General features: G+C 35.8%; 1 protein-coding gene and 1 pseudogene across 2 annotated transcripts; both read left to right on the top strand.

Annotated features, from left to right (window-relative positions):
- The first annotated feature begins 16,364 nt into the window (after positions 1-16,364).
- On the top strand, positions 16,365-23,738 carry LOC100924757 (annotated as a pseudogene).
- A 641-nt stretch (positions 23,739-24,379) lies between these two features.
- On the top strand, positions 24,380-51,549 carry TFAP2B (transcription factor AP-2 beta). Of its 2 annotated transcripts, XM_031964732.1 has the most exons (8): positions 24,380-25,008; positions 28,461-28,487; positions 29,665-30,123; positions 35,177-35,237; positions 42,998-43,217; positions 44,806-44,924; positions 47,302-47,443; positions 51,245-51,549. In XM_031964732.1, exons 1-8 carry the CDS (start codon positions 24,928-24,930, stop codon positions 51,543-51,545), a joined length of 1,410 nt encoding a protein of 469 aa, XP_031820592.1. In that variant the 5' UTR covers positions 24,380-24,927; the 3' UTR covers positions 51,546-51,549. The 2 variants fall into 2 exon arrangements, with proteins under 2 accessions (XP_031820592.1, XP_012404573.1); XM_012549119.2 differs by lacking the exon at positions 28,461-28,487 and having other exon boundaries at positions 24,381-25,008.
- The last annotated feature ends 20,540 nt before the right edge of the window (positions 51,550-72,089 follow it).

Below are 72,089 nucleotides of genomic sequence, written 5' to 3'. Positions count from 1 at the left end.
TTTGATGAAATAATGAACCAATTTTGGTTCTTGAATGGAGACTTTACATTTTTAAAAAGATATTTTAGTAATATTGAATTCCCATAATGGGAAAGAAGTTGAATTATCTGCTGTTTTGAAACAGGAGAACTATTTATGCAAGAAGTACAAAATTGCAAAGTAAAACAACTTTGAAATATTTAAGAGCTCTGATCAATGCAGTGACTAACTATGTCTGTAGAGGACATAAGATAAACAACATGTTGCCCAATTCCTGACAAAGAGGTGATGGAGTCAAGGAATAGAAAGAAACATACATTTTTGGATTTGCCTATTGTGTGTGTTTATTTTTCTTGACTATGCTTGTTTGTTATAAAGTTGTTGTGTTTGGGTTTCCTCTGTTCTCTATGTTAACTGGGAAGGGGCCATGCAGAGAGAAGTTAGCAAAAGTAATTCCTCCCAAAAAAGAAAAAAAAAAGAAAAGAAAAAAGAAAAAGAAGATGTTGTTGTAATATTTATTTTTAAGACACAGATGGTAAGAGAAGGAAGTTCAGAAATAAGCACAGACAAGGCGGGTGATTTTGAGAACAGAAATTATTATATATTTTTACAAATAAACAAATGGTATGAAATGAAGATTCATTATTTCATGCAGAATTCTCTTTTTTTGTGTTCTGCTGGTATTTAGAAATATCCCCTCCTTTATTTTGTGTTTAACTTAAGAATAAAAAATAAAAGAATTATCTTCTGCTTTTCTACTTCATCTTCCTTTTGAAATAATACATGCCCTAAGCATGGTAATTTTTTTACTTGTGTCTTTCCTCTTCTTAGTTTGCTTCCCCTCCCACCCTGCTTTATATATATTCTTCTATTCAGAGGAGAAAGAGAAGCTCAAATACATCCACTCTGTACTCCTCAGAGGGAGAGGTAGCAAATTAGAATTATTCTATCTGCCCCTAAATATTGTTAGTTTAGGAGAAAATTATTTTTACAGTCAAGCTATTTCCCTGATCACTATCCCTAAGAAAGAGAAGGAAGTGTAATTTGTATCCAAAAACAGTTCTTTTCCATCAAATGCTAGTTACACAGACACACACAAAATCACAATTACCAAATAATAAATAAACCATTTTCCTAAGCTGATAGGAAACAACAGTTATACAAATTAGAATTGAATATAGTAATCAATACAAAGAATAGATGAGTTCTCTCAGTCAGATAGATAGGGAGAGACAGATATGGGTGAGAGACAGACAGAAAGAGAGACACAGAAATAGAGACAGAGACTTTTATTTCACCTAAGGGGAAATTCCCTAAAGTTTCTAAGGAAACAAACTGGAAATCAGAAACATGTTGTGTCATTGATAACTCTACATTTCTGTAGCTTCCCAAGATATTTTTAAAATATCTTTCTCCAGGTTTCTCCCCAAAGGGACTCTGGAATCATGTGTCTCTTTTGAAGAATGAAGAAAGAAGGTTTTATTTCTTCCAAGTTGCTGCACTAATACTACCCTTCACATAAGCACAGAGTGAAAAATCTTCATTCTTTGTCTCGGTGAGAAGGGTCTTAAACAAATGATCCATATATAAACCTGAGGTCATATACACATATCTTCTTAAATAATGACACTTTCAGTGTCAGCTAGAATGGATTTGCTATGTTAGTCTAACTCTTGTTTATTTTGATAATTTACTTAATCTGTGCCTTGTTTACATCATATGGTATTTCTAACAGTGGTTTTGTTTTTACTTTTTACATTTTCTTCAATTTCATATTATATTATGAATTTCAAGTATGATTATTTTAAAGATCTCAGTTCTTGTAAACAGAACTGAAGTGAAATGATGAGAAGAACATTTTCAAAAAAAAAAAATAAAACCCTGGAAAGTCTTATAAAGACATATGCTAAGTAACACGAGAACTAGGAAATCATATATTGTAAGAACAATATTATAATGATAATCAACTTTGACAGACTCTCTGATCAATATAATGATCCACAACAATTCCAAAGGGCACATAATGAAAAATGCTGTACATTACCAGAGAAAGAACTGATTAATTCTGAGTACAAACTGAAGCATATTTTTTTTCACTTTATTTTTCTTATTTCAGTTTTGATTTTTTTTAAACTTGACTAACATGGAAAAAATATTCCAAGCAATGCATGAGTGATCAGTTATATACTCTTTCCAATCACAATGATCAGTCAACACTTGGAATATGTTGTGGAGAAAAGTAAATTATGTTAAAATAATTTATCTAACTTTATACAAGGAATCAAAGAAATAATTAGGTACTAAAATAAGGCCTTCAGTTTTGCAACCCCATTTTTGAAGCTTGTGTAAATGAGGTTTTCTTTCTTTTATAACATGTTAAAATACTTCAATCAGAATGATCTTTCCCCCTCACCTTTTCTGCATCCATTTCTTTTTACAAAATGATAATAAACCATCTAGTAAGTTACTATGAATATTGAATTCAATAACCTGCATCTCTCCTGTTGTCTTAAATGCAATCTGATGGAAACAGAGAGTACATGAAATCTCACAGGCTTTATAAGTCCTTATACCTCCTTGGAATATATGTGACAAGTATTTTATTAAATCATCCAGAACAATTTTAACAAGGAAGAAGTTCTTCTCTAAAAGAGGATTTGGCTTTTCTTCATGCTTGGATGGTATGTAAGTTTGTGTCTTCTTAATCTCAAAAGAGAGGGCTAGCATCATTGTTTGTGATTACTAAAATAAGTTTATACTTTAATCAAAGAAAAAAGAGAAAAACTATTGGTGATCAATATTTAAAGATATTAGTAACATTATTCCCTCTAAGTATGCAAAATATGGTATCAATAATATTTGTCACTGCAATATTTTCTATATTACTATTATAATCCTGTATCTAGATACTTATTTTTAGTACTTTGTTCTTTTTATTTTTTTAAATTGTCTGATAGTACTGTAAGCCAAATTTAAATTATGTGAACTATAAAAAGTATCATTCCTACTAAAAACCCAAGCCATTATATATAATGTACATGTCTATCTGTTTTTTCCCTTACCATATCTACATATTATATTTTACTAATATTATAGCACGGTTAATCTGGAATATGGGCTTTCAAGGTATAGATCTGACTTATGCCATATTAAAGACACTATATTATCAGTTATTCCTCAAATTAGCACAGATTTCCAGCTTATGGACAAGGAATATCAACAAAGTCCAATAATTCCCTTTAATGATTAAGAGACTTTGATATAGTGAAATAGTGTTATAGATTAGCAGTCAGATAGGTTCGATTCTTATCTGTGATATTAGGTATCACTGAGCTTCAGTTTCAAATGAAAGGTCTGGATTAGGTGATTTCTGAGATCCATTCTAACTCTAAATCTATAGGCCTATAATTATATGAATAGAGAAAGAGTAAATAGAATAAATGAAACAGAGAAAAATTAAAGAAAATAGAATAAGCAATCATTGAATTAGCAAGTTCAAATAGGAACATACTCATAAATGGAACACTTTCAAGACAACAGAATCTACCACCTAATGAAATAGATTATGTATTTCTTTTTGCTATTGACTTGATAGGGTATTGACTTTGAATCAGTCACTTTAAACTCATTGTGCCTTATCTTCTTATGGAGGAAAAAATGAGTTTAATAATAACTCTCTTAATTGTTTTACCAAGATGTAGTAAAAATAAATAAAAATTGGTTTAAAAAAGCTATTATTTATATCACATCACATATTTCACTAAAATTTTAAAATGTTTTGTTATTTTGTTGTTATTGTTTTTTGTTTTTTTGTTTTTTACTAAATGAAAAAGTACTTTCTCTCCCTGCCATCTTTCTTCTCCTCTCCCTTTATTGATAAAGGAAAAACAAAACAAAACTCCTATTACATTTATAAAAAGCCAAACAAATCTATATCTATATCAAAATAGATACCCATATATGTTTCAATATGGACTCTGAGCCTATCACTTTTTTGTCAGGAAATGGTTAGCATGTTTCCTTATGAGTGCTTTAAAATGATTTTTTATTGTGGTGATCAGAGTTCTTATAGACTTGAAGACTAAAATGAGAATTGTTGCTTTACAAATGCTTGTAAAGTCTGTTTCATCTTTATTCTCAATTTGATTGTTAATTATAAAAACAAATAAAATGTTATTAAAAAATAAAGGTGCTATTTATTATTATTCATTTGCCCACTTTAGATGTTCTTATACAACCTGAATATGTTTTATTCATTCATTTATTCATTCATTCATTTGTTATTTTGTTTAAGTAAACTGGTTGGAAGTACAGGGGATACTTAACAGCCTCATTCAGTGGTGAGCTGATGTTTTAACAAAATTTTTTTCTGAAAAGCAAAAATATACACTTAACATACTTCTAGTTTAATCTGTATTATTAATATTTCCTTCCATAACTTCATAAGTATAGATAATCAATATCACAATAATTCAAGCCATAATCTATAGTGTTTGTCAATTTCTGAAGTGTTAATAAATGCTCACATAAAAACTTAATGATCAGTAGTGCTCTCCAATGGGGTGCTGGCTCCAGTATATACCTGGTCACTTGGCACTTGTCATCTACTATTGATTATCATGGGATCTTTGACCTCTTTTTCTAATTTCAGCCACTTCACTTCTCTTTAGACAACCCCACTTTAGGGACTTACCATATTAATGCCTAATTTAGTGCACATATTTGATTATTCAGCTCGTCACAGTTCAAAATTTTCAAAATCAAAACATCCCCCAACCTCAGCCTCTCTGGGTAATTACAATTACAGGTATGTGTCAAAACACCTGGTGTAAACATATTTTTATGCATAACATACACATTTGTAAATTATTTTATTACAAAAATTGCTAGGTAATTATTATTAGTGTTACCATAACCATTTTACAAATCAATAAACAACCTCAGAGAGATAAGTGCTATGTCCAGAGATTATACAATTAGTAAGTGTGCCATTCTCTGAAAGACTATCAAAACTAGAACTCAGGGCTCTTGGCATTAGTTTCAGTGCTTTTCTTGCTAACCTATAGTGGCTCTAATGTGCTAAAATTTGTAAGGTGTTTATTAATTACATAATCATATATATGCATATATATCATGCTGGTATTTTAGGAACTTATACTTGTCATTCTTGCCTCTCTAGAATTATGCCTAACTGGAGAAATAAATTACTGTACTCAGGGAACAGATTATCTCTTTCCTAAGTAACCACCAGGTTAATGGAAGAATACATTCATTTCAGTTAAAGTCTATTTTCCTGTGGTTGGAATGCAACATCCCACTAACATTCTTAGAAGCTGCACCTAGCTTCAATCCTGGTCATATTCCATTATAGTATCTATATACAGAGATGTTTTGGGTCATATGTATCAGGAGCAGGGTTATGGGGAGTAAAAGATAATTCATAAAATAAAAGCAAGCAGGATTCATTAAATTATATTTTTATTGCTTAATTGACTCCAGAAATAGAGCTTCAATTATAACTGAAGAAAAATTCAAATATAGAAACATATCACAAGATCAATAACATGGTGTCTCAACTCCCTAAATCACAAAATTTCAAAATTGAGAAAGAGCAAAGATAGGTAATTATGTCATCCAAAACATACTTAAAAAAACCCTATTTGATGTGCCCAATAATTACTCATTTGGCTTTTGTCCCATCATGGGGGATCCAGCTATCCAAAGAGAGTCAAGTGGAAGAGTGAATAGAAAACTGGATAGGGAGTTAGGATTAGCATCCTCTCACAGACACTTAATGGTTATGAAATACTTATCAAGTCATTTAATCTCTCTAACCCTTGGGTTCTTCATCTGGATAATAACAGCATCTACTTCATAGAATTATGAGGGCTCAAACAAGTTAATATAATCAACACTTCTGAAAACCTTTAAGTTTTTGTAAGTGTTAGTAATTAATAATGCTATTACTTCCTGAGGCAGCCAATTCCACTATGGAATACTTTTAATTGTTAGATATTTTCTCTTGGTGTCAATCCTAAATCCTCTTCTTTGTAACAATATTGATAACAATCCATTATATCATGATTTTGGAGCTGAAAGAAACTTTAGAGATCATCTAGCCTAAAGGTATCAAATTTACTACTCATTGACTGCAAGTGGCAGCAAATCAGATGAAAATAAAATTGGGAAATGTTTAACATAATAAACAAAAATACAATAAAACAGTGCTATATTGTGATCTTCTAAGTCACTATACCTCAACAGAGATCCTTATATAAGGTTTAGTGGTCCTGTTTCTATTAAGTTTGGCATCATTGATCTAGTCATATTTATAGATGAGATAACTGAAGCCCCCAAAGTTTCAATAACAGTCAAGGGCACACAAGTAATAAATCATAAATAAGAATTTGAAGCTAGGTCCTTTGACCCTGCTTCCAATATTCTGTCTGTTGTACCTAGTTCTGTTCTTTGGAATAGGGTATATGGGGTGTTCTAGGGAGGACTAGCACCTCAAGTATGGGGGCTTGCTAATCTCTTTTCTTTTTTATTGTTTTATTTTGATTTTTATTTTCAAAATATATGCATAAGTAATTTTTAACATTCATCCTTGCAAAACCTTGTATTCTAAATATTTTATCTTCCTTTCCCCATTCCCTCCCCTAGATATAATCTATGTTAAACATGTGCAATTCTTTTATATATATATATATATATATATATATGTATATATATATTCCCACAAATATCATGCTGCACAAGAAAAATCAGATATAAAAGGAAAAAATGAGAAAGAAAACAAAATGCAATCAAACAACAACAAAAAGAGTGAAAATAGATGTTGTGATCCACACTCAGCTCCCACAGTCATCTCTCTGGTTACAGATGGCTCTCTTCATCACAAGATCATTGGAACGGTCCTGAATCATCTCGTTTTTGAAAAGTCATGTCCATCAGAATTGATCATTGTATAATTTTGCTGTTGCCATGTATGATGATCTATTTGTTCTGTTCATTTTACTTAGCATCAGTTCATGTAGGTCTCTCCAGGCCTTTTAAAAATCATTCTGTTGATCTTTTATAGAACAATAATATTCCATAACATTCATATAACTAATTCAGCCATTCTCCAACTGATAGGCATCCATTCAATTTCCAGTTTTTTGCCACTACAAAAAGGACTGCCACAAACATTTTTGCACAAGTAGGTCTTTTTCCCTCCTTTATGATCTCTTTGGAATACAAACCTAGTAGAAACACTGCTGGATCAAAAGGTATGCACAATTTGACAGCCCTTTGATCATAGTTCCAAATTGCTCTCCAGAATGGTTGAATCAATTCACAACTCTACCAACAATGTATTAGTTTTCCCACATCCCCTCCAACATTCTTCATTATCTTTTCCTGTCATCTTAGCCAGTTTGAAAGGTATGTAGTGGTTCCTCAGAATTGTCTTAATTTGCATTTCTTTGATAAATAGGGATTTAGTGGCTAACCTCTTTTCAGGGCTGCTCTTCTGTCTTTGTCCAGTTCTCACTTGTGGTTCCAAGAAGTTGTACCATTTGCAGTGGCCACTCCCAATAAAATTGTCTCAGCAAACAGGCTAAACCAGCTTGAGGATAACTGATAGGTCCCAAACCAGGCAGTGAATTAGGGAGATGTTTATCTAAAATTGTGAAGATTTCTCCTGAGAGAATGGCCAGAATAGAACAATTTTCTCCAAAGGCCATGAAAATGGATATAGCAGGTGCTGTGGAGTACTTAGAGGTTGATCAGGCACCTAAGATGCCAATGTCATTCACTATGTCTTGGGCCATTATGTGCCATTTTGACTTTTATGCTGTCATTATAATTTGATGACTCAGGAAGAGAGAGTGAAGTTGACAAACTGTGTGCAACTTTGCCTAACTTAAATCCAATTTACATTCAAATCAAGACATTACCAGTGATATTATTGTTCCTCTTTGAAATTAAGGACAAATAACTACAAGTGTTTAGGACAAAATATAACAACCTTAATGTCTCTTCAACATGCTATCTCTTCAGATACTTGGAGAAAACTATCATGCCCTCTCCCCTCCCAAGTCTTCTGTAGATATTAAAACATTTAGACTGGTCTTCTAATTGATATTCATACAGCATGTGTATGTAGTCCTTGTTGCATCTTGGCTTTTTCTTTAGATTATCAATGTCTTTACTAAATTGTGGTTCCTAGAATAGTAAGCACAATACCTTTAATGTGGCCTTACTAGAGCAAAGTATAGAACACCTACCTCCTTATTCCTGACATATCCTTCTCAACATACTCTGAAATTACCTTAGCTTTGTTAACTCCCATAATCACAGTGTTGCTTCCTACTTATCTTATACTTCAAAAAGCCCCAGATCTTCTTCAAAGGAAATGTAGAACTAAAGCAATTATTGTGTATCTTCCCCTTCTTGGACTTGTGAAGTTGATTTTTGAACCCAAGCATAAAACTTCATGTCATATTAGATTTTACCACTTGTGCTTCAGCTGTCAAGAATCTTTTTGAATTCAATTTCTGTCTACTTGTCTGTTACTCCCCCCAGCCCCTTTATGTTACCTATAACTTTGATAAACATTCCATCTATTTCTCTTTTCAAATAATTTGCATAGAATTAGATAATATGATACCAATGGCAGATTTCTGGGTAATTTACTGAATTGTAACTACATTCTTGGTACTCCCATATTCCAAGTTGGGTGACTTTCTTCCAAAATTATTTCTAAACAATCTATATGAGACTACTTGAACAGGGAGAGAAAATCAACTAAGATAAAGAGAAGCTTTATATAGGAGATGGCATATGAGCCAAACCCTGAGGAAGCAGTGATTTTAAAAAGTGAAGGGTAAAAGGACATTCTAGATGGAAAGCATGAAGATGGAAGATGGAAAAATGAAGTGTTGAATTTAGGGAATAGCAAGTAAAGATGCTTATCTGCAACATGATATGAAGAAGAGCAATGTGAAATATTCCTGGATTGGTAAACTGTAGCCATATTCTGAAATGCTTTAAAAGCCAAGCAGAGGAGTTTGTATTTTAGTCCAGAGAAAAAGTATTGAAAGTCTTTGAGAAGAGTGATATGGTCAAAATTGTGTTTTAGAAAAAGTAAACATATTTTTAAACATGCAGGAACTTGTTTTGTTTGACTATGAATACTTATTATACAGATTTTATTTTTTTTTAATTTGGAGCTAGGTATGAAATAATACTTCTTTATTTTAAATTGAATTAAAAATTTAAAAACAAAAAGAAAGGATATATTTGGAGATAAAAAAGATAAATTTGAGAAGGGAGAGATTAGAATCTGGGATTCTGGTATGAAAGCTGTTGCAATAGTTCAGATAAAAGGTAATGGTGGGTTGAATGAATATGGTGGCTATATGAATGTAGAAAAGAGGACAAATGCAAGAGACATTATGGAGTTAGATTTTTAACACTTGACAATTGATTGGATGTAATTTGGGGAGAGGGAAAAGTTATGATTGGTACTAAAACCTGTGAACAGGGTTGATTAGAACAATTATCATATACTCAAGAAAAATAAGAGCAATTTAGATAAAGTTATTATTAGAAGAAGGAAATAATGAGGTTTTTTTTGACCATATGTTTGACCCATAAAGGGTATAATCATCCAGAAGATATCTGGATAGACAACAATTGACTTGGATGAGAGTTGATGATATCACAAAGAAAAAGAATTAATAAGAAAGAAGAGAAAGACTCAGGACTGATTCTTGGAATATATTCCCAGTAATGATACATGACAAAGTGATTTAAATGAGACTGAAAAGTGGTGGACAGAAAGAGAACCAAGAAGCACAAAATCCAGGTCATAAGTACAAATCTAGTATATTTCTTTCTTGTTTAAGAACGTTCATCAATTTCTTGTCTCTAGGCTTGTTCTGTTTTTCTTTCTGGACCTAGACCTTTATCATTCTCAGAACAAAGACTAATGGTAACTCAAGTTTGTGCCCAGATTCAAATAGAGTTAGTGGTGATTAAAAAAAAAAGAATGGTGGGTAAGTGGAAAAGAATGTCAGACTCCCCCCTTTAATGACCATCATTCAGAACTCCATTAGAGACTGATAATTCAAGGTCTAACTAGGACTTTATTAACAAAAATATTTAAAATAGTAAGCTATCAAACTAATATTATCTTCTTGTCATAGGTAAACTTTTGAGGAAAGTTATATGGACTCTTTTTCTCTATTTCCTCTTCTACTCACTTCTCAATTACTTGCAATTTGTCTTCAGACATCACTACTGAACTTAATTCTATAAGGTTATCAAGAATGTCTTACGTGCAAAATTCAAAGATCACTTCTCAGTCCTCATCTTTCTTGACTTCTCTGAGACTTTGGAAACTGTTTATCAGCTCTTCTCCTCCTAGATATTCTTTTCTTGGAGTTTTGTGGAATTGTGCTCTCTTGTTTGTTTTGCCTTTATCTAAATGAACATTCTCAGTCTCCCTTGCTGGATCATTACCTGTATCTTGCCCCATAATCAAAAGGTATCCTGCAAGATTCTGTCCTGGACATTCTTCTCTGCTCTCTTCTACTCTGCTATTTTTTCTCCTTTCCTCTTCTCCCTTCTTCTTTCTTCTCTTCCTCTCCTCTGTTCTCCCCTTCTTTCATCTCCATTCCTCTCTTTCCTTTTCCTTCTCTTCCCTTCCCTTTCCTTCTTTTTCCTTCACTTCATTTCATTCTCCTCTCTCCTCTCCTTTCTTCTCCTTTCCTCTTCCCCTCTCCTCTCCTTTCCTCTCTTCTCCTCTCCTCTTCTTTTTATTTACAGAATCCTCCTCAAAAAAAAAATCAAGAAATTAAAAAAGAAAAACCTTAACTTAATGAATTCTAGTAACTTGCCTACCCATTTATCTTTTTCCTTAAACTGAACTAATGATCATTCTTTTTAGACATTCCTTTGCTTCCCTCTTACTAACCTGGGAACTACCTTGAAATCCTTTTTCTTTATTTACCTTCACCTTCTCATACTTTGATTAAGAAGAAAAAGAAAACACGGAAGAAAAATTGATCTTATGGCTAAACACAATAACATTTCTCCTGACTATTAAGTTGAATGTATTGGGTTGTTAATAATTAAATGCAAGTTATTCCATTAATAATCTAGAATAGTTCTATTCTAAATCTAGAATAACATAAAATGCTTCACCTTAGGAAAGACAAAAATTAAACATGGTTATGAATGGTAGGAATTTCTGAGAGTAAAAGCTCTTAATTTCAAATGAGTTGACCAAGAAATTTCTAAGTGAATTGATAAGAAGTGATAGCTAAAATTGATCACCAACCATAATTTAGTCATTGAAATACTAATTTCTTCCAATGATCCTACAATACAAAATTAGACTTAAATTACTGCAATTGATATAAAACATTGTAGAAAACACATGTTTATAATTATTTTATCAATATCCATGAAATCAATATTCAAAATTCATGAATTTACGAAGAATATAAACAACCCTTAGCTATTAAAGATGCATTTTGGATGCATAATATCTTCCTTTCAATTGTTTAAGAATTCTGACAAGTTCAGAAAAAAAATCCTTACTTTGAGTTCAGTCATTATTTAAGTTCTCTATATTTCTCTTATGATTCAAGGAAATATCTTTCTCTGGTGAAAATGGGACCTTCTAGTTATTCAGTCAATAAATAGAATCTTTTTTAAAGTCGCTCATAAAATAACAATACTATTAAAATAAACCATGATTTAAAATAATAACAATAATGGTAACTAACATTTATTTAGTGTCTGTAATATTCTAGGCATTATGCTAAGCAAGATTACAAATATTATTATATTTGATCTTCATAGCAATCTTAAGAGATAGGTGCTATTATTATTATCCCCATTTTGTAGCTGAGGAAACTGAGGTAGACAATGAGTGAAGTGACCTGTTCAGAGTCATACAACTAGTACAGGTCTTTCTGATATGAGAACCAGTGATTAATCCACTATACAACTTAGCGTGACTGTTATAATCATTACTATCACTATTATTTTATTTATTTTGTTAGTGTTTATTATTTTATCCTATTATTTCTAATAAACAGTTCAACAGAAAAAATAAATTGATAATGGCAAAAATAATAAAAAGGCAAATCGAGAAACTTTTATCCATTAAACTATTGAATATACATTTGTAAGCTGTTTCTGCAAGTAGAAATTAGATAAATTATGCATTACAGGAAATTGTTAACATTATATTAGCTATATTAAAATTTCCCTATACAAAACAGCATAGAGCTGAAAGCACTGTGTTCTTTTATGTAACTATGTAAATTATAATAATGTTTAATGATTAAGCTATTAAATTAGCAATGTGGAATCAATCCAAATAAAATCAAGAAGAATAATGACAACAGAAACTTAGAATTGATAAATTGAAAGGGATATTATCTTGCCCAACATAAAGCATGAATCCCCTTTGCAGCTTTCCTGATAAATGGTTCTTCCTCTTCTTGCTGACTGCTTCAATTAATAGGGAATTCATTATTTTTTGAGGTATTTGAGGTATTTCAGGCAGTTGTTAAAGAAACAGCTAGCAAAGTCCATAGAGACCTGGTCAGGAAGACTTGGGTTCAAATCCTGTTTCTGATACATATTACCCATGTACTGGGTAAGTTGCCCAATTTCTCAATGCCTTCAAGTAATTCCATTAGAGTACACTCTTCTCCTACCTTATAAACATAATTTGCTCCTGGAAAAACTTATAGTGCTAAATTCTCTCATGTCAAAACTCAACAATTTCAATGGGACAAATTTCTATGCTTCTTGAAATTCAAAGTTGACACCAACTTTCTAACCACTGATATGCATTATTTGTTGAATTAAACTTTTAACACAAAAATAAATTTTAAAAGATAAATAGAAAAGAATTTGATACAAATGATACAGTTTATAATCCATTTGAAGGCATGAAAGAAGAGAAGGAAACTTCTAAGAAAACTGGATATATTAAAATATTATAATTTTTAAAAAATAAGCTCTCTGTTAAGAAGGTTGACATTTTATGTATAATTATCTTTTATGTCCTACTAAGTACATGCATATTTGCATCCCACTTGGTATTTGTTAAATTCAAAATTAAAATTAGGAGGGGAAAATGTCCATCTATAAAGCCTATAATCCACCTTAAACTTTCTTTTTTGAGATGAAGTACAGTGTTTCTCTGGTTCTCATCTTTTGGCACTCTGCCTATTCTTTACTGTTTCTCCCAGATTACCAATATTGTTTCCATAATCAAATCAAAAAGCTCTTTAAGAAATCTGGGATTCAATCCAATTTAGCATCTACCAACTAAACACTTTATAAAAGTCAATGTCTTTAGTGCTACAGGAAAGAAAAAAATAGAAAAAGTCTGGAAGCTGGTCAGTGCTCACAGAAAGCTTATCTCCCTTCTGGGGTGGGAATAAAACAAAAGCATTATCAACTATATGTCTATAATCTCAATATAAGGAAGAATAAAATGAGTGCCATAATAGTATTTAAAGTATTTTGGAAATCCATAGGATGGATAGAGATCATCTGATCAGGATTAAAAGACTTCAAACTCATTTGAGGTGGGTTGAAGGATAAGAAGGATTTTAATAGCTTTATATACAGTGTATTTCAATTTGAAGGAACAGAATGAGCAAAAACATAGAGGAAAATAAAGGGAGTGTTTCAGAGAACAGTGAAATAATCCTATTTGGCTAGCTACAAAACATTTGAGTATGGGAATTTAAAATACTTAGGTATTTCATTCATACTTTTTTAGTATTGCATTATCCTTTCTCAAGGATAAGATGTCCTTACACATCTTCTTTCACAGAAATATATTAAAAATACCTTTTTTGCTGTCTTAAGCATTTTTAAACAAATATCTAAACTCAATCCGAATGATTTATTGACAAGGGATTCCTCATTAGCTGAGATTTTGCTTGGAGTATATATTCAAAATTGTAATTAAGTTACCATGAACCACTTTGGGAAAATGGAAAAAATTTATTTTTAATTTTCCATGAACTAATTACTAATGAGCATATTCTATTATTAAGAATATTTTCTCCACAAAATTATTTTTTCCTATTTCTATTAAAATGTTTCCAGAAAGTCTTATTCTGATTTTTCATTATAGCATGAAGGGGATCTTGAGTTATTGAAAGCTATGTTAGTGAAGGACAAGTTATCTCCCTCTAAATATTTGATTACAAGTAAACAAATGAATACCTATGTCTGATTTCTGAAGACCAGCCTAAATGAATATGGAAAAGTTCATCCCTTATAGGCTATCCCATTGGTGATTAATTTTTTGGCTATGAAAACTTATGACACAAAATACCAATAAAATAATTATGCTTGGTCCTTTATTATATTTTTTCTACTTCTATATTGATAAAGTAGTGCAAAAGCAGACAATGCTAAAAATAATAGTTTTAGATCATCTCTAAGCATCAATTTAACTGTTGTTATGCTAAATGTGAAATCTTTGGCAGCAACCAATAAGTGGGCATATCAATAGAAAAATTAATTATGGCAATTTTGAGTTTTCCTTGCCAAGAAAACCAAAAGAAAAAAAATTTTAGCTGAATGGAAGGATGGCTCAAAGCTTCTAAGTGGAGAAGCAAATAAATGAGTTTTTTTGGCAGTGTTGGTTTTGCCATGAAAAGCAATGAGAAGCACAACTTCATGGGACACTTTATTCATCCTATTTTAGTGTTCATGATAAGCATTTGTAAGAAGATCATTTTGAAGATAATTATAGATTTTGCTACAGCATTTCTCTTAAAGAAGAAAGCAAAAATAATAATAAAGAGTAATTTAAGAAACCAATCCCCCTTATCCATATGCTAAATCAGTGACAGCAATAGAAAGATGGATATCATAAAAATAAGGTTAGAATATCTTACAAAACATTGTTCAGAAGTAAAAAGAAAATGAGAGAAGCTCAAAACCTGTAGACTAAAAGACTAATTACTATGTCACAAATATATATATTTGCTGAGTTAATTGGGGTTAAGTGACTTGCCCAGGATCACACAGCTAGGAAGTGTTAAGTGTCTGAAATCAGATTTGAACTCAGGTCCTCCTGACTTCAGGGCTGGTGTTCTATCCATTGTGCCACCTAGCTGCCCCCACAAATATTTTCTTTAGAAAGAGAATTAACAGGCACTGGGCATGGTAAGTGCCAAATATCACTACAAAAAATGAAATTTGTTATATATTGAAAGAAAATGGCTGGTTACCAATGTAAGAATCATTGCCAAATGAGTTACCAGTCATATCATCAACATAAGATAATAGCTTTTGATCTGGAATTAATCTCAGAGACTCTTTTGAAAAATGAGAATCCTGGACTAGATTGTCTCTGAGGTTAATTCCAATCTTTACTATCTGTGTGAACTAAGACTTAGGGAGAATAAATGACTTGCTGAAGGTCTTACATAGATAGTAAAGCCTCAGGTGCTAGAGCAAAAAATCAATAATAATTTACAGGAAAGAATAAAAGTAAAAAGAAAATAGAACATACACAGTGGCAAGAACTCCAACATGACCTACTTTAAAGATTCAGGAAGAGGTGAGGAGAAGAGGGAGAATAGTTGTTGTTGCTGTTGTTTTGTTTTCAGAGAGACTCAGTGACATTAAAGAGTATAGTTGATATAAATTAATCACTACAGTGAAGAAAGCAAAAGATTCCTTGGTCCCCTTTAACCAGTAAACACCTAGCCTCCTTTCTGATCAAAGAAATAAGGAAATCAAGAGTAATATTAATTTGTAGCATTAATTTATTTCTAAATTATGAAGACTATAAGCTGAATTATCTAATAAATTGATGAGAAATGATAGAAAAATAAATTTATAGAAAGTTTGGAAAGAGACCCAATTAAGTTAGATCATCCTGTGAACATTTTAAGTTGAAACCAAATGTAAGATGACAAAAAATGTAAATGATGTTAAAATTTCTCTACAAATTTACCTCTCTCAGTGTATGCTGCCATCATATTTAGTCCTTTAAATCATTTTCTTCAATTTGCTACATGAGGAAGAAGTTGCATGAAGGAAATTATTAATGGGAAAAGAAACGGAAATAGATTAAGAACAAAGGAAGGGTAGGCTGATCATGTAGTAACAGCAAGAAATAAAGGGTAGACAGCATTAATACTTTATTGATCTCCATAAAATGTCAAGAGATATACAGGAAGAGACCCAAAATATTAGTTCAAATGCTGTGGAGAAATTGAAAAAGAGTTGTCTTGGATAAGGAGTTGTGTATAGGCTTCAATTCATTTTTATTTTCAGATGCAATACCCATTTCAGTAACAATATAGCTCCATCAAAGCATCACAGTTATTAATGCAAGAATGCACATGCAGAAAATGTGAGTGAATTATCTGTATCCTAGATCATTTTCTATATATGATATGTTCCATGTAAACTCACAATTTTCTTGAAGAATAACTTAAAAAATGTATTTTCATTACATACATCATGGGTATTTTATCATGCTTTAAAAGTTATATTTTAGCTCTAAATTCTCCCAAGAGTTTTTTTCCTATTGCTATTTTTGTTGGTCCATTCATAAAATCATAGATCAAGTACTGTCAGAGACCTCAAAAACTGTCTAATCCTCAATCTCCTCATTTAAGAAATGAAAAAATTGGAGCCTAGGAAAAGTAAATGATTCATCTAACTTTACTCAGATAGGAAGTATGTCATCTAAAATAATCACATGACCTTGAAGGTCTTAATCAGCTCTAAAGCTTTTCCTTATTAGGTATATTGTATGGAAGATTCTTGTTCAGCTAGAAGTTGGACCTTGAGGTCTAACTATTTAATTCTGTGACCTATGCCTTCTCTTTTTTCTTTCCTTTCTTTTTCTTTCTCTTCTTCCTCTACCTATTTCTGTTTCTATCCATTTTTCTGCTTCCTTCATTCTCTTCCCCTCATGTTATTCCCAAAATAAAAGCAATACTTAGTCTAGACATAATTCTATTAAAATAATATATATATATGTATATATATCCTCTTCTATAGAAAACTATTCCTAAAACTATGTCCTATCATACTAGAAGAAATGCATTATTTGTTTTTATGACATAGAGAACATTCATTTTTATTGGAAATGTGCTGCAAATAATTTATATACATGGGCACTGCTATCAACAATAGAGACGACTAGTGGTATAGTAGATAGAGTAAAGGGCCTAGAGTCAGAAATGTCAGTTCAAATTGAGCCTTTAATGCTTACTAGCTGTGTAAGCCTGGACAAATCATATAATCTTTGACTCAGTTTCCTCAATATCAAAATGGAGATAAGAATAGCATCTACCTCCCATAGTTATTTTGAGATAATATTTCTAAAAGCATTTAGCACAGTGCCTGGTAAATAATAGATAGTTTATAAATGCTTATTCCATTCTATTTTTCTATAGTACAAGTATAGTACAAATTTTATTTGAAGCTGATCTTCTAATGCAACCAAAATAAAGCAAAAATGCATAAAGAACTTGAATTAGCTTCTTGACAGAAAAGACTGTTTCATTTTTCTCAGTATCTGACAGCCCTTAATGAGTATGTGTTGATTGATTGAGTTCATACTAGCAAAATAAGATAGTGGGATAATTCTTTTTATTGAAAAATGAGGACATCAGCAAAGATTGTTCTTCCATTCAAGTTAATTGCAATTTTTTCAAGTTAATTTAAGATTATGTCACTTGTGATCACAGGTAAAGTTGTATGGATATAATAATCTTTCAACATTGACTAATGTCTCTTTATTATACATTTTGGATGAAATCTGTACTTCTGTCACAGAAACTTCAGTGGGCAACAGACTTCCTGAATATCTAGTTAGTATCAAACTAGTAAATATAGTCCGGTAAATCAGAAATATTTATTTGAGTGTCTCAGCAAATGTTTAATAATCAGCTCTCACTCCTCCCCCAAGAATAAAAATATATGAGAAAAAGAAATAATCTATATAGGAGCAAATAATAATTCTCCTGCTAGAAAGAGGCCAAAATCTGTCAAGAATGAATGGGTCATACAAGACTATGACCTAATTATTATTGGCGGGAATTCTGTACACCTGGCTGTTAACAAGGAAGCAGTCAGAAATGCCAAGAAGATGATGGTGTTGGATTTTGTCATTCCAAACCCTTTTGGAAATAGATGGGCTCTTGGAGGGACATTTTGAATGTCACCTAATTCATGCACTAGATGACTCTGTTAGGGCAGATTTTATAAGACTCCAACAAGTATGAATGGTTAATCAAGGAAGAAGTAAAAGAAGTATAATTGGAAAAGCATGAAGATGTGGTTCAGAATTTCACTGAATATGGATCAAAGCATAGTGTTTTCATCTTTTTGTTGTTGTTTGTATGATTGCTTGTTTTTTTTCTCATTTTTTCTTTTGATCCGATTTTTTTTTGCTCAGCATATTCTCAGCATATTCTTTGTTTTTTTTTTTTTGTTTTTTTTTTTTTTTATTTTCCTTTTTTTTTTTTTTTTTATTTAATAGCCTTTAATTTATAGGATATATACATGGGTAACTTTACAGCATTAACAATTGCCAAACCTCTTGTTCCAATTTTTCACCTCTTACCCCCACCTCCTAAATGGCAGGATGACAGTAGATGTTAAATATATTAAAATATAACTTAGATACACAATAAGTATACATGACCAAAACATTATTTTGCTGTACAAAAAGAATCAGACTCTGAATTATTGTACAATTAGCTTGTGAAGGAAATCAAAGATGCAGGTGTTCAGCATATTCTTTGAACTGCATATGTTTAACCTACAGCAGATTGTTTGTTTTCTGAGGGAGGGGGAAAGAGGAAGGAGGAGACGAGGTAGAAATATTTGGAACACAAGATTTTGTGATTCTATCTTGAAAAACATTTTTGCATGAATTTGAAAAAAATAAAATATCATTAAAAATAAAGAAAAATTGGCTTGAAAACAGTCTGGGTGAAGATCAGTAAAAAGATATCAATCAATGATGAGGAACAGACCATCATATCTTATATCCATCTCTTTGGGGATGTCTTAGAAGGTATAGTACAATTGACACCAATCATTATCCAGGCAGGGAGACTGCTGGCTCAGCAATTTTACCCTGGTTCTGATGTAAGGTATGACTATGGCAATATTCCTATCACTGTGAAATATGGGACTCTATGATCTCTCTAAAGAGAAAACCATTGAGAAGTTTGGAGAAAAAACATAGAGGTCTACTATAACTACTTTTGGTCATTGCAATGGATAATTACATCAAGAGATAACAATAAATGTTATGCCAAAATTGTCTGCCATGTCAAAGACAACAAATGTGTTGCAGGTTTGCACATTCTTGGTTTAAATGTAGACAGTCTCTCAGGGCTTTGCTGTAGTCTTTGAGTGTGGACTGATCAAAGCTAGCTAGACAGCACAATTGGAATCTATTCAGTGTGTGCAGAGGTATTTATAATGTTGTTTGTGACTACATGCTAAGGGGGAAGCATATTCCAAGTAAGTTGCTGAGGTTAAGCTCCAGTGTTGTTGCTGGCCTAGAGTTCAGTGACTCTAGATTTCATCACATTATTTAATTTTCTTGGGTAGAGAAAAGCTTTAAGAGAATCTACCATCAAGTCTCTCCACCTCTCTCCTTCTACCAGAAGAGAAAGGAGAACCCTGAGATTGGTCTGAACATTTCAGCGCCTGGAGAAGGGAGCAAAACACTGGTATGTACCTGAAACTGAGGTCTAGTGGTGTGTGCAACATATGCTTTAATGAATTCACTGTCTAAAGCCCATATCTTGCGGTGACTGAAGATTTGTCATCTTAAGTTTTATCAAGACTATTTTGTTTTGCTCTGTTTTCAATGAAAAATGTTCTCAAGTGTATTTCTCTGTAGAAACCATATAATTGAATCCATTCCTCTAAAAATACTATTTATTGAAGCATAGATTGATTATCCAAAAGCCTCTCAATGAGGTCCTTCTCTTTTTGCTGTGTGGGCATGCAGATGTAGACACACTTCCAACAACACAGGTATACCCCACAAAGAGGAGATAAGATAGCTTGCTCCTTATTCCATCTAAGAATTGATTAGCCTCTGCTTTTTCATTAATTTCCTAATCCAGTTGAGGGCACATGTGTCATTTCTAGAACTCTCCACCTCCCATAAATAGATTTCACACTTTGCAAGATGGTATTGTTGGTTGTCCAATATCTTTTTAAGAAGTTTTTGCTGACCTTTTGGGCTAGAGATCTGAACCACTTTGTAAAAAAGTCCCAGGGTACAACAAGTTTTACATTTGGCTTTAATTCAGTGAAACAAGGTGACTTCTTCCAGGAATAATCATAGCATTCACATGTGCGTCTGTACCTAATGATAGGAGAAGAAATTCAGAATAATTTATCTTGATTTACTCCTTGATACTTTTTGGCAAAATAAGAATGTAGTCCAAAATCATCATGACTCACTTTTCTTGTCAAGTATCTATTTATGGATCCCCTCTAGATAGGCTTCACTCACAAGAAGATGAGATACTCTATCACACTTGTGTTCTTCATTCTTTTAGGGAAGCTGAGGGGAACAGACCTATTTCTCTTTTAATTCACTAAATCTTCCTGTCTCTAGAATTTGAAAAGGGAGATTGGTAACATTAAGGTCATTGTATTTAGAATTTAATATAGTTTCCATTCTCTCTTCTTGGTTGAAAAGAAAAGAAAGGTGGTTTTTGGGTAAATGTCTAGAACCCTAGTAAAAGAAGGAATCTAATCAGAAGAGTTAGCCTCATTTGGTTTCTCCCCAATTAAACCTCTAATAAAACTAATTTTTGTGGTTGTTTATGGACATTTCAGAAGAAAATAAAAACTTGATATTATAAAATATTAAATTTACATTTATTATATTTATTTTATTAAATATATATGATACACTTTTAAATCTAATCTTAATTTTTAAAACATTTTCCCAAGATTTTGTCAAGTCCAGAAATCAACAAAACAATAAACTAAGCCCTTGTTTATAGCTCTTGTCAATTTCCAAAATGTAAAAGTTCACACTGAAAATTTAACAATTAGCTCTCAGGAACTAAGTAGTTAGGGTCAGGACATTCCTGAAATATGCTCAAATTAAAGATTAAGAAAAAGAGTCAGAATCATAAGAAGAAATGCATCTGTTATGCCACTATTAGCATTCTGGGTACCAAGTCTAAGCTCAAGCAAGGAAGAGAAGTAGAAGAAAGAAAGGATGTCATGGTTAGGTGATGAATTTTTAAAATATCCACAAGAGCTTTTAGAGTCAAGATGATGCTATACTGTATTTAAAGAGATAGTGATATTGGACAATATCTCAGAATTCTGATTTTCTTTTTGTTGAAAGACAATTTGTTCTTCTCCAGAAAGGAAAGGAAAACTGAGAGAATGAGTGGTCTATAATCAAAAAAGACCAAAAAAAAACCCAAACCCAACCAAGAAAACATGGAGATCACACCTCAGATCTTCTCTATTTAAAAAACCCTTAAAACCTGAGGATTTTGGCTGAAATAGGACAAGCAAAAATGTAATAGTTGTTCGTTTTAGTAAGTAACAAGCAAAGGAATGTCTAAAAAGAATGATCATTAGTTCAGTTTAAGGAAAAAGAGAAATGGGTAGGCAAGTTACTAGAATTTATCAAGTTAAGGTTTTTCTTTTTTAATTTCTTGATTTTTCTTTTAAAGAAGATTGTAAAACAAAACAAAACACCACAACGAAAACTCACTGGCTTCTACTAAACTAACAGCCACCAGCAGAGGGCTCCTCTTTAGATGAGTTTCTAAACCTAAAGATTTCTCAATCTCAAAACAAACAAACAAACATAAAGATATACTCTGTTACTATAAAAAATACATGTAAGAGACTATACCTTGATACAAAATTATGGTCTGAAACTAGAAAGTCCTGCTAAATAACTAGTCAAATAGATATATGATATTAAGTTTCCTACTTTCTGGGTGAAGTAAAAATCTATTATTTTGCTTTGTTTTGAGTTTTGTGTATTGGGTAATTTCAGAAATACCCTTGAATGCACAATAATAGGGGAAATGGACAATGAAAACAATAATAGCTTTAAAAGAAATTTTTAAAAGAGTAAAGTTGTGGAAATTATTCAACACATTTTAGACTTTTATTTATTTGGTCTTGAAGTGTTTGAACCATGCTCTACACATATAGAAACACTTTCCCTGAGATTAGTAGTAACAGTACACTTCAAACTTAGAAGCTTCCATTAGGCCTGATTTTTATGAAACCCAAAAAGGTCTGTATAAAAGAAATCCAAATAATACAAAATAGCTTATATAAAAGCCCAATAGAGGGAGCTATTGTCCTGTTCAATGACATTCCAAAGGCTAATTTCAAAAGTTTTTTTTTTTCTTAAAGCTTTCTAAAATTTTAAAATAGAGGCAATGAAGGATAATTATTTCGATTTTAATTCTCACAATAATTCCCTTATATTTCTTAGTGGCTAAATATATTTGAATTTTTAATATCATTTGTGTTAACAAAACCTGACTTAAATATTCAGAATAAAATCAATTGCAAGAAATTCCAAGAAGTTTGAAATCTCAAAAAAAAAAAAAAAAAAAGTATGAGCTTTAAAAATGAACTAAAATTAACTGTGGAACTCTTACAATGTTTTAAATATTATGTAAGTAAAAGTTTTTTTTAATTATACATTGAGGTTTTTATTAATGATTCTAGATAGAAATGTGCAGTCCAGAAACTATTCCATCTTTTCCTTCAACAGCCTTTAGATTTTATTTGCTTTGGAAATATGTTAAGTTATTCAAACAAATCTATATATTTGAAAACTGTAAAAAGCATTTAAAAAATAAAGATCCAGTCTCCTTACATTGGTTTGGAATTATCTGCAAATAAAGAAGGAAATTGAAGTATTTATTTGAATGAGGCAAGAGGACCAAAATCCCATTAATGAATAAATATAGGGTTGGTGAATCCTAATCTACGACACTACAATACTTATTTAGCAAAAAAAAAAAAAAAAAATGGTAAGAGACTAATTTTACTTTTCCTAGATGAATTGCTATCCAGTTCTATAGGACAATAACATTAGGAAAGAGAAGTACTAAGTCCTCTTCCTTTTCTAAGCTATCTTCTGGGAGCAAAAAGAGAAAAGCCTTCCCATAAACAAGGGGAAAATCTGCAGAGAAAGAGGCTTGTAAACCTGTATAAGGCCCCTGTGTTTCACAGGAAAAGTTAAGGAAGTCATAAAAATCAAAAGCTTTGCTTGTGAAGGAAGTATTTATTTCTAGATTTCCCTCAGTAATGCTACCCGGGTGTTCTTTTTTCATATGACTGATACACTAAGAACAAAACAAAACAAAAAGAAAGAAATCTGTTCAGTCGCTTATTTTACTCTACCACTAAAGTCCTCCCCTACTCTGTCACCCTTTTTCAATTGAATCAATAACCACCACCACCACACCCCCATCACACCACACCCCCAGTTACAAGAAGCTCTTTCCGCCAGCTGAAGCCTCCTCATTGACAGCATCATACAGCAGCAGTAGATTTAAAGGCAATCCTCCTTTGCAGTGATTCCCTCTTATCAGTTTTAATAACTTCCACCCCAAATTGCCCTGTTTCCTTATGATTCCTGCCTGTCATTTATTTTCTTCCCCAAGGGTGAAGAGCCCCCTGTGGGTTCACCCAGTGGCTGCTGTGACATTTGCATCCTCTGAAGTAGTAAGGGGAAAAGTGGGTGGGAGGAGGAAAACGAAGAGGGTGAAATTCCTCTCATTAATTTTGGGGTGCCAATCTGAGACATTCTATTTCCTAAATGTTCTCTTTTTTTGTGGTTCTGTTAAATTCAAAAAGCAACTACTTGCTTCATTGTAGGATAAAATGATAGGAAAGAATATATATAGTTCTTTTTATACTGTGCCTTACTAAAAACTTTGAGAAATCTAAATATTTTAGAATCCTGATTTGGAGTTTTGAAGCTTTCATATTATAAACAATTTAATTCAACAAACATTTGTTAAGTATCTATTAAGAGCATATGTCAATATATTATCTTCTGTGTCTTTGCAGCCATTCTGAAGGCAGCAAAATAAAATATATTTTAATGGCCCAATCCTTTGATAAAGCTTGATAAAATGGAGAATCCAATGGCATGAATGAGACATCGGCTGTTGAAATCACAAGTAATTCAGATTCAAGAGCTCAATACAATGTTTAAGTTTCCAAATGACTTTAGAAAGATGGCCAGGAAGCATTACACTGACTTCCTTAGTGAGCTTTTTTGTTGTTGTTTTGCAATGAAAGGGGAGCCAAGTTACATAAGTGGGAGCCATAAATATAGAGAGACTGTCTTTAAAAACCCCAAGACCCATCTTAGAAAAACCAGTCTTCTCCTCCCTATGAATAGAAGCTTTTGTGTTTAAATACCCTGGTGAGGGTCTCTTTCCCCAAAAATCTGCATAGAAATAGGGGACTAATGGCCCCTCTTTCCTCATTATCAATAGGAAAACCAGGCATAGACTTGGATGATTCATCATTTTAAATATGGAGGTTTTTAAAAATATTTATAACCTGGAATAGATATCTATTCATTTAATGAACATTTTGAACCTCTCTTCTATGTATGATTCAGAAGTGCTAATATAGCTAAGAGTGTGTGTGCATGGATGTAAATACATGTATATTATATTTAAAATATATATGTTGCATATAACTCCTCTGTGTGTAACAGATAATGTTTTACTATCCGACCGAGGTTTACTTCTCCAGCCTATTGTTTCAGACAACACATATAAGTTGCGATGGGAGAGGAGCGCCGGATTTGGTGTCTATCCCCCATTTCCAATTATAGATGGATCATTTCAGACAGAGAAGTACTGAGAATCCAGACATCTGCTCTTCACATGAATGCACTCACCTCCTAGAGAACAGGCTGCCATCATGCTCTGGAAACTGGTTGAAAATGTCAAGTACGAAGATATCTATGAGGTAAGCAGACATCCTTATATACATCTTATATCTATAGATATATAATTAGAAATTCTTGGAAGTCAAATAGATAAATTTAAACAGAGATTTACTTGCAAATATCTGTTCAGTTTCCTCCAAGTCCCTTAACTTTTGACAAAGCTTGTTTGGGGAGACTTTAACAGTCGGGGAAAAGACTTGTAATGTTAGAATGGGGAAAATTAAATGTGAGCGGTTTATTTTTAATTTCTTCTTGTTTAACCCCCCCCCCCCAAATATTTGGGGACTCTAGGATGAAATCTAGTGTGGCTGAATATTAGACAGAATGTCATCGAACACAGAAAGGAAGGCTCTTCGCGCTGTGTGCCAGAGAATGGTGGAAATTATTTAATTTTGAGAATGGCACTGAGATTTCTATCATTTTTTTTTAATTTTCAAAATTATTTCTGAAAGAAATAGATGTAGAAAAAAGACATTCTATAACGAGAAAGAGATTGAAGAAGATAGGGAGGGAGGAAAGAAGGGAGGAAGATAGATACATAGATAGATAGATAGATAGATAGATAGACAGATAGACAGACAGACAGACAGGTTGGTAGGTAGGTAGAAATAAATAAAGACATAGATCACACAGCGAGTCAAGTTTCAATAGAAGTCAATTTCTTATTTGGTGTTTCTCCAGGCTTTACATTTTCCTTCTCCAACAATAAGAACTTACTCTTTTATTTTGCCTTTGAGAGAATCACAGTTTCTTTCCAAATGTTATGCTTTTTTCCTCATAACTGAAGCCAACAACCTTTCATCGGAATGAAAAATTTGAGAAAATATGAAACAAATTAACAACAAAAAATCAGCCATAATTATGGCTTTATCTCCCTCATCCCTACCCCAACCAGTGTAGTTTTCATGAAAAGAGCTTTTTGCAGGGAAACTCTATTCAACCAACTGTTTAGGATAGGAGAGGTGGACTTCTGCTGAGATAGCTGGAATCGCTTAATGCCTGCCCAACTCAGAATATATTTATTATCGGTTATGGAGCTAAATGCGGAAAGTCGGGAAAGGCGATTAAGGAACTTTGAAAGGAAGGGGAAAGATCGAATCCATGCGGTGAATTGAAATTGCTGCTCTCTGAACCAGCACAAGGGTAACTTCAGAACTTGATTATAGTGATCCGCTAAGAATCCGCTAAGAAGTTGCCAGTTTGAAAGTCCTTACAGAAAGGGAGAAGAATCAAGTTTACGGAAGAAAACGGGAAAAGGAAAAACTGATGAGATTGATAAGAGGGACGGGAGGCATAAAAAGGAAGAATAGAAGTGACGCGGCAAAGTTAGAAGCCAAAGGGTAGAGAAGCATCTCTTTGGCAAGCCCATGCGATCATCAGGAAGCATTTAATAAAATTAAGTGATCGTGATCTAAAGTACAAAGGCCATCAAAGCGAGGGGTGGGGGTGGGAGACGGAAAGAAAATACGATTCCGCCAGCCCTGGGACGACTTTTGTAAGCCCGGCGGGAAGCCGCCTTCCAGATACTAGGAATGATTCAACTCACAAAAGCTCCCGTCAAGCTAATTATCAACTGAACATGGGCAAAATCCGACAGAGGCAGAATTAGTATTGATGGAGCTAACCAGGATTTGCCCGCCTTTGACCATTTTTGTGTTCCATTCCTAAGAGTGGAAGGGTAGGTTCTGAGCAGCAACATTTTCCCTTGCCCATGTCCTATATTCTGAACCTTAGTGTCTCCCTGGTACCGAAGTTGAAAAATAGCTAGTCTTGTTCCATCTAACAGGCAACAAGCTCCTAAATTTTTAAGAATGAAAGGGCAGAAGGAGAACGGGTAAGAAAGGAGAGAGAGAGAGAGAGAGAGAGAGAGAGAGAGAGAGAGAGAGAGAGAGAGAGAGAGAGAGAATTGTAGAGTATATTGTTGAGTTTTGTGTAGAATGTTATTCCCAGTTTTTTTTTCCTCCCGTTTTTCCCCTTCTGGTCCTGCAGTTACCATGACTAAGAGCAATGAGTCTTCAAGAGTTGTGTCTCTGTCAACTGTACCTCTTTTTCTGTCTTTAAAGAGAGCTGAGAGTCGAATAGTAAAAAATAAATAAATAATGCATACGTACATATATAAACATATATGTGTATGTGTATATACATATAATTTTAGAAGGGTATAAGGTTAGTTTAAACCTGAAATCCAACATTTCTTTGAGTTTTAAAAATAGAGATAAAAATGTTTCCTTCGAATATAAAGCACGAATTGGTAATTATTATGCATGTATTGTGTGTGTGTGTGTGTGAGAGAGAGAGAGAGAGAGAGAGAGAGAGAGAGAGAGAGAGAGAGAGAGAGAGAGATTCCTGTCTTAGAAAATTCTCTGCTCAGAAAACAAGAGAACAACCTCAGTTCTGGAATGAGCCTATTAAAGAACGGAGGAAGGTTGAACTTTAACAGAAATGGCAGTCAGGCCAGTTGAACGGGTTCCTGAAACATCCAAAAAGGTTTTATGTTGCCCCTGGCTTTGCCTCGAAAGGATAAATTTAGTATCCTTTCAAAATCATTGCATAAATTTTAAATCTGGGTTAAAATGTGGGGATTCCTCAGTCTTCTAGAACATAGGAATGAAATGAAAGACAACTACACACTTTTTTCCTCTTTGATTTACCAAATAAACGTAATGTCCTGTGTTTAGCAAAAGTCCTTAATATCCACAGTAAACAGACAAATTAAAGCGGTTACATTTTATTTTCTTAGAAAGGATTGAGAAGGGCGTTTTATTTTTTAAATCATTACAAAGCACCAAGGGCAATCAATTTCTCGTATTAGAAATGTATAATTAAATGTAAAAGAAGGAAATATGTTTTTGTTTTTGTTTTTCGCCTCTAGCGCTGCTCTCTCCGACTTCCTTGTTCCAAATAAGCAGTGTCTGGTTTACACATCTCCTCGGCTCAGTTAATTGAAGTTATGCTTCTTCCCTGCTAAACTTTTTCCCCAACTCTGCTTTTGCCAGCCCCCCTCGTCTGATTACATCTAGTAATTCTCCACTGAATGAACGTCATTTACAATAGTAGGGGAGCTCTCGAGCTAGCTGCAGCTTCACGCTCCATTTGTCCTCCATTCTCCCTTTAAAGTAGTCGTGTAATATTAATAGTCATGAATATCAATTATTATGAGGCGGTGTAGGCAAGCGGAGGGAGGAAGGGGCACCGAAACAGTCTGAGCCTAGCTTTGGGTGGAAGAGGATTGTATCTGGAAACCCAAAGAAGGAGGGAAAAAAAGAGAGAAAAATAAAAAGAAAGATTAGCAGATCTCTGTGTCTGTCATACACTGCCAGTCTGATTTCGGGGGTGATTTTTTGATGGATAGTCTTGGAAATACCTCAAGCTCTGCTCCTGTGTCCAGAACGTTTCTCTGCCGTTCTCCTTGATATATATATATTTTTTATCATTGTTTTATTTTTAGCAGTAACCAGACTTTTTTTTCCAGATGTTAGTCCACACCTATTCAGCCATGGTGAGTTCGGATCCACGTTGTACAAGAATTGCATGCTCTCTCTCTCTCTCTCTCTCTCTCTCTCTCTCTCTCTCTCTCTCCTTTGGCTTTGTAATTTAGCACAATAATTGGAGGAGGCTGCAGCTGCTTCTCTCTTTCGCATTGTGTGTTCTCGGTTTGAGCTGGACAAGTCAGCTGGGGTAGGGGGGGCAGGGGAGGAAAAAACTTTTTTGCCATTGCTGTCAGAATTTTGAACTACTGTTTCTACATAGGGAAACTGGTTGGTTTATTTTAGCATAGCATATTTACAGAAGAAAGTTGGATTTACTAATTCCCTCTTTTACCCAGTCTTTCTGTTTAGTTTATGACCCACATTATGCTGTGTTGGACTGCCCCCCCTCCAACCCCTACCCCTTCCCAACTCCAAGTCCTCCATTTTCGCACCCTAGAGTATAATAGTGTTTGAAATGGAAAAGCGGTCTTAGGAATAACTCCTAGAAACCACAGTTCAACTTAATTTAACACTGGTTGGAGATATTATTTCAAAGAGAATCAATTTAAATCAGACACTATTTAAGTTGTTTAATTCCATCGGGGGAGGGGAGAGTGGAGAATCCGATCAGATCCTTTTTAGTATGCGAATATAGCATTATTGTGTTCTATTATAAGTGACTTGCCATTGGGACTGAGCTGCCAATGAGGACTAAGTTGGAGATTTTAAACAGAAGGTGAGCCGGAATGTATATTCGTCTCAACTTCTATTTTGTCCTGCTTTGGGCTCCTTGAATAGCTAGGAGAAAGAATTCAAAACCTTGCAGAGAGCACATACCATATATAGCACTCCTACATTTTTAATTATGGCATTTAGAAGCTTCCCCTTCTCCACCCCTACCACCACTCCTTCTCACCCTCCTTCCTTAGTTTCCTACTCGGAGGCTCACATGTTGGGTTTTGTTTTGGTCCCTTTTCCACCACCATCTCCACATCTCCCCTCCCCCTTTCCTTCTCATTTTTCTTTCCTTTCCTTCAGTGCTTTGCCTTTAGGAAATTTTGAACATGTTTGTGCAATTTGAGTGAACTTTGGGTCTAAGTTTCTGGCTTTGATTTATTTTCTTTCAGCCTTTTTCTTTTGTGATTAGTATATTTAATCAGGCTTTCTCCGTTTGTTGTCTGTATTTTTGTTTTGTTTTACTTTCAGGACCGGCATGATGGAGTCCCTAGCCACAGTTCTAGGCTGTCCCAGCTGGGTTCAGTGTCCCAGGGACCCTATTCAAGCGCCCCTCCGTTGTCTCACACTCCGTCCTCGGATTTCCAGCCGCCCTATTTCCCACCCCCCTACCAGCCGCTTCCCTATCATCAGAGCCAGGACCCTTATTCCCACGTTAATGACCCCTACTCCCTGAATCCCTTGCACCAACCCCAGCAACATCCTTGGGGGCAGAGGCAGAGGCAAGAAGTGGGGTCAGAAGCCGGCTCTCTCCTGCCACAGCCTCGGGCCGCCTTGCCTCAGCTCTCGGGACTGGACCCTAGGAGGGACTACCATTCAGTCAGGCGGCCTGATGTGCTGTTACACTCGGCCCACCATGGACTGGACTCCGGCATGGGGGACAGTCTCTCCTTGCATGGCATCGGACACCCAGGAATGGAAGACGTTCAGGTAAGAAGAGTCTGATGGGAGGGAAAAGTGGGAGGGTACACAGGGAGGAAAGAGGGGCAGGGCTGAGGGAGAGTCGCGGGTTTGCTCCATCTCCATCACATTTTCCAAGGTGTTGAGTTTGGAATCTTTACAGAAAGAGAAGTTATACACGGAGGTTTATAATATAGAGGTAGTCAGTTCTGGGCACGGACACCGAAAGTCTTCAGAAAGAAAATAGACATTGGGAAGATTATATTTTATGATATAATGCCCAGAACGGAGAAAGATTTTTTCTTCTTTAATACCCCCTTTCTGCGTATTTCTATAGTTCTTTGAGCAAACACTGGCAGTCTTTCTTCCAAATACACCCAGGAACAAATAACTTCCCCACTAAAATTAGTAAGTGAAAACTAGACTTCCAGAGTGGAAGATGATGAGAACTCTCATCTAATTGATACCTGTATTTAGAATGCAGTTCAAGATGCTTTGATGGCAAACACATCTTAGGTAGTCTTGTGAAATGTCCGTCTATGTCCAAGACGGGTTTTTCCTGTCTTTTAGGATACAGAATGATTCAGGTAATTTGGGAATACAAATTAAAGACCAATTTCTGGGAATGGGAGCAATGTAGGTAAACAAACATTTAAGGCATTATGAGAGGGCTAGAAAGTGTCAGTTCGTTTGGGGGAGTCCTGGATAGCTTGTGGGTTGTCTTTTATTCTCTTCTTTTTTATGTACCAACAATTTTCGGAGCAATATTTCCAACCTCTAGGACCAATACACCCTCCCTGCAATCCCATTACCCCCATGTGAAAAGACATCATGTGTTTTCGTGTTTAAAACAAAAGCCTCAGAATAATTTCTCTTCCATCTGCAAACCTACACAATAGAGTCTGGATTTGTGGAGATTAATTTGTGAAACTAAACAAAGAAAGAGGCAAGAAGTGATGCATTATAAACAATCTGAGGGGATTCTACTCAGGATTCTTTTTTCCTTCATTTAAAATGTCTCAGGAAAAGATTAATCTGTCCGATATTTAAGTGGCGCTTTGGAACTTAGATATTTAAGCTTAGTTTTAAGTAGAATGCATACTTTCATTAAAAACTTCTGAAGATAAGTGAAATTAAAAGGAGGGTGAAATGATTTTCCCTCGTTTTGTTTAATCTGTATATATTTAAATGCTTTGCATGTTGGGGCGTCATCGAAGGCTATATGTGTGGCCCATAATATTAAGTTTATTGGGTGCTTTTTTAAAAAAGGAATTTCACAGTCATTTGTTTATTATTTGTGGAGAAAGCACAGACTTTTAGTATTCTGATCTCTAAAGAATTTTGTGGGTAGAAAATAATTATATAGTTTTACTGATTTAATCTAACTTTGACTATATGTCTCCAGCTACATTAAGAATGTTAGAATAAAGAATATATTTAATTTTATAATGAATTAGCCAGCATATCGTGTAACAAATTATTTTTAAAATTAATCTTTCTGAGAGAATGAAGTTCGAGGTGTTGAATAATAAGTGAATACCAACTTATTATTGATGATGATAATAGTTACTAACCACAATCCGGACCACGGAAACGAATATTGTACTTAAATTATATTATAAATATTTCTATGGAAGCTTAAGATCTTGCAGATACTTTCATTTCACCTAAATATTGAGGTGAATTTGAGAGATTAGTTGTGTTGTTTGCTTTTGTTTTTCCTTTTGTTTTGGTCGGGATAATAAGTAAATTTGACTCTCTGAACGAATTCTTGGGATGGGGTCTATTAATTCTAATAGAACTGCTGGGGAAATTGTATCAACATTTGCAAATCGAAGCGAAGCTGAAGGTTCCACTGGGAAGAAAGCTAGATAGAAATATAGAAAGATAGTAGATAAGCACTTTAGCAAAGCTCCTTACATCGAGATGTCTAAACGATTATCGAATTTAGGGGTGATTTCCACCCCCCATTTTCACTCCTTCCCCAGCTCCTTGGTTATTTTAAATAGTTTTCACGTTGCAAAATAGCTCATGGAAACTCTTTTCCATAGCTAGCCAGAGATACACCAGTACTCTAAAACGATTTGCTCCAAAAAGGATGCACCCCCTCCTTCCTTCTCCTAGTTGCGTCCCTCCTCCCCAAATTCCCACCCTCTGCCACTCCCACCCCCTTTCAGAAGGAAGAGGGTGGCAGAGGAAAATGGTTTCACTTATTCAGCTACGATGACTTGGGTTTCCTAAGGTGTGTAATTGGTTGGGGAGAGGCCGTTCAGTTGATAGAGACCAAAAGATAAGGAAGCAAAACTAAGGGAGGGCAGAATATAGTGCAATAGGCAAACAAACCTCGTGCTTCTCTATAACGGTTCATGGTCTTACCGAGTAGTTGTGAATGGAGTTTGCAGCAAAAAAGAAAAACAAACAAACAAACAAAAAACAAAACAAAGATACCATCTTATGGTTAAATATTGCCTGAATTCATGAGTATGTGTGTCCTTCCAACAACTAGCTACTACGGAGAATTAGGGTGTAGGTGTTTTTTCTTTTTGAAAAAAAAAAAAAAGGTTAATTGCAGGGTCTGTAAGGTCAGGACTTTGCCCTGGAGGCTGAGCATCTGCCTTAGTCCGGGGAAAACGCAACGGAAAATCGCATCATTCATTTTTCACAGATCTATTTATTGCGGTAGACCCAAAAATGAAGACACGAACTTCCCAGTCCTGCCTCTCCCAGCTTTCATACCTGATGGAAGCATGGGATGTTTCAATGAAAAAACGCACACACATTGACTCACCCGAAGGGCAACCGCCCAGACTGGGAGGGGTGGGGGGGGGGAGGGGAGCTAATTAACCAAATGCTTCTAATATTTTTTTTTAATGAAACTATAAAACTCTGTCAATATCTATTTCAATTTACTCTCAGGGGCTATTAAACCATCAAATCGTTGTTTGGGTTCTGTGTATGCTACATTTCACTCAGTGTGTGTGTGTGTGTGTGTGTGACAGAGAGAGAGGAGGAGGAGGAGGAGGAGGAGGAGGAGGAGAGAGAGAGAGAGAGAGAGAGAGAGAGAGAGAGAGAGAGAAACTTTTTTTTTTTTCTGATTTGTACGGATTTGTACACAACTGTTATTTTCATGCTCCTCTCCCTCCTCTCCACTACTACCTAAGCATGTGAGGAAGTTAAGTTGGAAGTGGAGTGGGGGGTAGGACTGTATAGAAAGCATCCTAGTCTCTTAAAGCAACCCCTGGTATCACTTTTAACTAAAGAAGTCTAGTAATTAAAAGTCTGAGTTGTTTTTCCACGTTTCCGCATGCAGTCCTAATTAAATCTTTACGATCCTCTCTGTGACTATTAAGTGCCAGCATGCTGCGTGAATATCCTGTACAAAAACCCAGCAGGCGGCCGTAATTAGATAGAAAATCAGACAAGAGTCTTCTCATTAACTACAACAACTAACCCACGTTGCTGATGAAGCGTAATATATATGTATATATATATATATATATAAGACACATATATGCATATAAATATGCATACATGTATATAGATCTACAAGTATATGTGTGTGCATATTTACTTACACCCGGAAATGTGTTTCTTCCAATTTATAAATCTCCCAACAGACATATGTAGATATGTCATGAATGTATGTATTACTAGAGGGATTAAAATCAATTTATATTTCATGAGAAAAGGGACATAATGATGTAGCAATTGCAACACTTGAATTTGTTTTCTAAGGATAAAAACTTTGCTCATTTTTCCTATGACAGAAAAGTGACTTTTATGTAATGCCGTTCCATTTGCTTAGATTATTTCTTTTTTTAGTGGATTTGACACTACACACATGTTTATTTGTATTGAAGCTCCAGTTATATATTGTACTATGATGACATGAAGGCACTGTTAAAATATATACTCTAAAGTACTTACTCTAAAGTATTTTCCTTTCTATTTATATCACTCCAAGGAAGTTAGGGAATATTGGACCCAAACAAGAGAATTCGGGGACCAAAAAAAAGTATCTAAGTTTAAGAAATATATTTAGAGGTTCTCCCTATAGAAGATCAAATTTAAAGATCATGCCTATATTCAGGTAATCATGTAAATGACCATAGTGATTTTCCATCTAATCAATATAGGCAATACTTTTTTTTTTTTTTTAAGTGTATACTACATTCAAGGGTGATTTTACTGCAGCCATATTTGTGCTGGAATCAAAGTTGACAATAAGTTATTTTTCGTAGAAATCTGTTCCAAATAGTTATATTCAACCTTAATTTTCTGACATAATTTTATAGGTAAGATAGAATACTTTTATTTGCAATTGCTTGACTTAGTTAAGGTTTTATTTGGGGATGGGGAAGAAGAGAATTGTGGTTTATGTCATCTAGAATGAACACCTTCCTAACAGGTGTGCTCCTTGCTGGGAAAGAATACCTTTGTTGGGAATAAAACAAGTAAATTATTCAGGCTCATATTATTCTCATTGCGCAGGGAGACGCTCACACATGCACAGAAAACATGTACTAACTACAATAGTTGTGAGATCCTGTTTGCTTATAAATGTGTTCTTGTGTTGCTGTTTGCATTCCACTTCCAATTGCTCAGACTTTAATTAAAATCTCATAATGTAAACTATTATGCATAAAAAGAATTGTCCTTGAGTTATTTAGATGCAGAGGAATAAATTTATAGTAAAAAGAAAAATCGTCCTTTATAATCTTCTTAAAATCATATAGATACTACAGCTGTTCTCAAATTGCTGTACTCCTTAAAAGCAAATGATATAAGGGTTTATTGGATGCAAAAACATCTATGGATTATCTATGTATTATATGATAACAAAACCCAATATTGCATCCCAGATGGCTCTCACCTTTTTTCTTCTTCCACTGGAAGATTGTATTATTTGGATGAATTTCATTTCCAAGTCAATTTGGGGGTAATAATAATAATAATAAACCACCTCCCTTTGTGAATTAATATAAATGGAAATAACAGGAACTCCAGTTTGGAATGACATGATTTATGTGTGTGATTCTTTAATATCCAGTCAATTTGAATAGTGATGTTTTTATATTCACAGTCAGTTGAAGATGCCAATAACAGCGGCATGAATCTATTGGACCAGTCTGTCATTAAAAAAGGTATGGATTATCTTCCCAAAGCAGACCAACTTTTATTATGTATTAATGACTTTATAATATGTTTTCACTTTGAGGAAATTCTTTATCCTATGAGACACAAATCTATGTCCACAATGATATAACCCTAGTAATTGATTTGACTGACTGTTGGAAGTGGGAGTTGGGTTGGGTGGGGGAGAGGTTGGAAGAGAGAAGAGAAAGGAAGGGTATAGGAAGAGCTAATATTGTGACTTTACTGGTCCTATATTGATCTAAAGGGAATGAAAAGGACCTTAAATGTGTTCTTTCAATTGTGCTCATGATCACAGGACTTTGCATAGCTGAGAAATCCTTATTTGAAAAATATACAATAATTAGAGTTTGCAAACAAAATGCCAAGGTCATTTTTATTTTCTATTTTTACTCTTTAGTAATTCTTTATCTCAATTAAGAATTTTAGGGAGGTGAAGATTCCAGTACAGGTTGTTATTTTCCTATTGTGTTAAATGTGTTTGGTAAACACACATATCCCAAGACGTAGTCAATGCACATTTTAAAATCTTCATATATACATACACATACATGATTTAATGTGACTGCAGAATCACCCCATACTGTTAAAGGGCATGTGATATTAACAAATGTTTGTAGTCTCTCATACAGCTGTAAGCAAAATAATTAACTAATTAAACTAATTAAATGTAATTACAATAACTCATTTCGGAGGTATTGCAGCTGCTTCTCTCTCTCTCTCTTTCTCCTTTTCTCTCTCCCTCCCTCTCTCTTTCCCTACCTCCCTCCTTCCCTCCCTCCTTTCTTTCTGATAATCACTGCGAGAATTGGTGGCGATTGCTGCAGAAATTTGCACTCACCACAAATGTAGAAATCTAAATGTGTAAACAGTGAGATCTTTAATTATCAAAAGGACTGCTATTCCAGGACACAGTGTTAAATAGTGTAGGATGTTCTTTAGCAATGCCTGGAGAATGTCTATACTTATGCTTAATGTCAACAATGCCGGGTCTCAGTAGTTTAGTATTCATTTGATCCAAATGAAATTCACAGTCTTTACCAGAAAGGATTCTCTGGAAAGCTATAAAATATTCTAAAAGGCCAGAACATTCAAAGAGTTGTGGAATACAGATTTAAGATGGGCTGATGTATTCCAAATTTCCTTTTTCTTTTAGGATGGTACAGATAACATATCTCTTAGCTTTAGGGAAAAAAAACAACTGCTCTAGAATGAAATAAGGAAATGTTGGAATGAGGACATGTTGGCACTTAGGTTTAGAATCTTGAGGTGGAGTGTCAGAACTGGGTAGAAAATTGTTAATGTGAAGTGCTGGGTAAATTTTGGGGTAAATTTTGTTCCCACTCCCATTTAGTTACTTTGGTTTTCTTTTGGCTAGTTTGCTTTTAAGTCTGCATGTTTTTCAACCTGGATGTTCAGACTTGGAATGCTGCAGTTTTTATAAAGCATGCCCTCTTTGATAGTGAATCTACATAGTCATCTCTTGAGTTTTCTCTTTCTCAGCAATTGCTGAGTGATTTGTGGAGGGAGTTTTCCTCATTTTAAATTCATATCTATGATAGTAAGGATAGTATACTAAAGAGTATACTCTTTCCCATAGATTTGTTTTTGTTTGATTTAAGCTAGGTTGTGTGTGTGTGTGTGTGTGTGTTTGTGTGTGTAAGGAAAAACACTTTCTTTGTACTTTGGCTGTAGGCCCATATAGCAGCATGTGGAATCTGCAAAAGGAAAATAAAAGAGATGAATAATAAGAAATGGTAATAATATACAGCCTTTGAAAATATTTAGAATTAAAGTTTACAGGCTAATGCAGCAGAAGCTATATATCATGACATAGTGTTTTCATCATATAATACATATGTATACCTTAATACAGTATGAATGTGAATATAAATGCCTTAATGAATAGGAAGAATTAAGGATAACTTTTTTTAAAATAAAAACTTTTAAAAGTTTTTGATCCTTTTAAACTGGCACAATTTTTATACTAAAAAGTTTTGTGCTTAACTTATGACAGAACACAAAACGATCATATGCTATTGTTACATTCCAACCACTCAAAATTTAAATTTATTTGTGGAAAGGTGAACATAAATTGCTGTTAGGTCTATTGTTCACATTATTTAATAAATACTGCATCCTACTAACTGCAGAGAAGATACCATGAAAAAAACTTATTTTTTTTAATCTTACATAAATTGTAAAAGAATTAAAGAACCATGTAACAATTGGTTTAAGATTTTATTACTCTTCACTCTATTCTTCTCTACTCCTTTCTTCTCTCCCACATCTCTGGCTCCCCATACCATAACCTTTAACAAGAATATGTCTACTAGGTTAATTGTGAAATATAGGATGTGATTTCTGAATTGGATAAACTAAATTTTAATAATTAGCATGGGGCAGAGTGGTTTAATATGTTTTCAAACAGACTTTTGAAAGTTTCCATGAATAGTTTAACTCATGAAACAGAAGGTAAAGGGGATTATTCAAGACTGAGTGTCTTCGAGGATTTTATGTTTAGGAAATCACAGGAGATTGAATCCTAATGAACTTGGGTATTTTGCACGCATTCTTTCTTCCTAGAATAATGGTAATTAAAAAAAAAATCCATGAGGTTTTTTTTTTTTTTTTTTGGTGGGGGGAGGGGATTAACCTATACAATCTATCATTTCTGTTGCTGTCTTCCCATAGATTCTAGGCTTGCGCTCTTGTTATATTTGCTATCTGGGCTTAGTTGACATTTCTGAAGTAATTTAGTTAAGAGGAAATGAGTTGTTCCCAGTAGAGAGAGCAAACGAGTAGAGTGAAGGTAGCCAGCGTGATAAATGGCTCTTTCATTTGAAGATCTCCAGAGCTCGTTTAAGGCTAATTTTCTGTATTAGCCCCCTTTGAGCTATTAATGCAATAGGCAGGGACCGTGGCCCCTCATCTCTGAGCTGCCCCATTAGAGCTAACATTAAGCTGCCAAGTCTGAACTCCATTGTGGGGGAGGGGGGGATGTGCGATAATGAAAGGTGCTTTTTAAACTCTTCTAATCTAAACTGGCAGAGGGTGGTTAATACGATTTGAAGGGGGCTGGTCAATGAGCAATCAATAAAGTAATAATGAGAAGGATGCGGTACATTAACAGTCTAAAAATCCAACGAGACATTAAAAAATCATTCTTAACTCTTAGTTCCATTAAGATCAGGAAGGTTGGGGGGGGGGAACCCTGTTTATGGAAATAATCGCCACTATCATAACACGTTCCCAAAAAACTCAACTCTTTTTACAACATTACCAGTATTCAGAACCCAAACCCAGACCAAAGAAACAAGTCATAGAACACCCTGAAATCTGTGACTTTGTAAATCTAAAATTCATATATTGTTGCGATGGTTCATAGTTATTTATCCGTTTTGGGGTTTTATTTTCGTGGTTTCTCTTCAAGCTTCTCCATATTTTTCCTGCTAAAAATACCCACAATTCTTCCCCTCTCCCCACTGTAAAATTGTCGCTCTGTCTTTTTCTTTAGCAGAAAAACAAAAGTGTGGTAGAAGCGCATTGAATTGGATTTATAATGATGAATATGTAGGGTCTAATTCTGTTCTTTCCTCTAACTAGTTGTGTGACTTTGGGCAAGTCACGTAACACTCTCTGAAGTTACATTTCTATTAGAGTAAGAGATCAAGTTTCACTTTCCCTTCGCTTTCACTGGGTTGTGCGGTTTGGTGTGAAAATGATTTGCAAAATGTGAAGCACTAAAGAAGCCTATTCTTGCATAATTATGTAAAAGCATTTTACTTTACATTAAGGTGAAAGCATCAGGAGTCCCTCGATACTTTTACAAGTGTCCAATTCCTTCGATAGACACCACATACATCCCCATAGTTTTTTTTCCCCCACCTCCAAAAGGCAATAACCACATTCTCAGAGAAAAAAAAAAAAGTCATATCCCAGCTACCCAATTAATGGAATCGCAGATACCTGTAATGTGAAATGTGACTTACACACGAGGTTTCCTTCTAGGGATCTGATTTTCTTCTGCAAGTAAACTGTCCCCTTTGGGCAAAGATACTCTCAAGTACCATCGAAGCAGAATACAATTTTGTTTTTGAGGTGGAACAAAAAGTGGTGCGGTTGTAGGGAAAAGAGGGAGCTAGAATTTGAGTAAATGTTTCAGAGAGGGGCTGAATTTTAGAAAGATCTCCATTTGATTTTTAATAGCAAAAGCTTCTTTCAGGTGATTTTTCTCTTGCCATGGGGCAACATCCCATCCAGATACACTTTACTCCCCCATCTCCAGTATTAAATTGATACAAGGAAAAATTAAAATGAATCCAGACTTCTCTGTCAACCAGAAGAACCCAAAGTAGAGATTCCAATCAATCAACAAACATTAATCAAGCACCCACTATGTTCCAGGCACTGTGCTAAGCGCCTGAAAAGTAAAAGTTATAATATTAACAATGTTTTATGTAGTTCATTAAATTAATATTATCCTTTGACTTCCCCACCGTCCTCCTCTCTTAAGTAAAACTTTGACCTCTGTAATGAAATATTGATTGTTTAATAAAACATTTCTCCCCAGCCCCTTCTTATGTGGAGAAAAAGGGTTAGATTAAATGTATTTTTGTATTTTCTTAATCTTGAAGTTGCCTATACAAGCTAAGAGAATTGGGGGTGGGAGGTGGGGAATCACTCAGATTTAATGTATGCACAGAAAATTGTAAACATGTAAAGAATTGAAAGCTTCACGCTGAGTTTTGCTATGCTCCATTTCTTTACCATTTCCTGCTGTCGTTTTAAACCTATCTCACTCATCTAGAGATTTCGTGCGCAAGAACAGTATGCTCATAATTACTAACAAATCAACCGGGCACTGTTGCACTGTCGGTTTATTGATAAGCTGAGGGGAAACGGAAGGAACGAGACAAAGAGAATAAAATATTAGGTTAATCAGGTACAAGAAAAGTGGGTTGGGATGTGGGCAGGTGGTGATGGAATAGAGTTTGGAATAGGAAAGGGTGCTTTAGGGAAATGGGAAAGAAGTCATATTCAACAGAAAGAGTTAAAATCAGAAAAGAAGTTTAGGGCTATGTATGAGGATTAGAGGGAACTATTTTGACACTTGAAACAAATTAGAAACTACAACTACAACAACAAAAGCCAAATATACAATCATATATATTTGTGTGTATGTATGTATGTACATGTTTCTGGGTAAATGAAGCTACTCCATTCATTAGGCACTTTTGAAGGCTGATTAGATCAGTAGTATTTAAATGCTAATATATATGCATAGATGCACACATACCTTCTTGTGCACACGTGGGAGGTAGTGAAATGTATTCCCCAAAGGAACTGGCTCTTGTCAGGTAAATCAGGTAATTAACAATAGCTAAATTAGAGGGAAGGTTATAAATGTCTCTAGAGCTATGGTTTTTCAAGAGACTATGTCTCTGGAACTTCCCAAATGTGATGATATCATACATCTCAGGGGATTTTAAGATATCCACCATGGATTTCATTTCATGGCCTGTGGGAAAAAAGAATTTGTGGTGAAGGGAGAAGGGGTACCAGAATGCAGGAGGTGGGATATTAAAAACCCATATTTCTCTGACATTTTAATCGAAAATGATGGGAAATTGCATTCGATCAAAAACAAGGTTTCGTTTCAGTTATTTGTAACATTATGTTAACTTTGGAATTTTTATAAGTGGTATTTAGTAATTTCAAAAATATTGAGTGTATCAAAAGGCAGAGGAAATGGTGCTGATAAATTGTAAGGAAGAATAAGTCTTCCAGGCTTATCTAATGCACCTTCCAAGTGTTCTAGAGCACTTGTTTGTTTTGCCTTAGGGGGTTCAAAAGTCCTGTGTCTCTCTGATGTATCAAAAGAGGTGCTGCTGTCCAAATAGAAGTATATTAAAATTGATTGGGTTTGTTGGGCAGAGAAATAGAAAGACAGGTCATGACTGACAAAATATTTAGATAAACAAAGTGACTTTAGCATGGGTCACTTTAAATTTCAAATTTCATTTTCAACTCCATGAATGTTTTCATTAGTCTATTGTCAGATGAAAATATTCACTGCTGAGGGAAAGGTGAGGAACCCTAGAATGAAAACAGCTTTTCAGAATCCACTTAGAAAGTCAAACACTGGCAAATCATCTCTGCTTTCTTTCAAGCAAAAAATTTGGATGAAGTATTTTGTGTTCTGGACTAATTTTAGTGGAGATGGGGATAGCAGTGTTGAAGAGAAAGGAGTAAAAACCTCATTTAAAATATGTATGATTTAAAGTCCTGAAAATTCTGTATAACTTATGTCTAGTTTTTGATTCTCAAAAAAACATCCTTATGTTGGTCTAGAGTAGAGACTACAAATAATTGCATGAAATAATATATTTGTAATTTGGAGATTTTTTTGGAAAGATTATAGGCAGTCACAAGGTTCTGATTATGAAGTTGTGCAGTAGTGAGCAACAGCAATGGCAAAGTTTTGATTTATGTAGTCTGTTCAAATGAAATTACGAAATTGTCAGATGACATAACTATTAGATTCTCTTGGCGTAAAGAGTTTGACTTGACAATGTGGAACAATAAGACGAAGTTAAGATATTCCTTAAGTCCTAAATTTCAGGGGAGAAGAGCCCCTCTCCACCTAGATTTGAAGTGTCAGAATTACCTAAAGACATTAACTAAAACATCATGCCTACCTAATCACCTTAACTGCATGCAAAGAAGAATGGAGATCTACCAATATTAGTTTCTGGAATCAGAAAATCTGATTGTGTTGCTTGCCTGACAATTACAACTTAAAGTTCTTCTTTTCTCTTCCTTTCCTTCCCCCTTACTTACCAATCTTGCTTAGAAAGCAAGAAAATAAAAAACGCGATAAAAAAAAAATCAGTCTGGAGAGGTGGAATGTACTTTAGTTGCAGTAGCAAATAGCTATTAGGTCATATTAACTTCTGTATAAACCATACTTATAGTACGATTTGTTATCAATTTTTTGCCGAAATGAAGCAATCTTAGGAAGACCACCCCTTGAGAACAGGAAAAACGGAAAGTGATTGGTTGATTGGAGCACCTGTTGTAAACCCTACTCCTCCATACAATTATGAACTTATTATTTGAATTAAATTTTAAGCATAATTAATGTCACTAGGAGAACTATTTTCATTTAGAACTTGAATCATTTGTATTTTTTTCTAGAGCTATCTTTTTTTATTCCTACTTTAAAAATCTTTAAAGTTCTTTTTATCCAAACCTAAAGCCCCAACTAAGCTTTGTAACAAGGGTGCTTGAGTTCTGAGTTGATGAACCCTATAGCCACAGTCCCTTCTCTCTCTATTCTAATTTAGACTTTAATAAAGAATAAGAGAATTGATTCCAAGTGTGAATTCTCTAGAAGAGAATGTCTATCCTTTTTATTTACTCTCAAAGAAAGATGATTCCAGTAACTGTTTCCCTAATAAATAAAGTTATAGTGGAAGTGAAATTAGCAGAATCAATGTAAAAATAATATCTTACTTCATTTGAATTTTGGTGATTATTTTGTGGTGTTGCCCATCCATTTTATTTTGACCTTTTAGGACTACTGTGCCAAATCAACAAACAAGACTACATTTTTCTGTTTTCTTACCTAGTGTGTTAAAGGAAGGTGGGGGAGGGATGTTACTCTCTAATTGGGGCACAATATTACAGAGATGGATTTTAATTTCTTGGGCTCCTTTATTATGTTTTTTTTTTTTTTTTTTTCCAGTTCCAGTTCCTCCCAAATCTGTGACTTCTCTAATGATGAATAAAGATGGTTTCCTGGGAGGGATGTCGGTTAATACAGGAGAGGTGTTTTGTTCTGTTCCTGGTCGTTTGTCTCTGCTCAGTTCAACCTCAAAGTATAAAGTGACGGTAGGGGAAGTTCAAAGACGACTCTCCCCTCCAGAATGCTTAAACGCTTCTCTTCTCGGCGGAGTCCTGCGAAGGTAAATCTCCTCAGCAACTTCTCTCGACTAGCCCTTCCCTCGTGCCAATGCCCGGTAGAAGAAATTTTGCAATAAGTTCTTTTTTGCTTCAGGGTAAGGAGGGAGGCAAAGAAAGCAAAAGCTAAGTGATAGCTTCCGGAAGCATAGAAATGAATTCTAGATACCTAGAACATAACGGGTGTATCCAAGGTTAGCTACCGAAACACACACGCACAACACAGAACAAATAAAATGTTTTCAAATTAAAGCAATCAACCCACAGCACAAGTGTGCACCTTCCCCCCTCCCCCCTTGCTTCCTCTATGATTGATTTTTTGGTCTCTGCCTTTCTTGTTCTGTCCTCTCTAGGAGGTACCTGCACAGCACTCTAAAATTTTCTTCCCTTTCATACATGACTAGCCCGCATAAATTCAATGTGCGGGTTTCCCTCCCGCCCCCTCTGTAAGCTACTTCCTGACGTCCTTTGAGTCATTTCCTACTTAGAAAGAAGTGAAGCAACCCCCAAGGGTCCCCGCTGAAAATCGGCTGTGGAGATGTCATTTAACTCGTTTCAAAGAAACCTAAGGGGGATTGCTCATACTTCCATTGTCCTACTACAGTGACAAATAGTGTTTTTATTGTTGTTTTTGTTTCTTTGTTTGTTTTTTCGTTTTCACAGTCAGTTCATCAGTGTATCTCTTTGACGAAATACTTAATGAGAAAATCCTTACTTTTTTTTGTCGGCTTTAGGGGTTAAGGAAGCTTTGTCCATTTCTTGGTTTTCTGTCCATAATGCGGAGAAGAGAAAAGAATTATGTAGATTTGATTTCTTAGGGTCCTCTCTCAAGATGAAAGCAGAGTCTCGTGGTCTACTTATTGGTGTTTGTTTTCTGGTCTCTTTTCAAGTACAGCGGAAACGTGGAGCTCTCCCCAGCAGTGGAGTTTCAGAATTCCTTGAAAAGTTTTAGTTTTTCATGCAGTCATCTACCTAATAAACATATGTACATACATCTATGACATATGTGTGTAGACAGACATAATGATAAGCCTGCCACTTGTATTCCTTCATACTCTAGTAAACCTGCTCCTTCTTCTTTTCCTTGATTTGGTCACCTGTTACTACAGACGCCATATTTCCCTTGCTTCCTTCACAGAGGGAATGGGGCTTTATAAGGAAGAAGAACGGACAGGTAGGTGGCAAAGGCTTGGGAGTTCTATCTTAAATACTATCTGCACATTTTCTGCTTCAGTGACTTATCTAAAAGAAAATAACTGTGTGTGCGAAAAAAAAAATCTGTGTGTGCGAACACGCGTGCAAATCTTACCTTCTCTGGACGGATATTAGTACCTACACACTAATGATTTCCATCTGGTATCATTTGTTCTTCAGAGATAAAAGAAACGTACTCAATTTTTAAAATGTCCTGTTTTGCAGAAATTAAGCAAACCTCAGCAAACTATCAGCAAACAACCAAAAGGAAAGGGGAAAAAATGTGCTAACCTCAAGTTAAAACCTCTTCAAGCTCCAGTGGTCTTTAGATTGCTAAGTCTAAACTTTGTTTCAGGAACACTCTGAGGTTAATCAGAATGTTAATTCTTGCAATTTCAGAGCCAAATCGAAAAATGGGGGGAGATCTTTGCGAGAAAGGCTAGAAAAAATCGGTTTGAATTTACCCGCGGGCAGGCGCAAAGCCGCAAATGTCACTTTACTCACCTCCCTGGTGGAAGGTAAGCAGAGAATTGCAGTTCATTTTACAGACTGGCTGATCTTAACTATTTTGTTTGTAGGCTGACATTTTACATGTTTCATGATTAACTGGAAATCATTGCAATTTTTTTGTGCCTGTATAAGTCAAGCATCAAAATAGATGAGATTGCAAAGATACTTTAATAATGGTCGAGAAGGCACAGGTAATTTTTCATAGAAGAGACTGAAAGTTTACTTTCCACTAAAATAATCAGAGAATTTAGATCTGAAAGAGAACTGGGAGGTCAACAAGTTCTATCTTCCATCCTACGAAGGAATCTCATCTACAATATATAACCTCTGCTTGATGGAGTTACCATGCAACCTTCCGGAATATACCTGACATTTAAAAAAAACAAAACAAAACAAAACAAAACAAAATTTATTGCTTTCTTATAAAATAGAAAGTTTAAGAATCATGTCAGTTCTGCTGTCGTACATGCAGATGACCTTGAATACATTACTTCTGAAATTTAACTTAATTCGATTCAGGATTACTTTTATATCCTTAAGAAAACGCAGAAGGGGCCAGTAATACGCTATGAGGAACTATCCGCTGTTTTTTCATTCGCCATGATTATACGCATTCTAATTCACTCTTCTATTTGTCTTAGCGTGCTTGTGTTGTGCAATAAGTAAAACTGTCCACACAGTCCAAATAGAGTAGAATAAATATAAAATTCAATCTGAACAAAAACCGAATAAATAGGACCATCCAAATGGTCCTAGCAAGAAGCAGTTGTGGAGTCTGATACATGCTTTATTATATAGATTTTGCAATTGCAAAGTAATAACTTTGATGTTCTTAAACTCTTCCTTGTGGATTTCGTCTCATTACATTATAGTCACACTGATTTGGGGGTTTGGATGAATGTAACAAAAATGGGTGGTTTGATTATTATGACATTATATCTGCAATAATTAAGAACTACTCACACAGATGTTGAAAACAGCTTTGCATTTTAACGTCTCATTGAAAGTGTTACCTATGCCAAAGGCTGCATCTGGACAGTTGCCAGGATGCCTATCTCAATAATACTATGGATTTTATTCATTCAAGTTCAGGCACGATTTAGTAATCTACAGTTGAGAGAGAGACAGAGACAAAGACAGAGAGAGAGAGAGAGAGAGAGAGAGAGAGAGAGAGAGAGAGGCAGAGATAGACACAGAGAGAGGCAGAGATAGACACAGAGACAGAGATACACACAGAGAGACACACACACAGAGAGACACACAGAGAGCCAGAGACAGAAAGGGGGGAGGGAGGGAGAGGGAGAGAGACAAAGGAGGAGGAGAAAAAAGGAAAAGGAGGAGGAAGGAAGGAAGGAAGGAAGGAAGGAAGGAAGGAAGGAAGGAAGGAAGGAAGGAAAGATCAAGATGGTATCGGCTTATCAATTAGAACTGAGACTCCCAGCAGAGAGCCCGGAAGTCTGCTGAAATACTATCATTTGGTTAACAGCATTCAAGCTGATTAATCTATTAGTCTATTACGGGAACTCCCTTTAATAGTCCCTTTATGTGACGTTTAAAAGTAAGTCACTCTCATTCAAAATAATGTGGTTGTGGAATTATTAGACATATCTGTTTTGCATGTTCTGAATCTTCCCCAAGAGCACCTGGAGCAGTGCTTTAAAGAATTTTTTAATGCTTTATTCTGAAGGGGCTGCGACTAAAGCTGCTGGAATCCCCCTAGAGCCTTAGTATTCTCCAGTTCCCAGTCTTCTTCTGGTGACAGAAAGTACATCAGTAGGAGTTTGATGACACAAACCTCTGGAGGGTAGAAAGCTGAAACCTGAGTAGCAGGGAAAGTGACAATTAGAATTAAATTTGGAATAATTATTTCTTTCATAAATGCATATATGTATGTATGCATGTATGGTTTGCCTGGGGTTTTTCCAGTGTAGTGAGAAGGTGAGGAATGTAGTGATATTTAGATTTTTTTTTTTAAGTGGGATTGATGATGCTTTGGGAATTGGCAGAGAAAGAGACTGAAGAAACAAGGGTCGAGTCTAGTTGGGCAGTTAGGCATTTTAATTCTCTTACAGAGGTAACTTCCGAATATAACTTGCTACTTTCTTGAAACAGAACTTAGGATACCAGTGGACTGAAAATGATTATTTCGACAAGACCAGGCTCAAGTTCAGGCTGAAAAGATGTTCAGAAGCTAACATTGGGTGGGGTACAGAAACGCTTCTTTCCCTTTTGCCTTTCATTCTTTCCAGTTTTCAAAACTGCAGTTAGCCTCCACCCTCTCCTATGTCCTTACACCATAGGAAAGGGAAGTTGCTGATCTTTGTTATCCCCTTAGGCATGTTTGGGGTGCCATGCTAATCATAACCTTCGTGGTTGTCTTTTCAGGAGAAGCTGTTCATTTAGCTCGGGATTTTGGGTACATTTGCGAAACTGAATTTCCCGCCAAAGCTGTTTCGGAATATCTAAACCGGCAGCACACCGATCCAAGTGATCTGCACTCCCGAAAGAATATGCTCCTGGCTACAAAGTGAGTGTTACTGTTCCCCGGTCTTCTCTGGTCGAAGCCTCCTATCTTTCAGACTTTTTAGCTGAAGCATTACGAGGCCTTCACTATCTGCCTTTTTGATCCACTTAATCTCAGAGCAGTCAGTGGGGGAGGGGGGATTGTTTTCCGGAAAACTCTCTAGTTCCATCTCCTTGTATGAAGCCCTTATGAGGAACTTTTATATATCTCTGGAATGCTGGTCTGGAAGTGGGGTGAGGTGAAAAGGAATAACGGTACAAACCCCATGGGATCTATTTTTCGCCCCTCCTTTCCTTTCCTTCCTTCCTTCCTTCCTTCCTTCCTTCCTTCCTTCCTTCCTTCCTTCCTTCCTTCCTTCCTTCCTTCCTTCCTTCCTTCTTCCCTCCCTTCCTCTCTAACAGTGTAGTTATGGAAAAGACATTTATTCTCTCTGAGCCTGGTGGTGATGATAAGATCACGGATCAAGAGCTGAAAGGGATCTCAGCCTTCATTTAGCCCAACCTTCTCAATTGACAGATGCAGAAACTGAGATCCTGAGTGGATAAGTGACTTCTTCAGTGTTTATAGTGTACAAAAAATAGCCCAAATTCAAACCAATATCTAGGCCCTTTCCACAAAACATTTATAGTACTTACTTCAAAGGGTTGTTGTTGTGAGATAATGAGATAATTTCTAGAAAGTGTTTTGCAAACTTTTAACCACTCTACAGATATTGTTTTATTAATACTTTCCCTCCCCCCCCCTTCCTTCCCTTTTTACCATTTCTTTTCTCTTTTCATTATATATCTTTGGGTTGGGTGTTGTGTGAGATTGATTTTGAATACCCTGAATTTGTTTCCAGCAATACTGGAATTTTAAGAAAGACTGAGTATGGGCTTATTTACATCCCGGTCTTCCTTAGATTTTCTGTATGCTTTTTTATTCGCAATTGTCCCTACGCTACATTGTAATATATAAATAAACATGTATGCATATATGCATGACGAGTATATAATATACATGTGTATCTATATGTACCTTCACCTCTAATTACTATGTTTCCAACGTTACTGTTTATCATCTTCCACAGACTTGTAAAATTTACTACAACTCCAGAGGGGAAATAGTAAATCTATTGCTAAATTTAGGTCTATAGCTCATTTGAACTTTTACAGTGGGTTTTCTATTTATTTGATTTACTCCTGTCTTTGGCTTCTGTGTCATATTGTTTGGTGTTTTATGGTCGGCTTAGGCCTTCAGTGGTGCAGCTCTGCATGTTCTCGCACGTTTATCTTGCAGGCACGGCCCAAACAGCGATCATTTATTTAGTGCTCTAGGAAGCGGTTTGCTCCGTTGACAGCGTAATTTAAAGAAATATATGGAAGGCTGAAAAATCATTTGCTCAAATTTGTCCAGATGTTTTCTAGACGTGATTTGAATTTGATTGCCCCTTTCCGCAGGGTCAAAAGATATTAATGTCCCAGAACTTTAATTGCTTACAGACCCTGGTTTGGGCTTTGAAGATTTAAAATATTTGACTCTACCATTTGTTCTTCCAAATTCAAAGTTTCCTATTTGGCGCTTAAGTAATGTAAAAGAACTCAAGGAAAGACTGTAACAATTTCCCCCATCAAAGCTTGTCAGGGATTTCCCACAACTCTGAGCAGATTTTGCCTCTGAAGGGCCAATCACCTATGAAATTGTTGACACCTTCCTCATTCTCTTAACCAAATCATTCTTCTCCTGTTTCTTTGGAGGAAGAGTCTGCTCTTTTTAGGGGGATCCCAACTCTGTGGACATCTTTAATTTGATGCTTTTTAGATAAGGGAAAAGATCCTGTGAGACGGAAAAAGGGTCAATATTGAAAAGACAAATATATGTCTGAAAACATGAAATACATTTTTCCTTAATGTAGTGAAATGATGCTTTTGATGACATCACTTGAAACGGAGTGGGGTCCATAGAATCTTCCAAAGTCTTTCTTTCTTTTCTCATTGCCCTGAAAAATCAAGAGAATCAAACCTAAGGGGGCTACCAAACCTGAGAAGACTGCATTGATTTCTCTTTTTATGCAGCATTTCTGTGCTAATAATCTTCCTGACGCCTTGATGGTAGTGATGGTGGGATATCTTAAATTTAAAACTGTACCTATTTTTCACTCATAATCATGGGACAAAGGTTCTCTGAAAATTGGGGTAAATGGAAGAAGAAAAGAGAAGGGGGAGATCACTAATGTATTTTTATGTTCTTCAAAGTAAGGGGAAAATGTTGCAGAAGCAAGAACATTTTTCTTGGTCAGCCACTCTAGAGAGGAAAGTCTTTAGTATAAATGTTATGATGGCAAAAATCAAATTGCATTTTTGTACCTTCTTTATGAAATCTGCCCTGAGTCTCTCTTTCCTGCCTAATGTAAGTGAAGGTGTTAATTTAAGTCTACAAAGTGCTAAGATCTGAGCTTCTGATATAGGAGAGAGGCCTTACTTTCCTACTGTACCCTCAGCATTCTTTACTGGCCCATTGAAATATTAAAAGAGAAGATATTTGTTTCTCCTGATGGAATGGCATCTCTGGAATTCTGTGCCCTTGTTCAACCAATCAAAAAATATATTTTTTTAACCTTCTGGAAATAGTATGAAATATACCTTTTTTAAGGCTGACATCTTAGTGGATATTAATTGTTGCTTCATTTTTTTCCTTTTACAACTACAATCATAGCAGTCTATAAATAGTTATGCATACAATAATTCTAAGCTGGATTTTTTTCTCCTAATCATAAATATTTTGAATGTTACACATTTTATATCCACTTATTCCCCACTTGTTCTCCTAAACTTCCATTCTTTGGGTTTTGAACTACTGCTATAATCCCTTATTTTCCTAAAAAAAAAAAAAAAAAAAACTGATTAGTACCTAAACTAGAAACAGTATAAAAGATCTTTTTAAAAAATTAGTAACCTCCCCTTTCCCAGATTCTCCAAGTAAACTTTTTAAAATGGCATCAGCATTCCTTCCTTCTCTGTTGGCATAAACAGTGACTGGCCTTGGGGCAAACCAGCACCTTGTCAATTTGTAGAGTTGCAGTAAATGATATTATGCCTTAGTCAAACTTATGAATGAAGAACTAAATGTGTAAGGGTCATTTGTTTTTGATGCGAAGGTGGTTAGAGAGGGAATAAAGTTTTGGGAAAGTGGTCTTGGAAAGAAAGAAGGTAGGCCAGAAATCAAAAGAGTATCACTTTTGAGGAACAGTGGGAAAGAAACTTGGATTTGGAAAAAAAGAGGATCAACTTGAAACTCATTTCTTTGTTGTATAATCTTGAACTTGTTACTCAAACTTTTTCAGCCTTAGTTTCTTCATCAACAAAATGAGGGACTTGGATTACTTGTTCGTAAAAGTTGTTTCCAGTTATAAGTCTTTGGGTGTGTTACATTTAAAAAACAAAACAAACAAACAAACAAAAAAAACAAACCTTGAAAATAGTCTCAGGGTGATATGCAATTGTCCAAGGGTGGAGCTCATAGAGTCAAAATACAGAAAATAAAAAATTATAGAGAAAAGTCATAGAAGAAAAGTAAAACAATATTGAAATTATCTCTCTTCTAGGCTGGGAATTCCTACTTCCATGCTTTCTTTTTCAACCACAGTTGCCTAGTAACAAGCAAGTGGAAAGAAAAACAATAGAATTATCTAAGTTGCCTTTATCATGGCTAGAAGTGTCACTGGGTTTGTTGAATTTTTCCTTTTTTTGGTGACAATAAGGAGGAGGGGAAGAAAAATGTTGATGGAAAGTATCATTTTTGCTGTTCTTATTTCTTCCTGTGTAGGCAACTGTGTAAAGAATTTACAGACCTGCTCGCCCAGGATAGGACACCTATTGGAAACAGTAGGCCCAGCCCCATTTTGGAACCCGGGATTCAGAGCTGCTTGACCCATTTCAGCCTCATCACCCATGGTTTTGGGGCTCCAGCTATCTGCGCTGCCCTCACAGCACTGCAGAACTACCTGACAGAGGCTCTCAAAGGCATGGACAAGATGTTTTTGAACAACAGCACCACTAACAGGCACACATCTGGGGAAGGACCAGGTAGTAAAACTGGAGACAAGGAGGAAAAACACAGAAAATGAATTTTTTTTTAAAAGGAAAAGGGAAAATCTTTTAAATAAAAAAAGAAAAAAAGAAACATTTTAATTTTAGCTTTAAAATATTGGATTGGCTTTGGAAGAATTATATTAGGTAGAGCACACACACAAACAAAAGTTAACAAAAAAGAAAAGGAAAGAAAAATAACTTTTAAAAATCAGAGGCGCACAACGGAGCAACAATACTGGTTCTTGGTGTCTATTCAAGATACACTTGAAGACAACCTCTCGGATTTTCCACATCGGTTCTTTCGATCTTAGTAATGCTGATAATAATAATAAAAAAAAAATCCTGATTTTTTTTCTTTGGAAAAATAAACGTAAGACAAAATATGAGAAAACAGTAACTTATTGGAAGAAAATCGGATAAACATTGGTGGTGTCAGTGCTTTGAAGTCTGGTTGGCTGAGACGCACGAACTGTTTTTAGACAATTCTTTCCCTTTGTCCTCCCTTCGAACTTTTCCCCTCCCTCATTCCTAACCCATTCGCTTTTCTTCTCCCCCATTTCTTCCCTATCTCTATTCCGAAAATCTTCTGGGATGAAATGCTTGTATCTGGGTCTTAGGCATTGTGTTTAAAACCTTTCATTTTCACTTGAAACTTCGTTTTTAAGTTGATACCATTTCCCCTACCATAACTTTGATGGTTAAGGTTAGTAAAAACTGGGGAGGAGGAGGAGGTTGATGGGGCAGGGAAGGGGAAGGCCACCAGTGCTAGAGAAGATCGCTGCGATCTTTGGCTGGAAGTAGGGAAAGAACCTGGGAATCTGGAAAGTATGGACGAATAAGGTGTATTAGTCGTCTGCTTTAGCTTCCTCATTTCCTTAAAGAAGTGTTTCTATTTCCCAGCAATGCCAGTGTCTGCACAGGAACCTCTCATTGGTTCTAATATATGTGTGAGGTACCTGTTTTCAGAACTGTAGTAAAAGAAAACAAAACAAAAAATACGAATAAGTTAATTAGTATGTATTCCTTCGGAGGGGTATGTACCATTTCATTCTCTTCTGTTTTCCAAAGCTGTGCCCGCATGGTTTATGAGCTTCTTCAAAGAGGACTTGGGCTTTCTACACAATCTATAAGGTACAGAGACAAGCAAAGTTCTGATACTTTTTTAATCAAAGCCGGTGTTTCAGGATTCTGCAGGTGCACTTCTTTAAAGAAGCTCAAAGGGAATAATCTAGGAAGCACCCGATATATCGAGGTAGAAACGGCTGTCAAAATGGTTGTTGCTAACAGTGACCTGAGCCCTGGGATTCTATGCAGAGAGACCAAATTAAAGGGGGGAAAGGGGAGGTTCTACAGGAAATTGGGGGAAGGTGAGAAAGGGAAAGGAGCCCGTCATTCTTAGGTATTCTTTCTTCTAGTAGATGCCACCTCTCTAGAGAAAATTATTAAGATGGTCTGAAATTCTTTTTCTCTCCCCACGAAAAGCAGTGGGGGGGGGAGGGGGGAAGCAGGCACTTGTTTCTCTGCATTACTTGCTTTATGAATGAGGGTCTTTTTTTTTTCCCAGGCTTGCACTTGTTTTGGCATATATATGGTAAAATAATGCAAAGTGAAAGGAGATGTGTTTCAGTTTTGATTTTTGCCGTCTGGATACATTTTGACTATTCCCAGTGGGTAGAATTTTATGCATTTAAGATCTCATACTTATGGCAGAACAGCTACTTTCTCTGTCTTATTTCAAGAATTATCTTGAAATAAAATATAGAATCCAGGCACACCCAAAAAGCAGAGTGAAGAAAATGCCCGTGGGGGGTATGTCTCAGAATTCAGGGTAAACGCACATGCATACACTTTCCTAAGCAAGGCCAAGGAGAACATACTCGTGCAATTTTATTATTCTATTATGCACTTCCCCTCATTTTCCTCTCCACCTTCCAATACTTCTCTAAGATAAAAATCCAGATGCTATTGGCCTTGGGTTTTGACTTCTGAATATTTACAGTAGGCTGCATACACATTAATGCTGAAATATTTGCTCATACACCCCTCCCCCACATACACACACCTTCCAATCCTCTCCCTCACTTCCTATGCAGAATCCCTTAGCTAGGTGCCTCTCAAACAGTCAAAGCTGCATCTCCCTAGGATACAAAATGATTGGCATTTTCATTTCACGAGGGTGCCTGGCTTCAAGGACATTTCCTCCTGGTTTTCCTCTTAGCCTTTCAGAAGCAAACTTAATGGGTTAAAAAATTTACAAATGTATATATATATATATATATATATGTACATGTGTATATACATATACACATATACATATACAGAGCTGCGCTGGAGGAGTTCCACTCAGTAGGCCCATGGCGCTTGTATCTTGAGAAAGCCAACGCCTAGGATGGGCGTTATAAGACATATGGAGCTCCAGCCTTATTATTCCAGGAGCTAAGAAGCATCTTTGGTCAGGTAGTAAAAGCAAGCTAAAGCAGATGTGTTCTGATTACTCTTAGCCCGGATAAACTGCACTGAAAAACCGTCATCTCCTTTCCTTGCAGGACAACCTGTCCCACGTGCGTGACGTGAGGGAAACGTAATGGACACGCATTGCATTTACTGCCCAGTACTGCCCTTTGAAAGCGTGTCTCCGATTCTGGCCGGGTTCTGTTGAGGAAATAGAATCAGGTCGAGCTCGCCCTCCCCACTTTCACCCCAAGGGCTAAACCGGACTGAAAACCCAAATCTTTCTCAACTAGGTAACAGGCCGAAGAGCATCACAGGTTATCAAGGGGAATAGGGCTCCTGAGTCCTTTTGAGTCCCGTTTGGACGAGATGTCCACAATAGGAGCATCCTCCTTGAGGTCTAGTTTGTATATATTGAGGAATGGGGTAAATTCCTTATAGATCACGTCGCTCCACTCCTCCTTCCCCTTCTCTCTCTCTCTCTCTCTATATATATATATATATATATATATATACACATATATATGTATACCATACGTATACATATATATCGTATATCATATATATATATACCAAAATGTGTCATATATGACAACCCATTCGTTGGCCCATCGCTGTGATATTTGTATGCCTCCCTCAAAAAAAACAAAGAAAAGAAAAGAAAAGAAAGAAATCATTTCTTCGACTATTTGACAAGCTCCAGAAGGCGTCGTCTTCTTCCACCCTCTCCAAGAAAACCCAAATCTTCATCTCCCTCCATCTCCACCCTTAAGTACTTAGGCACCCTTCTTGCTGGCCAGATAACTCTGACGTTTATTTGATAATTGAGTTATTAAAAGATTTGGTTTCCGTGGGCCCATAAATCAATAAACAGTGGGATTAACATGAAAGTTTGACTTTTAACTCAGGGGAAACATTTATGGCAAGCCCCTTTTAGCCTTGTTTTTAAACCAAACAGGTGGGTCACGGCAGGGTTTTTTGGCTTTTTCACATCTCTTCCTTCTTTCCTCCCTTCCTCTTTCCTTCCCTTGTCCACTTCCTTCCTCTCTCCTTCCCTTCATTTCCTCCTTTTCCTCCTTCCTTCCTCCCCTCTTTCCTCCCACTCCCTCTCTTCTTTTCCCCCATCCTGTCTGTCTCTATGTCTCTCTGCTTTTGTCTGTCTCTATCTCTGTCTCTGTCTCTCTCTGTCTCCCTCTCCCTCCCCCCCTCTCTTTTCGTAACTTCCTTCTTTCTCTTTTTAAACAGACTCACTCAGTATGGGCACGTTCAATTATTTCCTTTGGTATTCTCATTCCATCCCATCCTACCCCTCCCCCCCCAATCCAAAATCGAAGTTAGAAAAAGACTTGGGGCAACAAAGTCACAAAACTCTCTTCTGACAATTCTTTGGAAGGGGCTAAAGTTAATATTCTTAGCTTTATCCAATATTCATGCAAAAAATCTTTGTGGGGCACCTGCTATGGAAATATCAGGAAGTAAGCTGGAACCCCTGATCAATGACTTCAACATCAGATTGCTACCTGAAAAGTAACCCTTTTCTAAACTTCCTAAACCTTTTTCTTCTACGCCTTCTTTTCCGCGCCTCCCCCCTCTTTCACCTTTGCCCTGAGAAACTTCTTTCTTCCTTTCTGGTTTCTGGGCTCCCCAATTTCCTTACATCCACAGAAAGAACCTATGAAGGATTTTGAACACCTTGTTTTATTTGTTTTTTCTTAAGAAACAGATATGTCTTCACTTGTTAGGTCATATCCTCTACAGCTTTGGTGAAATGAAAAAAGAAAAGTCCGAATTTACTTAGGGACTGTTGCCTCCCTTTATTGAAGTCTCAAAGAAAAAGAGTAGTGCTTCTTAATCACACACACACACACACACACACACACACACACACACACACAATTTTTTTTGTGAATGTCACCACATCAGAAACTTTGTAAATTTTAATATATTATGTGAAAAGCGAATACACTAAACCAAAATCTGATGTTCCTCCAGAGTCTAAATAACGTTTTCCCTCGTGTGCCAGTGTATGCCGAACTATCTGAAAAAGAAATTTTTTTTAAAGGGTGAAAGGAATACCATCCGTCTTTATATGCCAAAATATGCTCCTTTCTTGGATTTGTCTTATTCACTAAGAATCTGACCACACTCGAGAAATATCAGTTTACTGACTCTTTATGAGAAGAAACCTGAAAGGGTAATGATGTTAAGTTTGTATATATTTATTTATGCTTAATTTAATGGGAATGTGTAAATATGGCGAGCAAGTAGTTTGGGATTATTTATCTGTGAATCTATACCTCTGTGAATGGGTGGAAAAAACCGCTTGACTCTAGATAGTATCCTATCTGAAATCTTCTGTTCTTTATAGACAAGCTGTTACGGTAATGGGTAGAAATTGGTTTATTGTCCAGTGTTGATCTGATTTACATAAATAAAAAAAGATTGTTGTGTTTTGGTTGTGTTTTTATCTTCAGTTTCTTGAATGTGAATACTGCTTCATTTTGCAGACAGATAAAATATAGCTAAGAAATTTTTGCTGTTTCTTTTTCCACGCTATCGTATGGGGATTGGAAACCCAGGAAATGTTTTCGTTACAAAAGAAATACAATAAATATTGCTTATCAGAAATACTGGCACTTTTTCTCTGACTAGGAAGTGTTTATAATTTTTTATTCCAAATTGATACCCTTCTCTCCTATTTCTAAGCAGATTTACAATAAAATTCATATTAACTATATCTTTTGGTTTATTTTTGCCTTTTGAAGGAGGTGTCAAATCCTCTCCCCATGTCGCCATTGAAAAGTGGGATCCTCTCTCTAAATATAGCTTCGCACCCATAAGGGCTGGATCTTTGGATTCCTTTTTCCTGATCGGAGGTGAATTTGTATTTGAGATAAGGTTGAAAGTGGAGGAGGAAGGGTGAGAAATGGAGCAAAAGCAGGGGAGGGATTGGGTGCAATTTATGGCCTTGGAGCTGAACAAAGTTAATTGGCCAATTCGGGATCCAAACCAAGACCTTGGTTTTAGCAAGTAGCCCCATGGTCCCGAACCAACTAAATAAAGATTCTGAACTCAAGATGAAAAGGCTTATACTAGGATAGAGAAAAGGAATCCACGTTTTGGGGAAGACAAGTGCCATGTACTCAAGATTTTAGACACATCAAATGCCTTTGACTACCTTTCTTCCTACAGCTAATAGGCAAGCCTATTTATTCAATAACTATTAAATGACTACTATGTGAAATGTATTCATCGTCAATCGAGCACCAGAAAGATTGGGTATCTTCCTCTGTGTCAGGGAAGCATTGGGAAAACAGCATCTTCAGATGGGAGTCCAAGCTCTTGTCTAACTATACTTAATGAAGGTGAAGTCAAGAGAGGACAGTTACATCTCACAATGTTGTGTAGAATCAATTAAAAAAAAAGATTACACTCTTTTTCTTTACAAAATGATTGTTGGATCTTCTTGGTAATTATTTATGCAGTAAAATCATCTTTCTTCTTTTATCATATTAATCAAGAACAAAATCTGAGAGGAGGAAAGGAAGAAAGAAGGAAGTTGAGTAAGGGAGGAAAAATAGGTGGAATGAAAGAAGAAAAGGAAGGAAGCAAGAAGGGGAAAAGGAAGAAAATAAAGAAGGGAAGGAGAGGAAGAAGATAGGAAGGAGAAAAGAAAGAGATGAGAAGGAAGAGAGAAAAGGAAGGAAAGAGAGAGGTAAACAGGAAAAATAGGAATGAAAAAGTAAAGCAAGGGGAGAAGAAGAGAAAAAGACTAGAGGAACAGTAGGAGAAAAAACAAGAAACAGCAAAGGTTGACAGAGGAGAAGGAGAAGCGTGAAAAAATGAATGAGGAAAGTAGAGAGAAATAGAGAAAGAAAGGAGAGAAGAGAGAAATGAAATAAAGAATTAGGAATGGAAGGAGAGGGGGAGGCAGGCAAGAAAAGCTAGGAGTATGGAATTGAGAATATTGTAATTAAGGTGTGCAGAAATCAAATTATTCAGGTGAATGGAAAAAAAATCACATTTAGTTTCATTTTCATTTACCTTGGTAAACAGTTTGTCACACTAGGAAGACAGAGTAATGACCACATTATTTTTGTTTGGTTTTCCCTCATCTATTCACCCATCCTTTCATCTATCAGGCAAAAATTTAATTAGTACCAACTATTAGGAAGTGGTTGTACTTGATAGTCTGGGGTAAGAAGAATCAAACAGGTTTCTGTCCTCAAGAAGTTTATAGTCTAGCAGGGATGGTAAGATATGTAAACACACACACACACACACATACACACACACACACAACTATAATATAAAATAGAATCTGAATGTGAAATGTCCCATCTCAGCCTCAAGGCAACCTATTACCTAATAGGCAAGGTTTCGGATATCCCAGACTTAGAAAAACTTGATGACAAAGGGAACCTCCGGCTCTCCGATGTTTCCCTGGTACAAAGAATCAATCTACTCCAGAGGCAGTAAAGAGATGAAGGACATCTAGAAGGGAAGAGGATGAAGAGGGTGGAGGCAAATAAAGCATGATGGGGGTGGGAGGGAAAGAGGAACATTTGAAGAAGAATGGAAGAGAGACCTGGTGAATAACTCTCCAAACTAACCTGGGATGAGGAAGCTTCATGAACTAATAGCCATTCCCTGGAGATCCGAATCTAATGACATACATTAGAAGCAGAGGGAAAGAGGTTTCTGCAACATAGTTAGGAATTAATGAAACAGCTAGGTGCAGAGCATTGCTGGTGATGAAGAATAGGTTTTCAGCCTCAGGGTGAGTGGCCTCTTTTGGCCAGATTTGTCTAGTGATATCTCTGCCCAACTACCGCAAGACGATCTCCTTCTTGCCTGCTCTGTGCTCCCGCGGTCGTTAAAAACCTTTCTTACCATTAAGTCCAAGTTTTAATACGCTCACCCCCCAACCCGTCTCCATTTCCCCAAATCCAGATTATCCGATACAAACACCAAGCCCCGATGAAGAGAGTTTGAGTTTCTTGTGCCAAGAAGCGCTTGCTTGAAAGGGTTAAGGGAAGTGTAGCATTGAAAAGGAGTCAAGAATGACTAGATAGACGGAATTCTTTTATGAATTGGGGCATCAGTGGAAAAGATTCACGATCTTCCTCAAGCTCCCTGCAGCATCTACCATGCCTAGTGCTCAAAGAAGAATTGGTCTCTTCTCCCTCCTGGACGTTGGCCCACCTTCCTCATTCGCGCACCGAGGATTCAAAGAATAGCCTGTCATGTTTCAACCGGTGAAATTAAACGCGCCGTTCCCAAGTCCATTAATTTTAGCTTCTCATTAATCTATTTATAAGTGAGCCCGCGCTGGCTCTATAAATACGGTCCTATAAAATGCACCTCCCGCCCATAAATCTTCCCAGTTGTTTATTTACATGAAGTCCCTACACTTCTTAACGATCCCTGGGTAAACTTCATTAAGGCACGCCGCCTGGGTCCGGGTGAGGAACGTGCGCTGCTGTCTCTCTCATCTTACTGCGAGACTATCTGGGAAAGGGATGGGAATGGGGAGGGGTCGAGGACTACAGCTCATTTTTCCTTTTTCATTTTGTTTCCACGTTTCTGTCCCAAATTCAGTTCTTCCTATTTTCCCATCACAAACTTCACATTGATTTATATCGTCATAAACAGCCTTCTCCTGGCCGCGAGCTTTTTCATAGCTTGGGGTGAGCACCCTTGGTTGCCAGCGTAGCAGCCGCTGTTTCTGTTCTAGAACTCATAAATAACTGCCCGGGTTGCCCTCTGATTAGGTCAGTCAAATATATTCCTGCACCCCCTTTATTCGTTTTCTACCGCTTGTTCCTGGTTGAGGTGTCTATCTCGTTCTAACTTGCCCCATACTTCTCTAAGGGTACAGACTTAGGTCTAGATTGACCCCTTTGGGTCTCACGTCTGTTTTCTCCTCAACACGCTGGTGATTCCCGTGCGTGCTCTTGCCCCCGAGCGCTTTACAGAAGCACACCAGCACAAGCGCACCACCTCTGAACGCGAATTGTCTTCAGGAACGTGCGCGCGCGCGCGCCACGCACATGCACGCTGTATAATCAAGCAGAGGATACCAGGCTCGGGCATCTTGCTCAGGCTCAGGTTCAGGCTCCCACGCATTGCTTGCTTGGCTCTTGGCTCTCGCTTGTGATCCGGAGCGGAGGTCTCTGTCTTTTTTGCCCGGCGTTTGATAAAACCTGCTGGGAGAAAACCCACTCGGCTTTTCTGGGGCTCGGTAGATAGTTTTCAGCCAGTTAAGTTCAGCACCTTTCTCATAATTGCCCCCAGTTGCTCAAGACAAACTAACATCTCATCCCCATGAATACTTTGTAGTTCCATTCGTGGGTACTTGGCTATATTACTCTGAGATTGGACTTAAGCTAGAAGTGACTTGCTTGGGTAAGCTAACAATAACACCTGCTGCGGAGAGGATCCTGGGTCTTTTCAATAAGAGAAGAGGGGCGCTTGTGAAGCCAAGTATAGTCACCCTGAGAAATTTAGGAACACTTTGGTGATATGGGCAATTCTGACAAATACCTGTGGCTCAAGTAGTTAACATATTCCAAACCCGTCCCCGAAGATAACTTGACCGCGTTCTAAGGACATTGCTGTCAGTTGTCATTAACAAGCTTCTTTGCTTACCAGGAAGGCTGGTAGGGATCTGAGAGACAGATAACCGCCAAGTGCGCTTTGGTAGGCTGCATTTGTTGTTAAATGTCACAACAAAATGCCAGGGATGTTTCAGGAACGGTCAGGTTGGTTTGACACATGAGCCATAGAGTATGAGGACCTGGGAAGAGAGAGAGCTTTCTCCTTAGTGATAGCAGGGGTTAAGTGGTACCAGAACAGCTGACCCAAATCCAATAGGGGTCTCCCTTTGGAAGCTTACACACATATTCATCCAAGGCCAGGCTGGAACACATTGACAGAGCTCTCAAGTGCAGTTACAGCTGACGCAACCACTTGGCATGGGCATGCAAAGTCTTCAAAGAAGCTGGTGATGACTCGTGAGGAATTCTTACTGTGCTTCCTGACTTTGGTGGGACGAAGAACAGCCTGTCCTCGGGGAATTGGACAATTCAGAGAACTTTAAAAAAATAACACAGGGTCAAGTTGTTAGCAAAAAATGAACTAACCCTAAAACTTACAGACCTAATGGGGAAAAATGCATCAATTTGAATCAGGGAAAGAAACAAATGGAGTAATGCTTCTAAGAAACTCAAATAGACATACTCAGCCATTTACCCTTCCCCCTCCCCCCCCCCCACTTCTCTATTGGACTACTTTTAGATTACTTAAAATGTAATCATAAAACCAGATAACAGAACCCTCCAAAGAATTATTTCTGTGCAGGGTGGCTGCTGGTGGAGCATCAATCAGTTTTGTGGTCTTAAGCCAGCTGGAAAGACTTTGAGAACAGATAAGGTAATAATATCATCCAAGAACCAAGCCAAGTTCAAGAGAGGATTTTCATGCCATGGGCAATGACCATCAGAGCATGTTTTTTTTTATTATTATTATTATAACTTTTTATTGACAGTACATATGCATGGGTAATTTTTTTTTACATTATCCCTTGCACTCACTTCTGTTCTAATTTTTAGAGGATGATTTTTTGTTTGTTTCCTCAACTTATTTAAAATTATCTATTGATGAGTAGAAGGACCGTACTTTGCTAAAAATTAGAAAATGCCCTTGCCAACAACAGTATCTGAGCAAGATGTATTGGTTAAACTTGGTCATCCCCCTTAACCCCAGGGCATTAAATTTAGTCACTTATGTTCAGATGAATCTAGGTAAATTAACCCTTCAGATAAAAATCAAGATTAATTTACCTGATCAATTACACCTGCTTTAGTAGTGTGGGTAACCAGTTTGGCCTAGGTATATGCAGAAAACAAAACAAATGGGGCCAGGTTTCCACAGATGCTATTGTGATTTGTCCTTTGTTCTCGAAGAGGACCATGACATAAGGGAGGTGATGCCATGACACTAAAGTTAATTGGATACTCTTACCTGTGAGTGCTCTGTCCATAACTGAATTGAATTCAAGTACCCACCATTAGAACCTAGATCTAGAGCTGGAAGAGATGGCAGAGGCCATTTAGTTTAACCCACTCATTTTACAGATGAAGAAACAGAGGTTCAGGGAAGTTAAGTGATGTGCACAAGATCACCCATGTAGTAGGTATTAAAAACCAAGTTTGAAAATCCAGGGCATTTTTTTTTATGCCATGGCTGCAGAGAATCATTAATCTTGTGAATTAAGATCTTCTCTTTCTCTGCTGTTGCCCCTCATACTAGCAAAGGAAAGAATTGAATTCTTTTCATTAGACTAATTCAATAAGATTTCATGAAATGTTCTTTAGTACCAAGCGCTCCGAGATCCTGGGGAGAGGTGGGGAGACAAAGATTGCTTTTTGAATATGCATATTTCCTTTCCTTTTATGGGAGGGGGGAAGAAAGGAGGGGAGAGGTCTTGAAGAATCAGAAATCCATTCTAAGTATCCTAGAAAAGGAAAGATGGTGAAGCATGAAGTTGTCCTCTCTTGAAAAAAAAAAAAAAAGTTTAGCCAAATAGTGCCCTGTGCACTATTCATGTCCGGGATAATGACTCAAAACAAAGGGGTTAAGTAACCCAAATAAAGATTGGATCTCTTATCTACACCCTTTCTTTGATACTAAATCTTAAACTTGTGTGTTTTGGTGACAAAAATTAGAGTGATAAAGATCAGTGGAGATTTCTTTGGGTGAAAAGGAACAAAATATATCTTTGTTATCTATTTATTTTTAATACTCTTCATAATAAAACCGGGAGTGGAAAGATTAATAGTCACTCTGCCTTTTTGGACTTTGATCTTTGAGAAATTGAAAAAAAATTGCTTTGGTGTTTATGTACACTAAGGACCCAAGTAATTAATATTGCTCTTTCCCTCCCCATCCCCTCTTAATAAGTGGATAAATTCTTAACACCCTATCCCTGTTTGTTAACTTCTCATCAGTGATAGAAAATGGATTCTGACTCTTTGAAGCTTAGCTCTACTCTGATTTATTTCCAAATGTTTGGAAAATGTATCTCTACTTGTCTCATCTGTGCTGTGAAGACTAACACTCTTATCCCTTTCCCAACTTCCTCCCCTTTCCTAACACAATTTAGTAATCTGGAAAAGTGAAAGACCCACTCTGACAAACTGTAAGACAGGTATAATACCCATTCCCTACCTTTTAGATGAAGGGTTAAAACCCCTCTAAAGAGTATTTCATTTCAGGAATATTAAAAATTAGAGAAATTATCCAAAACAATTAAGAGATATATAGCTGAGCAGTACATTGTCTAATGGCATTTTTATTCATGTCACACTTACCCTGCAGAGTTTTTAGGTATGGAATTTTTTTTTTTTTGGAAGGAAAATAAAACCGGTTTCCACATAAATGGGTGTGGTCACACATTTTGTATGTCTCCATATATGCTCATGTGTGTATATATGTATGCATTTACATATATAAATATGCACATGATGGTTTATATACATACATGAGATACACACATACTTAAACACACAAATAGTTTTAAATCTTTGGGTTGTTTTGAGGAAGAAAAATGGTATTGAATTGTTACATGTGTACCTGTATGTACAAGTGCTTGTCTACATCAGACCATAGAAATCTCTGTTACAGAATAGGAGAAAAAATGAAGGACATTTGAGAATAACTGGTTTTTGTTTGTTTCTTTTTCTTTTTTAGTTTCCTCAAACTGGATGATAACTAGAAAGGAACCTTGGCTGAAGGTAAAGTTTTGTGAAGCAAATGACTTTCTTGAAAAGTTCAGTACTTCTGAGGCAAATAGAAAGAGCAATGAATTTGGAGTCAGAGAATTAGAATTTAAATCTTGACTCTCTCAATGACTACTATGTGATCTTGTGCAAGTCATTTGACCTTTGTGCCTCAGTTTCCTCATCTGTAGAATAAACCACTTGAGCTAGAAGACAGTTAAGATCCTTTCCAAATCTTTAAAGCTTTATTACTGTCCACATATATGCATGTTACATTTATGCTGACATGTTTGAATATTCTCAATAGCAGCTGGTTATGTGGGCACACATGTAAGTTCGTTCTATGTTCCTTTCTCTTAGTATTAAATATATACTTAAAACTTTGGGACATTGCTTCGCCCACTTTTGACTTTTTTTTTTTCTTCCATATGCTATTCACTAACCTCCGGAGTGATAACTAGGTTGAACTTCCTGCTCTCCCCCTTTTTGTTAATACCCCTGACCATCTTCCCCGACCCTCCCCCACTGTTTCCCCCCTCCCTCACATTCTGTCAAGCAATAGGCTGTAAAATAGTTATCCAGACCAGCAGACAGGCAAGTGCCTTTTGAGAGTAATTTCTGCCCCAAGCATTTAGCCTGGGGCAAAGCAAGCGTGCTCTCTAACTGATCAACCTGGATATTTCATTATTCATTAATTTACTGTTTAACCAAATCCCACTCATTATCAGAGGCAACGCTTGGCAGAGCCCAGCGAACAGTAGCAGTTGGTGTCAGGCGTGGAGAATTGGCCCATTTGATCCCAGGCTGTTTTATTATTCAACACCACTGACTGAGAAAAAGGTCCATGAATAATAAAGAGCCAAAGCGTGTTTGAACTGAGAAGCATGACACAGCCTTACAAAACAGCAGTTAGAAAATTAAAGGCGAGGTGGCCCAGGCTTTGCATTTTTTATCCTGGCTGTGGGCACAGACATTTAGATTTCCTACATTGTTTTCAATAATAATAATAATAATAATAAATCCTATAGATGGGAGATATTTGTTTCAACTACTGGTACCCTTTTCAAAATTCACCCCTGAAGAACTTGGAACAAACTTACAAAGCTAGAAACAAACATGCCTCAAGAGAGAACCTGGAAAACCTGCTTTCTAATCAGAGAACTGGAAAAGAGCCTTTGTGAACCTTCTCAGGCAAAAGAAATTCAGAGAAATTTTCTTCTTTGGCCTTGTCATCATTACTCTGGGAAGGTTTGTAAATTACTTACTTCATCAGGCTGATCAGATCCTTGCTGTATTTTTTACTGTCTAAATTGGTCCCTAGATAGGCCCTGGGTTTATAGGCACATATCTATCTGCACAGGGCATAGGGAAATGCTTCATTTCCTATTGACATATGTACTAGCTAGACATATCTGGAAGGAAGATCAGAAATTCAGTACCAACTATGGATTTGGGAAATAAGGGACTGATAACTATAAGAAGAAAGGATATCCAGATACCTTTAAACAACATTATTTTAAAATTCTAGAGCCCAAGAAATATCTCCTCTGAGGTTTATTTGGTCAGTGATCACATGTGATTATCTATCTAGTCTACTGGGTCCAATTCTACATAATAACATTCAGCAAATATTTCAGGTGTCTCTTCTCACAGAAAATACAATGTTGGGCTCTGGGTGAAATGGATCATTTACATAATGTCTAATCTCTGCCCTCATGAAGCTTAAAAAGATTAGACAGTTAAGTAAAGAATGCAATAAGATATGATCATTCAATTACACTTTGACAAATATTAATTATGGTCCTACTGTGTAGTGGGGGCACAAAGACAAAAATTAAGATAGTCCTGCTCTCAAGAAGCTTAAGTTATAAAAAACACTTAACTTTCTTACATCATTCATGATGCATTTCCGAAGTCTCTGTTTATTAGTGTTACTTACTATCAATCTCCTACTCCCTAGCTTACTGGCCTATGACACGTCCTGGCTGTGTGACCTTGGTAAATCATTTTACTTCAAAGTACCCCGATTATGCTCTAATAAGATAAATTGTAATTTTGCAATTGTGGAATTTCACTGATAGTAATTTTCTATACAAAAAAAATGAACAAAACAAAATCACAAGTTGGTCTCCCTCTGTCTCTTCTCTTCCTTCAAATTCCCAATCTTAGTTTTAGTGCCAGACATAAAGTAGGTGCTCAATAAGTGTGGAATTGAACTCAGTTACATAATAAATTCATTGTTATTTAGTTGTTCTTAGTTGTGGGTTACTCTGACTCTATTTGGGGTCTTCTTGGCAAAGATATTGAAGTGATTTGCTATTTTCTTCTCCAGCTTATTTTATAGATGAGAAACCGGAGGCAAACAGGGTTAAGTGATTTAGCTAGAGTCACAAAGCCAGCCATTAAGTGTCTGGGGCCAGATTTGAACGAAGGATGTAAAAATCTTCCTGACTCTAGAGCAAGCCCTCTATCCATTATGCCATCTAGTTCCAGGATAATTATTAACACCACCAAAAGAATAGCAATGATGATGTCTCTAATAATATTTTGAATTGTTCATTAACTTGAGTCAGAGCTTTGTAAAACAACAAAAAATAAATATTATACAATGTCTTATGATTAACAAAGCATTTTGTGTACAACCTCCCCTCTTGGTAACAAATTTTAATATCACCATTTTACAAAAAGAATAAAGTTATACTCAAAGGATTGAGATAACTTGGCTCAAATTCATAATAGTAGTATATTCTCCAAGCTTTTTTATTGTGATCTTGTATTAGATGTAGGACTTCAACTTAGGTTTTCAGAATTGAAGTCTCTTTTCTGTACCTCTCATTGCCTCTCATACAGCCACCACTTCTCTTTATAACTGCAAAAATCTCCTAGAGGTAAGGGAGAGTTGAATCAATTGCTCTGATAATTCAGGTGAAAATTTAAATTCTGAGGAAAAAGGTCTAGGGACCTGTTTGGTCCAGATCTTCCCATTACTTTGACAGCGTACATATTCATAGAAAAAAATGGAGTGTAAATTCTAAAATAAAATTGTTCAGGATTAGCCAGAAGAACATTGAACTAAGGAGTTAGAACTTTTATTTATTTTTGGTGTGCCTTAAGAACATCATTGCTCTGAGTCCGCCTTTCCTCAACTGGAAAAGGAAGGGAGTTGACTTATCTATGAAATAGAGATAATTATATTTGTACCACCTATTTCACAGGAGCATTTGAAATGACTATTTATTAAGTACCACAGGGTATCCCAAAACTCTTAGTGAGGGTTTAAATTTTAAACAGTTTTGGGAATGATATAAATGACACTAAACGTATCCCTCTTATTTTTTTCCCCAAAAGATGAGAATTTAATGTTTTTTTGCTATAAAACTCAGTAGTAATTGAATAGATAGATTTCTCAAGGTTTGAGTTTTACTTTTGTAAATTGGGTAGTTATGATAGTGATGATGATGATGATGATGATGTCAGCTAGGTGACACAGTGAACAAAGTGCAGAAATTGGAATCAGGAAAATATGCATTTAAATCTGACCTCAGGCATTTACTCATTGTGTGACACTGAGTAAATAATTTAACTTATATTTGTTTCAATTTTTTCATCTTTAAAATGGGAATAACAATAGCACATACCTGTCAGAGATGATGTGACAATCAAATGAGATAATACTTGTAAAATACTCAGCATAGTGCTTGGCACATAGGAGGTATTATATAAAAGTAATAGCATGCAAATATATAATAAATACATCTGACAAATATAATTTATGTAATATTCAAATTATTTATAATAAATAAAAATAACTAAAATCTATCAAACACATATGATAGTAATTATAATAATAGTATTGATTATAAATAGTATACTTTGTAATGGTAATTATTATTGATAGTAATTATAATAATTATAATAGCAATAATGGCAATTATTATTGGCCACTTAGATTGCTTAGATACTGAAACAAATAGATCTTAAGTAGGATGATATCCAATAGGCTTTCATATACTAAACTTTTAAAACCTAATATATCTCCTGCCCTTATTCATGGGGGGAACACTGGTTGGGAGAGGAAGAGAAAGGTAGGATTGAAGGAATCTAGGACTTAAGAGGAAAACAAACACAAACTGTGGAACAAGCCCTATTAAAAAATATAGGTGAGGCAATTGAAACTTACTAGCAAGGTACAGTGCCTTATAGAAGACACTTAATATATGTCAAATTAGGTTAATTTGAAACTCACTAAGAAGGTACTCTAGACAATCAAAAATTGCTGACTTTTTATTACTGACAGCTGGTCCTATCTCCTACCCAAAAGTGACTGAAAGTGTCCCACAATTTTAAAGGTAAAGTAAATATTGTCTATGCTTCCTATTGCTTAATTAATTCCTTCCAGCAACAACCTAGGATTTGGAAACTCTGTAGTTAGCTAGTAGATGAGTAAGGACTGCAAAGTCCTAGCTGGTCCCCTACTGGCTATATAGATTTAGTCAATTCTCCTTGGGGTTTGAACATATATAACTAGGCAAATGGTGAACTCTGGGGAGACTAGAATCTCTGAGTTCTATCTCTATTTCAGTGAGAAGAATTGTGACAGTCACTTACTGGGAACTGGGGTGACCAGGAGATTAAAGAAAGATATGAAAATTAGAAATATTGCAGACTGAATGTGAATAGTTGGTATTGGTTATAATTTAAAGCATTCAATATTCTAATGTAACTTATTGAATGTGAAGGAGTCGTGGACTATGATGAAACTTGGGAAGAAGTTATTGTGTGCCAAATCATTGGTATAATCTGAAAATTGTAATTCTGTTACCCTTACTCTATGTTATTGCCCTCAAGAAACTTTAGACCTTTGTTGTATGTATGTGACTTAAATTATTGAAAACAAACAAATAAAAAAACATTTGCCATAGAGAGCAGAATTTTCCATCATTAAAACTGTACGAATTAAAATTGTACTACCCACTCCCTTTGTTTTTGTTCCCTAGGCAGCTGCCTACTTTTCCTATCCCTAGTTTCCTTTTTGGATCTAGGAACATAATACTCTTTGGTGAGTAGTGAAATAAATTAAGTAGCTGAAAGTGGGTGTCATGAAGATAAGAGGGAATGGTGGCAATAATTGTAGTCATAATTAGTCTGATAGTGGAACAGAAGAGTATATATTCTATTCAGAGTATAATAGTTATATTTGGGGATGTAAATTAATACAATCTATTCTTAGCATGTCAGGATTGTCATTTTTTTGTGGATGATATTGTTGGGTGGTGTGGTGTTGAATATGTCAGAATATGGTGTTGAATATGTGCAGAAATTCAAGACTTGGAATTAGGAGACCTGGAATCTGATTCTTTCTCTGCTGCTAACAAATTATGTGACTTTTAGCAAATGTCTTTGTGGATCAGATACAGTTTCTTTGGAGTAGCTAGTTGGTGTAGTGGACAGAGTGCCCAGTCTGGTGTCTGGAAGATGTATCTTCTTGAGTTTAAATCTGGCCTCAGATATTTGCTAGCTGTGTGACCTTGGACAAATCATTTACATTAGTTTTCTCATCTGTAAAATGGACTGAAAAAAGAAATGGCAAACCACTCCTATGTCTTTGCCAAGAAAACTCCAAATAGGGTCAGTAAGAATTGGACAGAACTGAAAAAAATAACTGAACAACAACCACCCACAACAACTAATTTATTTATCTAATGATGAGTACGTTCTAGGAGATGACCTCAATAAAGTTTTTGTCTGCCAGGATAAGAATATTCTTCATTATTTTCCACCTTCTCTATTATCTGTTGCTGCCTATATGAGCTAACCATCATGCTTGAAGATGACTCAGAATTGATATACATGCTCTGCCAATTTGGAATTTTTGGTACACTTTAAAATGATAATGATATTAATCCAACTTAATATAGAGAAAAGTCTATGATTTAGTCAGCATAGGGATCCCTCCTTCTCTAATTCCTTTCATCTAAGGAGATATAATTCAGTACATAAGTTCTAAGTAATTTTGAAATCTATCTAATATCTTATTTTTTGCTTTATGCAACTTTTGGAGTTACAGATATTCCAATTTTCAGATGAAGAAACTAACACCGAGAGAGATTAACTGTCAAACAACTGGTGAGTGTCTGAGACTAGTTTTAAGCACAGGCCTTCTTGATTCCAACTTTAGCACTCTTCTCCAAGATACCATAAGGATCACTGTAGTGTTTTAAAATTAGCATATCAATTTTTGTGTTTGTAAAAATGGATACTTCTACAGCTCTTGAGTTGAAAGCAAACTATATTCTCTTAGGCAGTTTAAATATCATCCACAAATCTTGTATTCAATATTTATTGGCTTAGCAAAACATTCTTCACAAAGCAAGAGCAAATATGGAAAAAACAAAACAAAACAAAGAAGTTTCATTCAGCCTCGTCCCAAATTGCTACCAGTTTAGGTTTAAAACAGTCTAAATTAACAATGTATCACTCCAGATGAACATGTACTATATGACTCTAACAACACCTAATTAGTAAATAACCCCTTTAATAGAGATTTTCTAAGTCAAGTTTCAGCTTTGCTCAAAAACTGCCTTCCAGGCTAATCAAAGAACCCGAGCAGCTTTGAATGATTTCATCACTTTCTAGTCTATATTATGGTTAGTTCATCTGCAGTAGTTAAGGGGAAATTCAGATTTTCCTTGAGTCTGTTCATACATAAAGGTGCCAAAAGGTATAAAATATGAAGCTACTTCATAGGCAAGCTTTTTGAAACTACTCAGCACAGTGTACATGCTAAGTTTAATCATACTGATGGATTTACATGTAATGTCTCAATTTCAGACTCGCTCATTAGTACAGTCAATCTTGGTGTTCTCCCTGGTGAGTAAAGGGTAAAGGTGATTTCAGCCCCATTGACAGGACTGCTGGAGGTTGAATAAGGAACTTGGAGAAAAAGACAGTGGGAAAACCTCCACCATATGAGGCTATAATCCTAGTTGTGGTCAACGTGTTGAAAGCTTTATATTTCCTGACCACAGGATCTTTCTATAAAATGAAGAGGGAGGTGGGATATTCCTAGGATTAGCCAGCTGGCTATTTCTATATGCTTATTAAAATTTCTTGAAGACATGGTGGGGGCCTCTAAACCCATCTTAAAGCCAATGATTGTGTTAGTTTGATAAACCATAAGCTTTTTATCATCTTTTTTTTTTCTTCTGCAAAATTTTGGTGAGGCAGGGGAAAATAATCTGATGTTCTTTTCTGCCCTAGGAGAGGGTTTTCTCTTTTTTCTTTCTTTCTCTTTAAAAAAAAAATCATTTCATTTCATTTCTTTTCTTTTTTTTCTCATTGTCAATAAGGAGTAAGAACTTGGACAATAGTGGTCGAAACAGTGGCAACAGGAGCAGAAGCAAGGGCAGGATCCAGATGTCACCTTAATAAGGAAATCCTCTGCTAGTCTGAGTGTTGTGTCCCCCTCCCTATTACCCCCTAGTCAAACTCTTTTCTTCTGGACAAAACACAGTTCCAATCCATCCCGTGCAGGGTTCAGAAACAGATTCTTCATTGGGAGACTTCAGTTGAACATGCTGCCTCTTTGTATTAAAAATACACATGCTGTTCCCTGTGGCTTTTAGAGTATCTGGCTATTCAAACATTGCATTAAGGGAAACAAAACCCTGACATGGGCACTTCAGAGTCTTTGTGTAATGAGGAAAACAAGTAACTTAACACTTAACATTAAACAAATGAGCCTGAATTGTCAGAAATTTTACATGAACTCTTACAGCTTATTCATAATTAGGAAACAGATGCTTTGAATGTTAAACTCTATCAATGAAACTTAAGAATACTAAAACCATTTCAGGAAGTAAAGCCCTGAACTAGAAAACAAAATTTAACTAGGTGGGGCAATTGGAGCTTTGGCCCAAGGCACTGTCATGGGAAGAGGGAAACATGACACCTTCCCTTGCAGGTTAATCACTAGGGTAGCCTTTTTTTTTTAAGAACCCACAAACTCCAGGATTGTACTTGCTATCCAAATGTCTTCTGTATTACTACTGATTATTCCTCCCATGTTGATGAATTGCTGGTCACACCTTTTTCCATACTGCCACTGTTTTCAGTTTCACTAAGAAAAAAAAATCAGTTTTTCAATCCACAATGAAAATGTTCTAGTTATCAATCTGTAAACAGCTATGATAGATTTATCCTTTCATCAATCACCCCTGAATAGATCCCAGTGTGCTGTCTTTTTCAGAGGCTTATAGCACAGAATTTGATCATACAAACACTTTTCAGAATTTGTGCAAAAGCACTGATAGTTTTTGAGGACTATAGAAGAACTCTACCTGGGGA

This window comes from Sarcophilus harrisii, chromosome 4, assembly GCF_902635505.1.
Source record: "Sarcophilus harrisii chromosome 4, mSarHar1.11, whole genome shotgun sequence".
Lineage (NCBI taxonomy): Eukaryota > Metazoa > Chordata > Mammalia > Dasyuromorphia > Dasyuridae > Sarcophilus > Sarcophilus harrisii.
This window is presented reverse-complemented; position numbering and strand designations above follow the sequence as displayed.

Excerpts from the sequence above, each read along its gene's own strand:
- TFAP2B (XM_031964732.1), top strand. The coding sequence starts at position 24,928 with ATGCACTCACCTCCTAGAGAACAGGCTGCCATCATGCTCTGGAAACTG. Across the intron at positions 28,488-29,664 it reads TCCACACCTATTCAGCCATG|GACCGGCATGATGGAGTCCC; the intron begins GTGAGTTCGGAT and ends TTTTACTTTCAG. Across the intron at positions 44,925-47,301 it reads ACTCACCTCCCTGGTGGAAG|GAGAAGCTGTTCATTTAGCT; the intron begins GTAAGCAGAGAA and ends TTGTCTTTTCAG.